Raw genomic sequence first — 51,913 nt, 5'->3', positions numbered from 1 at the left:
CAACCACCCCCCCCCCCCCCCCGCCAGCAACAGAAGCTCCCAGCCTCCCCTTTTTTCCCTTTCTTTTTTTTTTTTTTAAATTCTGGGATTTATTTACCTTCTATAATTGAAACTTTGTTGCTTTGAGTGGAGCTCAGAGCCGACCAGGGCAGGCGGGAGGGAAGCCTCCTGCTCACTCCAGCTCCATGGCCACAGCCGCTGGAAGGAGGTATCTGGGGTTTATTTATCTTCTATAATTGAAACTTTGTTGCTTTGAGTGGAGCTCAGAGCCGGCCGCGGCAGCTGGGAAGCTTGGCTTCCTCCATCATTGGGGCAACCAAGCCTCCTCCTTGCTCCAGCTCTGTGGCTGCCGGCCGCCATCTTGGTTGGGTTAATTTGCATATAGTCGCTCTGATTGGCTTGTGGGCGTGGCTTAAGACATAAAAAAGGTATGGTCAATTTGCATGTTTGTCTTTTATTAGTGTAGATTGCTACATAATAGAGAATGGGCAGCTTGTGCTGGAAAAACCCAAACAAATCCCATTCCACTTATGGGCAGTTAGTTTAAAAGGGTGAAATTGGGGGCAGGGGTTTTCATTGTGTGATCAGTTCATGGGTATCTTCTGATTGGTTGGAGATGGAATTAGAAAGACATATTTTAAGAGTTCTGTTCATCAATTTTCCAGCACCAGGTAGTCTAGGGTTTACCTGAGGTGGTCAGCAACATAGTCAGCAGTTTTCTATCTGGTGGAGGGTTTTATTTTCTGTGAAAACAGCTCATTATTTTATCTGTGATCCCAAAGGGGGAACTAGTACCCAAGACCCTGATTTATGTCTGAGAAAGTTGACTTAGGTGAAGGTAGGAAAAAGGGATTCAGGTCTGATTTGGTGCAAGCAAGAAATGATGGTGGGGAGGGGGCGGTGAGAATGGTAGGGCTTTGCCAAGAAAGTATTCTGGATCAGCTTCAACAATCAAATTTTGGGGAATATGTGGAGCCACTGGACTCATACATTGCTGGTGGTTGTGTAAAATGATACAGCTACTTTCAAAACTAGTTGGGCAGTTCTTTATAAAGATCAACATATTCTTACTATATTACCCAGTATTTGTTCCCAGACCAAAAGGGTCCATTTGTCTGCATGCATCAGAGCTCAGTGGGACATGAAGAGGAATTTACAGTAAAGAAAGAAAGGGTTTACTTTTAAATAGTGGCCCATGCCTGGAGAGAGGTGAGCTAATGCTTAAAGATATGGCTCCCCAATGGCTTCTAGGGGATGTGTTGTATAGGGGCAAATCATTAACCATGGTGACTAAGAAAGCTAAGGTCATGGGCTCTACTGATTGCTTGGCATTAGTGTAGGGCAAGCATGTAAACTCATCGCCCACGGGCTGATTTCAGACCACACTGAATATTTTTGCAGCCCAGCCAATATAATGGTATGTAAGAAATGTTTTAATAAAAATCTAGTAACTTAATTTTTACAATATCCTGTTATACATAATTATTAATAACAAACTACAATGTTCACTAATGTCTGATTACTATAATCATGTTGCATTCATTTCCCTTACGCGCTGTATGTTCAGGTGCACCATTTCTCTCCACTAATACTAGCAGGGAATATTTTAGCAGCCAATTGCCAGGTCATTAGTCTTGTACTGACTTGTTTGGTGTGCATGCAACAGGGAATATTTCGCTTTCAGAGAATAAGAAAAATAAGATTACTTGTGTTATGCTTATTAATTTGTGCAGTTATCCAGTGTCTGGTAAGTTAATATTCAAGAAAAAATATTAAATTTTATTAAAATGTTCTGTTATTTTATGTTAATGATTACTCATTTATTTCAGCCCTTTGTCTTCAGCATGTCTCTATCAAAATAAACCTACGTTTCTATGAAAATTGAAGCTTTTGTTTTTTTGTGGCCCACATAAACCTTATTTATTTGGCCTGTGTTAGCCTCTGAGTGTGATATGCATGGTGTAGGGGTCATTGCACCTGGTTCTGATATTAGCCATGGTGTTGCTTCATCTGGTTTTGCTGCTTTTCTGGGTCTGGAGCTGAAACACAACTGAGGCCTAGATGTTATCTCTAGTTTGACCAAAACTCTGTTTCTGTGGTCAACAGACCTGAAACTTTGTTCCTAAGATTATTTGACATGGATCATAACCTCATTATCCTGAGGGCTTAATGATTAAGGGAGTGGATGTGCAAGGGAGATTAGTCAGGATGCTGAATGAGGCCCATTTGAATCAAAAGGAAAGAAAGGAGAAAAGGGAATATTAAAGAGGCAAAATTTCTATGTGGTTACACATTTTGGACTTCTGCATACTTGTACACTCCAAATAAATGAAACATATATCCACAAAATAATTTATTACTGAATGTTCATAGCAGCTTTTTTTTATTACTAGAGGCCTGGTGCACGAATTCATGCACCATTGGGGTCCCTCGGCCTGGCCTGCAGGATTGGGCTGAAACCAGCTCTCTGACATCCCCTGAGGAGTCCTGGATTGTGAGAGGGCACAGGTCAGGCCGAGGGACCCCACCGGTGCACTATCGAGGCCAGGGAGGGACATGGGAGGTTGGCCAGCTGGGGAGGGACTGCGGGAGGGTTCCAGGGCGTGTCCAGCCCATCTCACTCAGTCCCAATTGGTCAGACCCCAGCAGCAAGCTAACCTACCAGTCAGAGCATCTGCCCCCTGGTGGTCAGTGCACGTCATAGTGTCTGGTCGACCAGCTGACTATCTGCCTTCTGGTGGTCAGTGCATGTCATAGGGAGCGGTTGAATGGCCTTAGGATATCATTAGCATATTACGCGTTGATTGGTTGAATGGCCAACTGGATGACTAGACACTTAGCATATTAGGCTTTTATTATATGGGATAATCCCAAATTGGAAATCAACCAAATGTCTATCAACATTTAAATAAAATAAAAAGTAGTACATTAATACAGTGGAATACTATATAATAAAAGTAACACACTGGTACATGCAAAAACATGAGTTACCTTCAGAATATTACATTTATCAAAAGAGACCAGACACCAGAGGTTACATATTGTATGATTCCACTTAGATGAAATACTGCAATAAGCAAAACTGATCTATAGTGATAGAAAGTAGGTCAATGGTTGTCTTATACCAGTGATGGGATAGGGATTGACTACAAAGAGGCTGTAGGGAACTTTTGGTTGTATGGAAATGTTCTATACCTTGATAGTGTACACATTTGTCAAAACTCATTTAACTGTCCACTTAGGTGGGGGCATTTCACTCGGTTATACTCAAATAAAATTGACTTTAAAAGAAAGCAAGACCACCAGGATGGAGATCCTGGGAAACACTTTTTTCCCTGAGATAAATGACTGGTGTTTTGGAAAAACAAACATAACACCTCCAGCCAATCCAGTAACACCACTCCACAAAAATCTAGAAAATAATGAAACGGTATTATTGAATAAATGTTAAACTAGACTGCATATCAAAGGCAATCCCTTAAAGAAACTAAAGACAAAAAAGAAATCTCATCCTTCCTATATAGCCAGGCAGATACAATTCATTATATATATATGTTAATTATCTTTATCCAAAGTAAAAAGAACATTTCTTATATCTTTTTGACAAGCAGGAAGTTACTCTTGGAGAGGAAAATAGGGTACCATCCTCTTGAATTTTATTTTTCAAAGAGATGGCTTCTTGGCCCCCAAGAATGCCATTCCTGGGATGCATAACTGGCAAAGAGCTTATTTATCATTGAAACAGATTTACATACATCTCAAAGAGGCAGAGACAGAATTTATAATCTGAAATTTTCTGAAGGTAATGCTAAAAGAAAAGGGAGGGGGAGTTCTTTTTGCACTAGGGAAAGTTTTAAATTACATTTTTTTAGATTTGTGTTTACCCTTACAATTTTCCATTTCTGTAACAATTTTCTAATAAAACTACAGTTTTCTAATTATGTACTCATTGCCATTGCTATTTTTCTCCACAGCAGTCTAAATAACCAGAAAGCTAATAATAAAATACAAAACAAATTATCAGAATTATAATATGTCAAATTAACAACTACAATATTTGCCTAGGGCAACAAGTTTTAAGTATATCGTACCAATGGTGAATGGTTAAAACAGATTCTTGTTTAACAATGCACAAAAATTCTCCTTTGTCATACATTAATTTTACAGACTATTGTGATGTCTTTAGCCTTTCAAATAATTCTGTACTTGAGTATTATTCGTAGTTTTTTTGAATGGTATCCTATCCATACCTAATGAATTGTTTAACTATAGAGCTTGATAATCTAAATTTTTAGCTGAGGTTTTCTTAAGGCCCAATAATTTTTCCCTGATTTCTCATCAATCATGGAAGTAACATTACAATTATAGGATAAACTAGTTCCCTATGTAATCCTTCCATCTTCTCAAATAATTTCTCCCAGTTGTAAAACACAAAGACACCCATGGCCATTATCTAGTTTCAAAGTTCTACTTGTGAGGCACCCTTTGAAGGGTACAGATTGAACTCTAGGAACCATTATTGGGAGTACAAAAAGAAAGAAAATGGTGTAACAAATAACATTTTTTTCTAGTAAAATCTGATTCTTATAGTAACTGAAATAACTGCTATGATGAATATGACAAGAAGGCAGTCTGGAAATAATAAAGTTTTTTTTAAAATACCTCCTTTCAGTTGAGTTCAGCACCAATATAGGGTGGTCAAAGTAGGTGTACAGTTGTGAGTACATGAAACACAGTTAATAAAGCTATTGTAATAATCATAATCTGCATGTCTTTTTCCATACAAACAACTGTAAAGTTATTTTTGCCCACCCCTATATCAGTTATTCTTGAAAATTTAAGTTTCATGTCCTTTGGGAATCACAGTTAAGTCCTCCAGAGCATGAATCCATCTGGGTTTTTCTTTCACTTTGATGTGATCAGCAGCATTTGAAGTGGTCTCTCTGCATGGTGGCAGCTCATCTTTCCTCTAGAACACTTTTATGTAAACTAAATTGTCCAGTTTGATAGGGGCAGCAGACTTCTTCCTTTAAGTCCCTCCAGGCAATTCTGACTTTATGTTTCAGGGTTTCTAGGGAAGACAGAAGTCATTTTAATACTGAACATGATTATGAGAGGATTCAGTTAAATCAGGCAGAGGAAGTCATTTCAGACCCCAATTCACAGCTCTGCCAATAAGTTCAAAGAGAGAGAGAGAGAGAGAGAGAGAGAGAGAGAGAGAGAGAGAGAGAATATTATTGCTTGCAAGAGTCACTCTAATTTTTAAAAAAGCTAGTGGTAAATGACTAGGCCATTTTAAACCAGTAGATTACTGAAACTTAGCCAATGAGTTTGTTAGAGTTTGAGATATCCATTCTACTTTTAGAAATCTGTGAATATTTGTATAATTCTTGGACAATAGTGGACATAAAAGGATTCTCTATCTGATTCAGTAAACTCTGGGGTCTCAAAAGTGGAGATTATGTGCACTAAGAGGACCTTTACCCTTGCCTGAGCATCTGCTTTTGAAGAGGGAAAGACTTCATGCCATTCAGACATCATACACACCATAACTAGACAAAATCTCTTACCTTTTACAGGCATTAATTCTATGAAATCTATCTTCCATCAAGTTCCTGATAAAATTGGTCAGGGAAAACTTTCTGCACCTACCTTAGGAGTGGTCTATAAAGAATTCTGCTGACAAATAACAAATATCTTCAATATGTTTTGAGTAATTTCATCTATTTGATAGGCATATGAAAAAGACATAGTAAGAGTCTAGGGCTTTTAAAAATCCCTCTTTTAGATTTTTTTGACAACATAACAATAAACTAATTGAGCAAATATGAGTGTGGTATAGGAGTTTTGTTATGTAATACCTATAGTCCAGTCGAATTTCTTTTAGCTTCTTTTTCAAACCATTTGTTCATTTCTCTTTGTGAAACTTATTCTTGAAAATGGACAAAGGTTTCTCATATTCAAAATGGAGGCCTCTAAGTTTGAAGTCTGTCATATTTTAACTGTGGCCTTGCACCTCTTTCAGCAAAATCATTTCTTTCAGAAATTTTAGCACTTACTGTGTGAGCTGTACAATAAACTACTGATAATCTGAGTCAGCAGTTGTAAAACCTTTAACAAATCAGCTTGCAGTTCTCCCAAGAAGTTTTAATTTTCACAGAAGTCAAGAATCCCCTATTTTTATAAATTTGCCTTGTTGCATGACAGATATCAACCCATATTTAACACTTGTATATACCAGTACAGGTTGTCCCCAAAATCTGTATCCACATCTTGAATAATTATAAAGGCAGTGTTTATTAAAATAAATTTCTTTTTCCATATGTAATAGAATCTACAGACATTGTGTGTACATTTTTGGGGGACACTCTGTATATTTGCTTTTAAGTCCAGAACTAAGAATTTTAGCTCTAGTAACTGCTATTAACATATCTTCTTGCGCTAACTTAATTCCAGATAAAACATAAGCTTCTGAGATTCATAATAAGTCACCACAGCATAGAAAGCCTCAAGTTGGCCACTTTTGTCCCATGAACGTGACCCATCAGTAAACATTATGAAATCTGAATCTTGAAAAACATTATCAAATAAACTACACTGGAGCCTAGTGTTTTCTCCTATTACTGTTGTACATTCACAATCATCGATTTTTTGTTTAAAATCTGGTAAAAGAGTAGCAGGTTAAGGAAATTGCAACTTCCAAGCATAATATTAGGATTGGATAATAATGTTCGTTCATAGCCAGTCTGACAGTGCACCAACAAATGCTTGGTCTTATGCACTTGTAAGAAAATTACTACCTTATGTGGCATACTCAAATCAAGTGACCCAATATAAGGGCCAAGCCTTTTCAGTAAGTGTGGTAGCTACCACCACAGCTGGCAGATATTCAGGCATTCCCAGTGTCATGGCATCTAAATTGGTCTATAGTCTAACCCCAACTTTAGAGTTAAAATTATACTTGCAGAATCTTGATTTTCAGGACAAAAATGGAAAGGTATTACAAAGTTTGGAATCCCCAAAGCTGGGGAACAGACTATAGCCAATTTAAATTGTTTAAGTGTCTCGAGATTCTAGGGGTCAGACCAGAAGAACCAGAGAATTAACATGCAATTGCATTGTCAGAGGTTTTGCTTGCTCTGTAAAAGCTGGCATTCACTGTCAACAAAACCCTATTAGTCCCCAAAATTGTCTAAGTAGTAGCTTTTTAGTAGGTAGTTTTATCTGCATAATTGGCCCCTATATTATAAAACACTGTGACCTTTATCTAACAACAGATGCCTCAGATATATTTTTCAGTTTGGCAGTTTTTCTAATGAGGTCTTAAGCCCCTGTGAAGCCAAAGTATCAGTTTTCTATTGCTCTTTAGTTTCTGACACTACCAGAAAACTACATATATATTGAATAATCATAGATATTCCTGGTGGGAGAAATTTTTGTTTTCCTGTAACTGACTAGAGAAAATAGTAGGAGAGTCCCAAACCCTTTTGGAATCCTCTAACTTCATAGGATTTACCTATGACTCCTTTTATAAGCAAAAGCAAACCAAAGTATAGACACATCCACTAGAGGAAAAGAAAAAAAAAATAGAATATAGATCAACTGCAGTGAAACATTTGTAGATGATGGTACTGAAGTCAGAATAGTTGCAGGGTTAAGAACTACATGGGTTAATGGAACAGAAAATGTATTTACTTTATGATTTGTACAAATCTATATAGTAGTAAACGATCTGTATCAAATTTATCATCCTTCTTTTCTAGAAGTATAGGAGTATTACAGGGTGAGTACACTTAAAAGCCTTTCCCTCCTTTTTTACCCCTAATTTTTATAACTAGTTTTATTCCTTCAAATTGAGCTCTAAACAAAGGATATCATTGTTTTACACATGACCATGGCTTAGCGGTTCTCAACCTGTGGGTCGCGACCATCGGAAAACACATATAGCATATCAGATACTTACATTACGATTCATAACAGTAGCAAAATTACAGTTATGAAGTAGCAACAAAAATAATTTTATGGTTGGGGATCACCACAACGTGAGGAACTGTATTAAAGGGTCGCGGCAGTAAGAAGGTTGAGAACCACTGGATCCTTTTGGTAAGCTATTCTTACTTGTTCTCTACCTCAATTAAATCAATATCATTATTCTCAAATAACTGCCCAGAGCAATGTGTTAATTTGTTTCAGCCCTGGCTTATAGTAACCAAATTATATGACTTTTTCCAAGGGAGCTCACCAAACATTCCATTTGGAGTATAAAATATGGTAGTCTTTCATTTGCACAGCAGATCTCTCCCCAATAGGTTTTATGTTTCTTAGTTAGAGAAACAATCTGTATGGGAACAACTGGGGAAAAGGGACAAGAAGTGTTGGGAAGAAAAAATTTCTTCCTCTATTTTTATAGCTTCCTCTGGCTGATCTAATAATTAAATTGACATGAGACAAATTAGCAGGAGAAAAACTAATTACATATGTATGGGGGTCCCATAGGAATATGAGACCCACAGCCTGTCAGGCATTTTAGGCTTATATGCCATTATGAGCCAGGGAAAAGGGGGAAGGGTCTGGATCTTCAAAAAGGAGGAAGAGCAATTTATAGGAGGACGGGAAAAACAAATGTTTGTCATGCCATGCAGAGACAATGGGACACAGGGAGGATTGTGAACAAACAGGCCCTGCCAAGCTTCTCCCCCAGCTGACCACACCTAGCCCATAGTCTTTGTAGTTATCTCTGGTGGTAGCGGGTTTGGTCCAGGAAGAGAACTATCTAAATTAGTTTAGGCAATCAAGGGAAAGGTAAAAAGCTCTTCCTGAGTCTTTTGGGTCTCAAGTGTCTTCAGCTCAAAATAATCCCATGCCCAGGTGGCACATTCTGGGGAGACTCTTCTGAACCAGTATGTACCAGAAAAGGCAAGAATAGTTACTCTATTCTGCCTGCATACAGAAACAGTCTTTTATCCAACTTCTTAATTATTCCCTGATCACATCTCTCTATCATGTCTGCTTTCCTAGCTAACCTGGTGTGTTTGACAAGGAATTCTTGGAGGTGAATTCCAGGGCTGAGAAATGAAGTGGATTCAGACTGGGATATGAGGCATATAAATATATGCCCTCAAACAGGGCAGATAATCCATTAGTAGCAGGAGAAGTTGTGTACTTGACTTTTTTTGGCAGGGAAATCTACTAATGGAGGGAACCACCCATCTAAACAATCATTACCTCCTTCTTCCCAGGAGTGTAGATTTGACGTAGGGGAAGATATAGAGACTCAGAAAGAGCTGGGACAACTGAGACAAGAGGTTCTGTGAAAGAGAAAGTGGCATTAATTCTTGCATTTCCTTTTCCATTTTTCTCAATCTTTCCTTCTGGTTAGCAAATCATTTTTTACTTTCTCCTTAGAATTATAGTCATCCCACAAATACTAGTAATTCATATTCTTGGAATGAGGCAGTTCTAAAAAACCCCCATAAATATGTTAATTTGTCCAAATCAAAGAAACAGTCCTCAGGCTACTGTATTCTCATATGTATACCCATTCCAAATGTGACAGAGAGATATTAGCAATTTAAGAGACAGACCTGCGGGCAACATTTCTGGCTTCGCATATTTTTCCACCATTAAAGCTAATGGTAATCTGACAGAATTTTAGACCTTATATCTCCTATGCTTATGCAATAATAAAATCTTGAATTTGGAGAGGGTAGTTCATCTGACTAGTATACCAAAAGAATAGAGAGCTAGAAAGGATAATTTTTATGATTCAGAATTTATTACCTGACTATTGTGTGGCCACAGACCTTAAGCTGATCCACCCAACTTAGGAATTGCCAGATGGATCCTATCCTCATTGCCAAATTGTTGGGGAAATATAATTAAACATAAAATTTCATACCAACCCAATAAAACCTCTCCATAAAATGTAGAAAAGAATAAGATAGTTTTTATTATTGAATAAGCATTAAACCAGACTGCGATGTGCATTACAGGGAATCCACCAAAGAGACTGCAGCACAAAAAATAACTCATACCCCTTTATGTATATGCTAACCTATTAATGTGTAGATATGTTTATATATGTTAATTTATCATATACACATTAACTGTATCTATCCATACAAAGCATAAAATTTCTCATCGTTTTTACATGCCAGGCATTACATCTTGAGACTAAATTCCCTCAGACAGGGAGGCAGGGCACCACCCTTCTTGGTGTTTATTTTTTAAAGAGATGGCTCCTTGGTCTCCATGAACAACATTCCTGGGGGACAAAAACTGCAAAAGGCTTATTTAGCTTTGAAAAAAAATTACATACATTTCAAAGAGATGAAACTAGCATTTATAATCAAGTTTTCTGAAGGAAATGCAAAAGAAAAGTGGGGTAAGGAAAGTTCTCTACTTTTTTGCATTAGGAAAAATCTTAATTTAGATTTTTATCTAAACTTACACTGGCAAATAAAAGTCAAGGTCACAGTCCTGGAGGGCCTATACCACATAATAAATTACTTAGCTAGGGAATAAGAAAAGGCCTTGGTAACTGGATCTAGAATATAAGGTGGGCACTGGCTCTCAGGAGTTAAAAACAAGACAACAAAATGGAGTTACTTATGCTAAGCCTCATGTCACCAAACTTAGACTTAATTATAATTTTGGCTTTCCCAGAAATGAAATCTTAAACCAGGAAATCAGGAATAGTATGATCAGTATTAGTTAGGTAATCTGTCTCATAGACCCCTGGCATCCACTAAAGAAAAGTAACCTTGCCAACCAATCTGCTTTTATGCTTAGTGTAACATCTTTGTTCCTCCTCCCTTCTACCTAAAGAAATATTTCATTGTTTTACAGCTCCTTGGAGCTACTTTCTATCTGCTAGATTGGATGCTGCCCTATTGAGATAGAATTTTACTCATATAAACAATAGGCCTCACTTTATTTTTTTAACACAGCAATGGGGCAGTGCCCCATTATACCTGGGACATAAGGTCAGGGTTGGAGTAGTAAGATGGATTTGATGCTGGTTTTGACAGACTTGGGCTAGAGCTGCTTAAATACTTCTGGTTTGTGTGACTTCCTAGAATCCAGGGCAGGGCTCACCCTGCAGATAGTTTGAGTCACAGAGCCTGAGCTACAATAACAAAGAAGCATTTTGAGCCTAGATACAAGAACATTAAAAGTTACACAGAGATAGATTTGTATACAAAGGCCTTTTTGTTTTTTTACAACCATGCTGAAATTTATTCCTTTTACCCAGATTAACAAAATATATAAAAGGAAAACTAAACATTTGGTTTAACAAAAACAACACTTTTGAAGGTATGACACATTTTTTAAGGAAATAATATTGCAAATGGTCACATCTGGGTCAATTTACCACACTAAAGGAACAAAATTGTTAGAAGATAGCTATGCTTAACTGAGTCACTTATCTGAACTATAGTGAAGTTACTTGAAATCATTCTCAAGATCAAGGTTTAAAACCATTTTAAAGGACAAGACTTTAAGTGTTTTATTGCCATCTCTGTAAGAGATGCTTTTCCTTCCCCAAAAGGTCAAAGCCTAATTAGAAGTTTGATAATACTTTTTTTTCTCATCACGCCTTCCATTCAAAATAATATTATTGGTAATCTGGTTTATATCTTGCTGATGGATGACATAGTCCAAGAAGTGGGGTTTGATAAGACAAACCCTATATCCTTGAGAAAGGGATTGCCTTCTAGGTGCAGACTATATACCATGACTCACTTCCCCTAGTTATATAAAGAGAAGGCTCAGAGTTCCCTGATCTTCAGTGAACTGGGGTAAAGAGTGAGAATTATTATGGTGAGTAGGATGTGTATTTACAAGTGAACTACTCTGTTGAGGTGGAGCGGGTCCTGGAGGATGACATTTTATACAAGGTGGCATCTGAACAATAATGTCTATGGAAAGGGCAGTGGAATAGAAGTCACTGGTAGACCTGAAGTCTGTCTATGAATCAAGTGAGAAGTATCTGCAGCTTGGGAAGGATGTGGCATTTGATGGCTTACTGGCAGTAGAGGAGATAGTGTGTCCAGAATGTTACTATGGAGACATAATATGATGAGAGTTCAATACCACTGCTTGACCTTGATACTCTGGATGATGGTGAGCAGGTATGGAGGCAGGAGGTGGGAATACTCACCTGAATTTTAGTAATTCTGAATAAGGAGTTATTAAATTGCTGTTTTCTTGTTGAATACAAAGGTTTGCTGACTTACAGAAGGAGGTAGAGGTGAAGCCAAGGACAGATAATTCTGGTGAAGAAGCTCAAATGTCGTCTTGTGGTTGATTATATGACTTTGAAGCACATCTTGTAATGTACTGCTTTGGTGGAATATAGTTCATACGATGCTTGTCTGCATTATAAAATGATCAGAGATTTCAGCTGGTGGTGGGGCAATATGAAGAATGAACATTTTCTTTAAAAAAGTTTTTTTAAAAATAAGAAATGGGCAAAACCAGCTTTCTTTTCAGAATCAAAATGAAGAACAAATGGGAAAGTTATGTTATTCAACCTTCACAAGTTTGAGCCTCCACAAATGCAACCAAATCTTCCATTTTTAACAGCCTGTCTATATACACTCCACCTTCTCTATCTTGGTTCCAAGTTTTATTTTTAAGTATAGGCAACAAGATTTTAAGCTCTCATATGACGTAAGTTGATATGAGCATCTAAATCTTTGAAATAAATATGTTCTCTTGCATTCTTGAACACAGCTTCTCATGAAGATAGAACCTAGTGTGTGTATCTCACTTGCCTCACAGGATTACTACAGCCTGGACACACCTTAATTGCCTTCTTTTCCATTTAAAATAGCACAGCCATCACAAAAAACATGCTTACATGGAATCATCTGCCCATAGATCCTAATGGGTAATTCGCATTTTTCACAGAAATGAATTGGGGTTTCATCTTTTTTTTACCTATAACCTTTATGTTAAAGTCCCAAAAATGATTTTCCTCAGGAGATGTTTGCTCATATCTTAACAACCCCTGCCCCCCCAGTAGAGTTATAAACTTCTATTTCACTGTGCTGTAGTCCTTCGTTACGCTCCACGATTCAGCTCGCAGGGTACACTGGGAGCAGAAGTGAACCTCGCTGACCCAGGGAGCACATGCGCCCTACCCTATATGGATCCCAAGAGGCAGAAGTGGACCTGTGTTGCCCAGGCTTTGATGTCCTCTTACCTACTCCAGTTCCAGCGAGTGTATCAGGCAGAGGGAGAAAGAGCAAGCAAATGAAGAGTTTCATTGTTGACATTGCTTAGGTTGCTCTTCTTACGCTTCAAGAAAAAAAGTAGTGTTTAACTGGAAAGAGACAAATCCAGAATGGAGGAGGAAGAGAGAGTATGCAGGTAAGGCAGCCTGCCTGCTCTTGAAGGTTTTTTTTAAAAACAAACAAACAAAAAAAACCAGAACATTTTATTTTTTTATTATAAGCTTTTGGAAAATATGATTTCACAGAACATATGAAGATGGAAATACAATATCATTAACCCAGAGATTGCAATGCTAATGTTTTTATATACTTTGATACATAAAGTTGCATATACCACATAAATTATGCACATATATGGATACTAGAGTCCCAGTGCACGAAATTCATGCACTGGAGGGGGGGGTGTCCCTCAGCCCAGCCTGCACCCTCTCTAATCCGTGACCCCTCACAATCCAGGACTGCTTATTCCCAACCGCTCGCTTGCCTGCCTGCCTGATTGCCCCTAACCACTTCTGCCTGCCAGCCTGATCACCCCCTAACCACTCCTCTGTCAGCCTGATTGACGCCTAACTGCTCCCTTGCCGGCCCATTGCTCCCAACTGCCCTCCTCTGCCAGCCTGGGACCCCCAAACTACCATCCCCTGCAGGCCTGGTACCCCCTAGCCTGATCGACACCTAACTGCTCCCCTGCCGGCACGATTGCCAACAACTGCCCTCTCCTGCAGCCCTGGTCACCCCCAACTTCCCTTCCCTGCCAGCCTGGTCGCCCCTTACTGCCCTCCCCTGCAGCCCTGGTTCCTCCCAATTGCTCTCCCCTGCCGGCCTGGTCCCCCCCAACTGCCCTCCCCTGCTGGCCTGGTTGCCCCCAAATGCCCTCCTCTGCAGGCCTGGTCCCCTCAACTGCCCTCCCTGCTGACCTGGTCCCCACCAACTGCCCTCCCGTGCAGGACTGGTCCCTCCCAACTGCCCTCCCCTGCTGGCCTGGTCCCCCCCAACTGCCCTCCACTGCCGGCCTGGTCCCCCCAACTGCCCTCCCCTGCCACCCTGGTTGCACCCAACTGCCCTCCCTTTCAGGCTTGGTCCCTCTCCTGCTGGCCTGATCATCCACAACTGCTCTCCCCTGCCAGCCATCTTGTGGCGGTCATCTTGTGACCTCATGGGGACGGCCATCTTTGACCACATGGGGATGGCCATCTTGTGCAAGGGCGTGATCATCAATTTGCATATTACCTCTTTATTCTATAGGATATTTATGCACTTGAACAATTAAGTACTTTCCCTTTTTGAGATGAAAGCCCACTTGTTATATGAAGTGTTCAAATAGAGACTGGATAGCTTCTTGTCAGAAGTGCTGTATATATGACTTTTCAAATTTTTATGCCAAAGTACCTCAATGGTAGAGAAGAGTAAACTTTAACTGTGAGGGTGAGGGGGGAAACTTCCAAGCACCTCTAAAAGCAGGGTATTTCTTTGAATAGTTTTATTTTACTTAAAAATATATGAGTATAACTTCTTGCTTCAGAATGTTCATTTTAATAAAAATATTGCTTTTAATTACTTAGTTTAATTACTTGAATCTCTCCCTGCCTTTAAAGTCTTTGAGTAACAGTGAAATTCCAGGAAGCTGCAGGAGGATATGTGCCAAATCCTGTAGCACACTGCTTGCTGTTATCTCCCCTTGGTGTTAGTACACTAGTTTGTGATGTACTGCATAGATTAGCTCCTTTACTGAGTACAGGGTCATCTAGTAGGACTTGGAAATATTTTTAAAAATATATATTTTATTAATTTTTTACAGAGAGGAAGGGAGAGGGACAGAGAGTTAGAAACATCGATGAGAGAGAAACATCGATCAGCTGCCTCCTGCACACCTTTCACTGGGGATGTGCCCGCAACCAAGGTACATGCCCTTAGCCGGAATCGAACCCTGGACCCTTCAGTCCGCAGGCTGACGCTTTATCCACTGAGCCAAACCAGTTAGGGCGGAAATATTTTTTATACAGACTCCTTTATAATAGTATTTGTCTACAAGAGTATTTATCTGTGAATAAATGTTCAAATTTTAAAGCCCCAATAAATTAGAGAGGTGATTAGTCACATTATAAAATATCTTTCTATATCCCCAAATGTCTCATTTTGGTTCTTTAAATATTACATTCTCTTGGAATATTTGATGTGTGTTATAATGCATTAACAACTTGGAGAAAAGACCTAAGTAAAATGAAAAAAATTAAAGAGTAAAGAATGTAATGATCACTCAAAGATGGATATAAAGCATATTAAAAATGTCCACATTCATTTATGGAAAAATAAGGCTGGATTTATAGAAATGCCATTTGTACCCACCTTTTGGTAACCTATGTCTCCTGTAAAGTGAGGCTCACCCTTCCTGTGATAGCTTCTTTCCACAATGCCCAGAATAAGTGCTCTCATTCTCATTTGCAAAGCAACATTGCAAAGAAACCGATGAACTACCATGACCAAATGTGCCAAATATATGATGAAAAAATAATTAAAGGATAGGTGAGCAGGAAATTGCCCTCATTAAGCAGATTATCCATCTCTGCTGAACTGCCAAGACACAGTTAAAAGCTGACCTTCACCAAACAAAAAGACAAAGTCAGCAGGGATGTTGTCCCAGGTAGAAAATGCTATAGAGAAAAGAAAAATAAATTAAGGCCATAAAAACATTTTTTGATAGTCTCCATTTAGCTACTGGAATTGGTGAAGCATACAGCTGGATCAGAATAGTTTTGCAATAATATTCTATGATTGATGCTAGGGATGTGGAGAGACTCTGAAATAGTGGGGAGTTGATAAATTTTCACATTCGCTGACATGCTTTATAAAAGAAAGAATATATAGCCACATGGGGCATTTTATCAGAGAGAGTGAATGAGCAGCTGAAGTAGGGTTAAAAAGAATACAATGGTGGGAATGATTATGAAGGTGGTTGAAAGAAGGAACCAAGGCCAGAGGATTAGAGAAAAATTGCTTCTTTTTATCCATTTAATTATTGATGAATTCCTGCAAAGTTGCATGTAAATAGATACCAGTTTTTCTCATCCTGACCTATAATGTAATTTATGACTGTTTTGTCTTTATTTTGAATTTGTCATTTTTGGACAATAGCTACTGATACTTAAACTTTTGATTTCTTTGGTTTTCTGTCAAATAGTTAATGCCATACTAATACATAAGTGTACAGGGGTCCTTGTGACTCAGTGTGCACTCTTCTTTCTGCAAAATAATCCTGCTTGAAATGAAACTGCTTTCAAACCTTCTTTATATGCTTTGAGTGAAATAGGAGTGGGTGAGTTCAGAGTCTTACCTCCTCAATACTTTAACAACTCTGGCATCCTTTTCACCTCCTCCTACAGTGGTCTTTTAGGCAGCTCAGTGGAGCACAATTTGAATTCCACTCCTCAAATATATGTTCTAAGCTGATGCATAAAATGTGTATAATGAACAATATCATATATCCAAAATAATAATAGATGAGTACCTACATATCAACCACCTATATATTTATTACCCATATATTTACCAGCTTAGGAAATAAGAGCATCATATATCAGTGCATTTGAAAACTCTGCTGCACCCCCCATTCATTATCACCTTCATGAGAGGAAAGCATTATACTGAACTGTGTGTTCATCATCCTCTAACTATTTTCCGTTTTAAAAATCACATATGTATATATATGTATACAAAATATTATTTTCTTTTGCATGTTTTTCATTTTATATGGATGGAATAATACTGTGATTTTCTTTATTACCTTAGAATTATATTTCTGATATATGTTCATGTTAACACATGTACTTTCTTCATTTTCAGAACTGTATTCCATTGTATGAATAATAATTTAAATATTCACCTATTGATGAATATTTGATTTGTTCTCAAGTCTTGCAATTGCAAGTGCTTCTATGAAACATTCTTGTATATGTTTTATATACATGTTCAAAAATTTCTGTAGGATATGTGTAAAGGAGTAGCAGTACCAGATCATAGAGAATGAGCATATTCAACTTTTTCAAAGTATTCATACTAATTTATCAGCAGAGTATAAAACTTTCTGTTGCTTCTCATCTTTACCAGCACTTATTAACAGACTTAATTTATTACAAATTTGGTGATTGTTAATCTCACAGCATTATGTTTTTATTTTGTGTTTCTCAGATTACAAGTGATGTTGAACAGCTTTTTGTAGGCCATTTATAATTTCTCTCTTGTCAAATACCTATTCATATTATTGGACCATTTTTTATAAACAATTTGTATTTTTCCTTATTGATTTGTAGGAGTTCTTTATATATCCCTGATACTATTTTCTTGCCAGTTGTGTGACTTGCATTTCTCTTCTCTAAGTTTGTAAGTTGCCTTTTAATTTCTTTATGGTGTCTTGTGATAAACATAAGTTCTCAATTTTTATGTATCAGATTTATCAGTCTTTTTCTTTGTGACCATAGCTTTTCTTATATGCTAAAAATGTGTTTCCTAACCTGAGATCATAATGGATATTATCCCTTACAATTTTTTAAAAGTCTGGCCTTTCAAATGGAACCTTCACTAATAGATCTGCAACTGATTTTATATGGTACTAGAGGCCTGATGCACGAAAATCATGCAAGGGGCTCGGCCCTCACAGCCATGGCAGCTATCTTGGCCCTCGCAGCCCCAGCTTTGTCTGGAAGGTCGTCCAGAAGGTTGTTCGGCTGTCTGGTCTAATTAGCATATTACGCTTTTATTATTATTATAGATAACATAGGGATACCTATGTGACAGTGGCGCAGCCCCAACCCCCTCCATATAAACAATCAGTTATCAGGGAACTATTTATTAAATAGCCCATTCTTTTCCTTCTGATCTTCAATGGCTAATTCTGTCATATATCAGGCTTTCATATGCAAAAATCTGTTTCTGGATTCTCTATTCCATCCCATTGATCTATTATCCTATCCCATCTTAATTACTGTGGCTTTATAAACTTTTAAGATTTTTGAATGGGGTGCAAGTCTCACCAGCTTATTTTTAGGATCATCTTGGCTAGTGTTAAACATTTTCTTTGCCAAGGTTTACAAATATACATTTGCTCATGTTACAGTTATTCTAAAAGTTAACCGTGCTTCTGAAGTCAGGTATTTTCAAAGACCAGAAAGATACCTGCCTAAATTTACTGGCACCGTTGTCTTTACTCTGTGAGATGAGGCATAGGGTTAACATAATTTTGTTTTGTTTTTCTTTAAAAATGGACTTTTTTGGGATCTTATCATTTCATAGAATAGGCAGTATAGCATTGTGATAAAAAGTGTGGGGGAGGGAAAATTTTCAAATCTTTTTCCTTAATTTCCTTCTTAATTCTTCTGTCTGGTCTAAAAATAAAATTGACATGAGATATTAACAGGAGATAATCAAATTTATTATGTATGTACATATGGGGTTCCATAAGAATACGAGACTGAGGACAACGTTAACAATTGAGGCTTATATGTCATCTTGAGCTAAGGAGAAAGGAGGTTAGTGGTTTGGACTTCAAAGAGAAGGTAGGCAATTCACAGGTATATCAGAAGGAGCAAGCATGTGGTAAACAAATTCTTGCTATTCTACCTAGACACAGAGGGGAGTCTAAGAAACAGACTTTTCTAGGTTCCACCCTGTCTGTCACACTTAGATCATATTTATGATGCTAAGGTGATCTTCCTTCCTGGAGCAGGTTTTTCTATCTGAATTCTTTTATGCAGGTAAAGGGGGAGGTAGAAGGCTTTCCTTGAATATATATATATATTTTAAATAACCAGATTAAAATAATCAATATCCTAAAAAGGCACACTTTGGGGTGGCAAACTCTGCTCCTCCTCAAAAGCATGGCCTCTGTTGTCAGACATCCTTCTGTCTAAATTCATGGTTTGCTACTTATTACCTGCGTGATCTTAGGCATATTACTTAATATTCCTGAGACTTTTTATTTTCTTTTTTGGTTAAATGTTGGTAATAATAATAAATAGTAACGATTATTACTTACCTACTGTGTTAGTTTTCTATTGCTGCCATAACAAATTACACAAAGTTAGTCCTTTAAAACAACACAATTTGATCATCTTACAGTTCTGTAGATCAGAAGTCTGACAGGCTCTCACTGGACTAAAATCATTTTCAGCATGGCTACATTCCTTTCTGGAGACTCATTGTCTTGTTAATTCGGAGTCTTGGCAGAATTCAGTTCCTTGCAGTTGTAAGCCTAAAATCCTCCTTTCCTTGTTGGCTATCCTTTGAGGAGCAATCCCAGTTTGTAGGGGACACCTGCATTCCTTGACTCTTGCCCCCCTTCCTCCATCTTCAAAGTCAGAAATGATGGTTTGAGTCCCTCTCACCCTTTAAATCTTTCTTGCCTCTTCTTCTATCACCTCTCTCTCTCTCTCTCTCTCTCTCTCTCTCTCTCTCTCTCTCTCCTCTCTTACTACAGCTTGGAAAAGTTCTATACTTTTAAGTGCTCATGTGATTAGATTGGGCCCACTCATATAATCCAGAATAATCTCCCCATTTTAAGGCCCATAATTTTAACCACATATGCACATGGCCCTTTTACTATGCAAAGTAACATATCCACAAGTTCTGGGGATTCAGGTGTGGACATCTTGGATGAGAACAAATATTGCATTATTATTCTATTCCTTCTACCACACCTACCTTATATGACTGCTGTGATGAATGCATGAGCTAGTGTATATAAAGTGCTCAGTATAGATTTTACATGAAGGAAATATTCCGTAAGTGTTCATTAATATTTGTACTAATTATCACTGGAAAAATGTGGGTGTTCCTCTTTGTTTTTTTGGGAGTATATTTATGTGACCTAATTTTACCTTCTACTCACATAATTCCTTTTTAAAAGTGATAAGCTATGAAATATTTCAAGCATACAGACATATATATTTTTTGAGAAGATTGGTATCCTACACAGCTGCAGTGGGTGATACCTGTGAATGTGACCTTATTTGGAATAGAGTCCTAACAGATGAAATAGAGTTAAGATGAGGTTCTACTGGATTAAGGTGGGCTCTAAATCCAATGACTTATTTTTATAAGAGAAAGGAGAAGGGGATTTGACACAGAGACACAAAAGAGAAAGGGGAAAAGGTAGAAAGGCTATGTGATGAGAGAGGCAGGGAGTAGAGTGATGAAGCCAAGGGATGTAAAGGATTGCAGGCAACCACCAGAAGCTAGGAAGAAGCAAGGAAAGATTCTCCCTTAGAGCCTTCACAGGGAGCATGGCCCTGCAGGTACCTTGATTTTGGATATCTGGCCTCCAGAACTATGAGAGAATAAATTTATGTTGTCTTAAGCCACCTAGTTTGTGGTATTGTTTTTGTTTTTTAGTTTGTAGTATTTTGTTATGGCAGCTTATGAAATGAACACAACAGCTTACCATATTTTTCCAAATTGTTTTTTTTGAAATAGTGTATTAAAATGGTTTGTTAATTTCCAGCATATAAGATTCCTACATTCAAATATATGTCTGAAGATACAGGCAATATCCTAAGAAAGACTTGTTTGATGTAGCCCCTAATAGTAGAATTAAGACTGATGAATAAAAGTTATAAGGAAACTGATATTTAGTTCAATGTATAAAATAGAGCTTTCTAACAGTCACAATAGCACATGGCAGTAAGAGCTGTTCTAATGGTGAGATCCTGTAACTTTGGTTGAGGTAGTGGAACTATTTTTATGAATGTTTTAGATAAAAATAATTTTAAAGAGAATCAGATAGTCTCATTGTAAATCAGGAAGAATAACTTTTTTAACATTGTAACATAAAAGGAAAGTCTGAACTGGTGCTTGCTTACTTAGATGTATATAAGAAAAATATAGAAAGCCCTATCCAACAATTTTTGCATGAGGTTCAAACTATTGGTTGATCGGGAATAAAATTTGGTTAAAAGATTATCTAGTCTATATTATAAGGCTACATCTAAATCAATTGGTAGTATTTTTTTAAAGCAATGAATCGCCCTGGCTGGTGTCACTCAGTGGTTAGAGCATCAGCTTGCACACACAATGGTCACAGGTTCAATTCCTGATCAAGGACACATACCTGGGTTGCAGGTTCTATTCCCAGCACAGTTGGGTTGCATTCAGGAGGCAATCAATCGATGTGTCTCTCTCACATTGATGCTCCTCTTTCTCTCTCCCTCCCTCCCTCCCTTCTTCCTTTCCTCTCTTCCTTCTTCCCCCTTTCTCTAAAAATTAATGGAAAAAATATCCTCAGGTGAGGATTAACAAAAATAAAAACAAAAAGCAGTCCAGTGTTTGAGTGCTCCCTATCCAATATAATAAAGAGGTACTATGCAAATTGACCATCACGCCCTTGCACAAGATGGCCACCCCCATGTAGTCACAAGATGGCTGGCAGGGGAGGGCAGTTGGGGGCGACTGGGCCTGCAGGGGAGGGAGAGCAGTTGGGGGGGACCAGGCCTACAGGGGAGGGCAGTTAGGGGCGACCAGGCTGGCAGGGGATGGCAGTTGGGAGGGACCAGGCTGGCAGGGGAGGGCAGTTAGGGGTGACCAGGCTGGCAGGGGAGATAAGTTGGGGGGGATCAGGCCAGCAGGGCAAGACAGTTACTGGAGAAATCAGGCTGTCAGGGGAGGGCAGTTGGAGGTGACCAGGCCGGCAGGGAGGGCAGTTGGGGGTGATCAGGCCAGCAGGGGAGGGCATTTGGGGGCAATTGGGTTGGCAGGGGAGGGCAGTTGGGAGCGATTGGGCTGGAAGGGGAGCAGTTAGGTGTCGATCAAGATGGCAGGGGAGTGGTTAGGGGGTGATTAGGCTTGCAGGCAGAAGTGGTTAGGGGCAATCAGGCAGGCAGGCAGGCAGGCAGGCAGGCAGGCGAGCGGTTGGGAGCCAGCAGTCCCTGATTGTGAGAGGGATGTTCAACTGTGGGATCAGGCCTAAACCGGCAGTCAGACATCCCTGAGGGGTCCCAGATTGGAGAGGGTGCAGGCTCAGCTGAGGGATACCCTCCCCCCTCCAGTGCATGAATTTCATGCACTGGGCCTCTAGTATGATATAAGAGGTATAGATGATGCCATCAGTGCCCTAGTTGATTTTTCTAAACTCTTAATATATTGTGTAGTAGATATTTGCTGGGTTTCCTTCCAGGATCCATTCTCTTTCTAATACTCATAATTTCCTTCTGGTATCCATCCCTTTCTTTCAATAGCCACTTGTTTTAGGCTACATAATCAGGGGTGAGTTTTAATGCTCTTGTTTTGCTGGTAAGAAGTTCTCTGTGTCCTTCTGATAGTAATAAGAAAATAGGTAGTCTTGATTGTGGCTGGCAGCTATATTATTGCCAGTAGAGAAATCCATTTTAGGGTAAAGCTGATACCAAGGATGGCAGTGCAGAAAGATGTAAAGAAATTGAATCTTTGAAGATACTGAATTCCTTGATCAACCAATATCTAGACAATCCAGTTGAGTGAGAAAATAAATCCTCTTTTTGTTTAAACCAGTTTGCATTTTGTTTTGTGTTCTATCCAGAATAAAGTCTTATCTGGTATGTTCATAAATCAATTGAAGGATAATAAATCACAATCTATAATCAACTAATAAATATGCTGAAAGTAGACAACCAGTAGCATTAGCATTATGAGGAACTAGAGAGAAATGCAAAATTTTAGTCCCTACCACAGACTTCATGACTTTCAAACTCTGCTGGTGGGGACCAGTAGTCTTTGATTTAACAAACTCTCCAGAGGATTCTGGTGAGTGCTAAAATTTCAAAACTCCTAACCCATATAAGTGAAATCTTATGGTATTTGTCTTTCTCAAACTTATTTCACTTAGCATAATATCCTCTATGTTCATCTGTGTTGTCACAAATGGTAAGATTTCATTTTTTATGGATGAATAATATTCCATTGTACATACAAGGGTAGGCAAAAGTAGATTTACAGTTGTGAATACACAAAAAAGTTTATTCTTGTATTATTTATTGTTGTATTATTTGCCATATGAACAACTTTAAACCTATTTTTGCTGCACCCTGCATGAACTATATCTTCTTTTTTAAAATCTTGATTCCTGAAAGTATTACAGATATCCCCTTCCTCACACCCATTGAAACCCCCCAAACCTGCTCCTGCCCCCTCATCAGGCCTTCCCTGCATTATTGTTTGTCCATTGTCTATGTATATCCTACATAATAAAAGCATAATATGCAAATAGACCAAACGGTGGAATGACCAGTCAGCGGAGGGCAGGGCCAGTGAACAGGCAGCACCAGGCCAGCCAAGGCACATGCCTGCAGGCAGAAAGAGGGAATGGCAATGGGAGGGGGTGGTGACCAGTGGTGGCGGAGGGGGAGATGGGGGGGTGCCGACACTATCTCCTGATTGGTCGGCCCGGTCGCCTCCCATAGTAGGACATCCCCTGAGGACTCCCGGACTGTGAGAGGGCACAGGCTGGGTTGAGGGACCCCCCCCTTCTGGTGCATCGGGCCTCTAGTCTATAATAATAAAAGTATAATATGCTAAATAGACTGGACAGCCAAACGACCTTCTGGACGTCATTTTGGATGTCCTTCCAGACGACATTCCGGAACGAAACTGCGGCCAGCAGGGCGAAAGGCAGTTAGAGTCGTTAGGGGTGATCCGGCAGGCAGAATGTTTAGGGGCACTCAGGCAGAAAGGCAGGCAGAGTCGTTAGGGGTGATCTGGCAGGCAGGCAGAGTGGTTAGGGGCAATCAGGCAGGCAGGCAGGTGAGGGATTAGAAGCGATCAGGCAGGCAGGCAGGTGAGTGGTTAGGAGCCAGCGGTCCTGGATTGGGAGAGGGATGTCCAACTGCAGGTTTCAGCCCTATCTTGCAGGGATTCCTGTGGGATCGGGCTGAAACCGGCAGTCGGACATCCCCCAAGGGGTCCCTGATTATGAGAGGGTGCAGATCGGGCTGAGGGAACCTCCCCGCACCATGCACGAATTTCATGCACCAGGCCTCTAGTATAAATATAAATTCTTTGGTTAATCACTTCCCATCCCCCTTCCCTCTGAAATACCTCGGTCTGTTGTATGTTTCAATGTCTCTGGATCTGTTTTGTTTATCAGTTTATTTTATTCATTAGACTTCACATATAAATGAGATCATGTGATACTCCTCTCTCTGGCTTATTTTACTTAGCATAACCCTATCTAAGTCCCTCTATGCTGTCTCAAAGGGTAAGAGATCCTTCCTTTTTATAACTACATAGTATTCTGTTGTGTAAATATACCACAGTTTTTTAATCATTCATCTACTGATAGGCACTTACACTAGATCTTAACTGTTGTAAATAGTGCTGCTATGAACATAAGTGTGCATATATTATTTCTGATTGGTGTTTCAGGCTTCTTAGGATATATTCCTAGAAGTGGGATCACTGGGTCAAATGGCAGTTCCATTTTTAATTTTTTGAGGAAACTCCACACTGATTTCCACAGTGGTTGTACCACTCTACACTTCCACCAGCAGCGTACTAGGGTTCCTTTTCTCTATATTCTTGCCAGCACTTGCTTGTTGGTTTACTGATGGAAGCCATTCTGGCAGGTGTGAGGTACGTCATTGTTGTTTTAATTTGCATCTATTTGATAATTAGTGACTTTGAGCATTTTTCATATGTCTCTTGGCTATTTGTATGTCCTCTTTGGAGAAGTTTCTATTTAGATCAAGGGTGGGGCACCATTTTTCTGCCAAGGGCCATTTGGATATTTACTGGTATAACATTATTCGCAGGCCATACACAATTATCAGCTTAAAAATTAGCCGGCTATATTTGGTCAAACATTTAATTAACTCACCCAAAATGCTTTGGAAGGGCCAGACCAAATGATTTCGTGGGTCTTATACAGTCCACGGGACAAATGGTCCCCACCCCTGATTTGGATCCTCTGCCCACTTATTTTTATTAAAATCTGTTTTTAGCCCTAACCGGTTTGGCTCAGTGGATAGAGCATTGGCCTGTGAACTCAAGGGTCCCAGGTTCGATTCCGGTCAAGGGCATGTACCTTGGTTGCGGGCACATACCCAGTAGGGAGTGTGCAGGAGGCAGCTGATCGATGTTTCTCTCTCATCGATGTTTCTAACTCTCTATCCCTCTCCCTTCCTCTCTGTAAAAAATCAATAAAATATATATTTTTAAAAAGCTGTTTTTATTGATTTCAGAGAGGAAAGGAGAGGGTGAGAGGTACAGAAACATCAATGATGAGAGACAATCATCAATTGGCTGCCTCCTGCATGCCCCCTACTGGGGATCAAACTTGAAACCTGAGCATGTGCCCTGACCAGGAATCGAACCATGACCTCCACAACGACTGGGATCCTCTGTCCATTTTTAATTGGGTTGCTTGTCTTCCTTTTGTTGAATTGTATGAGTACTTTATATATTTTGGAAATTACCCCTTATCAGTTATATCATTGGCAAATATGTTCTCCCATACAATAGGTTCCCTTTTCATTTTGATGCTGGTTTCTTTGCTGAGCAGAACCTTTTTAGTTTGATATAGTCCCATTTGCTTTCCCCACCTTTGTTTCTCTTGCCCTAAGCGAGGTATCTGTGAAAATTCTGCTGTGTGAGATGTCTGATATTTTGCTGCCTACATTTTCCTCATGGATCTTTATGGTTTTACACCTTACATTTAAGTCTTTTATCTATTTTGAGTTTATTATTGTGTATGGTATAAGTTGGTGGACTAGTTTCATTTTTTTGCAAGTACCTGTTCAATTTTCCCAACACCACTTATTAAAGAGACTGTCTTTACACCATTGTCTCCATTGTCAGATATTAATTGATCATAATGGCTTGGGTTGATTTCTGTGTTCTTTGTTCTGATCCATTGATCTACATGCATGTTCTTGTTCCAGTACCAGACTGCTTTGGTTACAGTGGCTTTGTAGTATAATTTGATATCTAGTATTGTGATCCCTCTAATTTTGTTCTTCTTTCTCAAGATTGCTGCTGCTATTCAGGGCCTTTTTAGTTCTATATGAATTTTTGGAGTATTTGTTCTAAATCTGTGAAATATGCCATTAGTATTTTAATAAGGATTGCATTGAATCTATAGATTGCTTTGGGTAGTATGGCCATTCCAATGATGTTAATTCTATCAAACGATGAACATAGTATATTCTTCCATTTGTTTATATCTTCTTCTATCACTGTTTTCAACATCATGTAATTTTCTGAATAGAGGTATTTTACCTCTTTACTTAGGTTTATTCCATAGTACCAGGTGTACCAGTTAATAATGCGGATTTTGTAATCAAAGAAAACAATGATAATTTCAAGAGAAACATCAACAGTGCTTTATTCAAAGTAATGTCCTTCCCTAGCTACACATTTCCCCCATCTTTCAGGTAATTTGTGGATACCATACCAATAGAACTTTTCTTGTTTTGAGGCAAACCATTCAGAGACCCAATTGTCCTCTTCTTCATACGTTTTGAAGTGCTGCTCAGAAAGTGCATGTGCCATTGATCAGAACAAGTGGTAATTTGAAGGAGCAAGAACTGGTGAATACAGCAGGTGAATTAATACTTCCCAGGCAAGATCTTTTACTTGTCTTTAACTGGTTTTGAAGTGTGTGATGGTGCGTTATCATGAAGCAAAATTACTTTGCTGTGTCTTCTGGCACATTCTGGTCATTTTACAATCAAACCCTGGTTCAAATTGATTAGTAGTGATCAGTATTAACGGTTTCACATGGTTTTAGAAGCTCATAATACACCACACTTTTCTGATCCCACCAAATGCAGAGTACTGTTTTCTTTCCAAAGTGATTTGGCCTTGCAGTTGATGTTGATGGTTGACCTGGATCAACCCATGATTTTGTGCATTTGGGATTCTCAAAATAAATCCAATTTTAATCACCAGCCGCAATTTGAAGCAAAAAAGGACTTTCTTTCATGCCGTTGAAGCAACATTTTACTTATGACTTTTTGGTTTTCCATTTGTCTTTCATTCAGTTGATGTGGCACCCATTTTCCTTCCTTTAAAATCTTTCCCATTGCTTGTAAATGATCGGAAATTGTTTGCTGAGTAACATTTAATCTTTCTACAAGTTGTCTTTGAGTCTGACACGCATCTTCATCTAATAATGCTTGTAATTGTTGGTCTTCAAACTTGTTCGGTTGACCTGGATGTTCTTTGTCTTTCACATAGAGTGCTTCACTTTTAAAGAATTTAAACCAGTGTTCACAAGTATCTTGAGATGGAGTATGTTCACCATAAGCTTTCTGAAGTATAGGATAACTTTCAGAAGCACTTTTCTTCAAATAAAGTAATGAATTAAAACTTCCTGCAAATGCTCTTTTTTTTGGCACAAAATTCGACATTTTTAAGTGTAAAAATATATCTATGATATTAACACCTTCTGAAAATTTGACATATGAAGTTTTGAAGTTTGTTGTCAATACAACAAAATAGCCTACATATCAAATCACATATATAACAACATATGTTTAACTCCATCTATTGAAAAAAATCTGCATTATTAATTTTTTGTTGCAATGGTCAATGAAATTGTGTGGTTTTTTAAAAGTTTCTCTAAGAGATCATTTTCTATATATATAAACCCTAAATGACCAGTTGACTGTTCGACTGGTCGACCATTCAACTGCTTGACCATTCAACCATTCACTATGATGCTCACTGACCACCAGGGGGTAGATGCTCAACACAGGAGCTGCCCTCCTTGGTGGTCAGTGCGCTTCCACAGCGGGAGCGCCACTCAGCTGACCAATGGGTGCCAGGAGCTGGGCTCATGGCTGGCGAGTACCACTGCGGTGGTGTGAGCCTCTCTTACCTCCGTGGCAGCGCTACTGAGAGTCAGTGGCAGCAGGTGCACGAGGCTGGGATGAGCGGGAACGGCATGGCACCCAGCCTGGTCTCGAGCTCCTCCCCAGCCACCTGCTGCTGTGGTCACTACTACATCCCTAGGGGGATGTTGGACTGCAGTTTTGGCCAGATCAACGCAGGCTAGGCCTAAAACCGGCAGTTCTACATCCCCCAAGGGATCCTGGATTGTGAGAGGGCACAGGCCAGGCTGAGGGACCCCACTGGTGCACTGGGACTCTAGTTGGTGTATAAAAATGCCATCAATTTCTGGGTGTTAATGTTGTATCCTACTCCATTGCAGAATTCATTTATTAAATCTAATAGTTTTGGTGGAGACTTTAGGGTTTTCCATGTCATCTGCAAATAATGACAGTTTTATTTCCTCCTTTCCATTTTGGATGCCTGTTATTTTTTCTTCTTGTCTAATTGCTATGGCTAAGACTTCCAGTACTATGTTGAATAATAGTGGTGAAAAAGGATATCCCTGTCTTATTCCTGTTCTTAAGTGGAATGTTTTTAGTTTTTGCCTATTGAGTATGATGTTGGCTCTACATTTGTCATATATGGCCTTTATTATGTGGAAGTATGATCCCTCTATTCTGACTTTGCTGACAGTTTTTATAAAAAATGAATGTTGGTTTTCGTCAAATGAATTTTCTTCGTCTGTTGATACGGTCATGTGGTTTTTGTCTTTCAGTTTGTATATTTGATGTATCACATGTATTGATTTGAAGATATTCTACCAGCCTTGCATCCCCTTAATAAATCCCACTTGGTCATGGTGTATGATCTTTTTAATATATTGTGGGATCCAATTTGCTAACATTTTGTTGAGGATTTTAGCATCTATTTGTCAGGGATATTGGCCTGTAATTCTTTTTCTTTGTATTGTCTTTATATAGTTTTTGGGGTAGGATAATATTGGCCTCATAAAAAGAGCTTGGAAGTGTTCCTTCCTCTTGGATTTCTTGGAATAGTTTTAGAAGGATAGGTGTTAGTTCTTCTTTGATTGTTTGGTAAAACTCCCCTGTGAAGCTGTCCAGACCAGGGATTTTGTTTGCTGGGAGTTTTATTATTATTATTATTATTATTATTATTATTATTACTTCAACTTCATCAGTTGTTATTGGCCTATTCATGTTTTTCTGATTCTTCCTGATTGAGTTTTGGAAGGTTGTATTTTTGTACTAATTTGTCCATTTCACCCAGCTTGTCCAGTTTGTTCACATATAGTTGTTCATAGTATTTTCTTACAATCCTTCATAAGTCTGTGGTGTCAGTTGTTACCTCACCTCATTTGCTTCTATTTTTTTTTATTTGGGTTCTCTCTCTTTGTTTCTGATGAGTCTGGCTAAAGGTTTATCAATCTTGTTTATCTTTTCAAGGAACCAGCTCTTGATTTCATTGATCTTTTGTATTGTTTTTTAGTCTCTATGTCATTTATTTCCATTCTGATCTTTATTATTTCCTTCCTTCTACTGACTCTGGGCTTTTCTTATCTTTCTAATTCTTTTAATTGTAATGTTAGTTTATTAGAACTTTTTATTATTTCTTGAGGTAGGCATGTAATGCTACGAACTTTCCTCTGGGACTTCTTTTGCTGTGTCCCATACATTTGGGGTTGTTGTGTGTTCATTTTCATTTGTCTCTTAAAAGTTGTTTTTTTTTAAATTTCTTCCTTGATTTCATTGGTAAATCATTTATTCTTTAATAACAATACTATTTAGACTAAATGTGATTGAATGTTTTTGACTGTTTTTATTGTGGTTAATTTCTACTTTCATGCTATTGGGATCTGAGAATATGCTTGATATGATTTTAATCTTCTTGATCTTGTAGAGACTTATTTTGTGTCCTAATATGTGGTGTATCTTTGAGAATGTCCCTTGTGCACCTGAGAAGAATATATATTCTACAGCTTTTGGGTGGAATGCTCTGTAAATGTCAATTAAATCAATCTGATTTAGTGTGTTGTTTAAGGTATCTGTTTCCTTATTAATTATTTTCTCTGCAAGATCTATCCAGTGATGTCAGTGGGATGTTAAGGTCCCCAACTATGACTATATTACTGTCAATCTCTCCCTTAAAGTCCTCTATGACCATTTTTTTTACATATTTAGGTGCTCCTAAATTGAGTGCATCTATGTTTACCAGGGTTATATCCTCTTGTTGGATCAATCTCTTTGGTACTATGTAGTATCCTTTCTTGTCTCTTGTCATGGCCTTTGCTTTGAAGTCTATTTTTTCAGTTATAAGTATTGCTATCCCTGCTTTTAAAATTAAATATATTTTTATTGATTTCAGAGAGGAAGGGAAAGTGAGAGAGATAGAAACATCAATGATGAGATAGACTCATTGATTGGCTGCCTCCTACATGCCCCCCACTGGGGATCAAGTCCACAGCCTGGGTATATGCCCTGACCAGGAATAGAACTGTGACCTCCTAGTTCATAGGTTGATACTCAACCACTGAGTTATGCCAGTCAGGAGCCCCTGATTTATTTTTATTTCCATTTGCCTGGAAACATTTTTTCATTCCTTCACTTTCATTCTGTGTGAATCTTTTGTTCTGAGGTGGGTCTCTTGTAGACAATATATATGTGGGTCATGTTTTCATATCCATTCAGCTACCCTATGTCTTTTGACTGGAGCATTTAATGCATTTACATTTAAGATTATTATTGATAGGTAATTACTTATTGCCATTTTTATTCTTATTCTTTATTTCTATGTTTCTATATGTATTTCTTATTATTACAGCAGTCCCTTTAACATTCTTGCAATTCTGGTTTAGTGGTAATAAACTCATTTTGTCTTTTATTTTATGGGAAGCTCTTTATTTCATCATCTATTTTGAGTGATATTCTTGCTGGACAGAGTAGTCTTGGTTTTAACCCTTTGAGTGCCAACCAATATCCTAGGAACTATGCTAAAATTGCCAAGGCATTTTTGCTGATTTTACAGCAGTTTAGGAAAAAAATTATGAAAATTAGGCAGATAAATGCCAGTAGTCAATTTTAGAACTACAAACATTTGGCATCATAAGTAATCTGCAGTTAGGTGCCATCTGTCAATAAAGAGTGAACTACTAGCATCTAATAGTGACACTGCAGAAGGAGCGCGATTGTGCTCCTGGCACTTTTGAGGAAAGACAGGTGGAGCATGATCGCGCTCCCTGGCACTCTAGAGGTTAAATCCTTGCTTTTCTTACTTTGAATACTTCATGCAATTCCCTTCTGGCCTGTAGTGTTTCTGTTGAGAAGTCAGCTGAAAGTCTTATGGGAACTCCCTTTTAGGTCACTGATTTTCTTTCTCTTATGCCCTTAAGATTCTTTCTTTGTCCTTAACGTTTGCTGTTTTACTTATGATGTATCTTAAAGTGGATCTCTTTATATTCCTCTTGATTGGTACCCTCTGTCCTTCATGATCGTGTGTGGCTCTTTACTTCACTAGCTTCAAGAAGTTTTCTGCCATTATTTCTTTCAATAGGTCTTTTGTCACTTGTTTACTTTCTTTTCCCTCTGGAACCCCTGTGATGTGGATGTTGTTTTGTTTCATGTCTCAAATGTGATGTGGATGTTGTTTTGTTTCATGTCTATTTTTTCTTTTTGTTGCTCTGATTGTTTTTTTATAACTTATCTTCTAATTTACTTATTCAATCCTCTGCTTCATTGAGCCTGCTTTTAATTCCTTTTAGAATATTCTTGATATCAGCTATAGTATTCTTCATTTCTGCCTGGTTCTTATTATAATATCTATAACTATTTTTTCATGCTGATGTAGCTTTCATTAAGTTCCTGGTAGTGTCCACTGAGTTCCTAGAAGTTCCCATTAGGTTTCTTGTAGTTCTCATTAAGTTCCTTGAGCATCTTTATAACCATTACTCTGAATTCTATGTTTGATAACTTGCTTATCTCCATCTCATCTCGGTCTTTTTCTGGTGATCCCTCCTTTTCTTTATTTTGGGTGTTATTTATCTTCCCATTTTAATTGTATGTTTGTGTTTTTATCTATGTGTTAGATGTATTTGCTATGCCTCCCAGTCTTGTGGGGTGGGCTTTTGTAATGAATGTCCTGTGGGACCCAGAGGTGAATTTTCCTTGTGCTTCTGAGCTATATACTCTAGGCGTGTCCTTTTTTTGTGGGTTATTTGAAATCTCCTGTTGTGATTGGGTCTAGATTGTTTTTGTCCCATTTGTGGGAGGACTATCCTCTCATGCTGGCTAACTGTGAGACTCAGCCACTACAATGTCATGTGAACTGTTGTACGGGTGCTGACAGGGATAAAAAACCTGCAGGAAACAAGCAGTAACATACAAAATATCCTGACAACCACAATGAACACAGCCAAAGAGAAAAGAGAATTAGGAAAGAGAAGAGAGAGCACAAATACTAAGGCAAAAAAGAAAGAAAAGGATGATGTTGATAACAGTAAAATAATTAAAAAATAAAGAGGTTACTGGGATATAAAAGGGGTGAAAAATATATTCTGAAAGGAAAGTAGGGAGAGCAATAAATAAGAGTAGTGAGTAGGAATAGGAAAATGGTATTAAAAAGACAAGAAGACAGAGAAAGAAAGAAAAAGTTATGCAAAGGTAACAATAAGAGAAAGGTAAAGCAAAAGAAATCATGGAAAATAAAAGGATAAAAAGGAGGGGAAAAAGATAGAGTAAGGAAGGAGGCCAATAAGACATATGGATGAAACAAGAGAGAAAAGCAATAAACTTAACAATTATAATAACATCAATGCAATAAAGCAGAGAATGTCAAGAATATAGTGAAAAAAGAACAACAACAACAAAAAACACAAGCAAAACAATACCAACAAATGAAAAAAGGGGAAAAAACCCACTTTTTTTTAAAGCCAGCCAAGTGAAGTTCATCTGGGTAGCTCATGATGTCCAAGGCTCACTGTTTTGTATGTTAATTTCAGGCCTCCAGGGAGGTACTTTTGTGTCAGCCGGTGTCAGGAGTTGTTCAAGCCAGTGTCAGGAGTTGTCCAAGTTTGGATCTCAGTGTCTTTTTTTTTTCCAGAGAGGAAAGGGGGAGGGAGAGATAGAAACATCAATGATGAGAGAGAATCACTGTTTGACTGCCTCTTGCATACCCCCTACTGGGGATCAAGCCTGCAACCCGGCATGTGCCCTGACAGGGAATCAAACCATGACATCCTAGTTTATACGTCAATGCTCAACCACTGAACCACACCAGCCAGGCTCTCACTGTCTTTTTGTAGCTGCCTGGTCTGAGGCTCTCTGCAAAGTGCCTCCACTTTTCAGCTATTCTGCCTCCCATCTGTGGTTGCCTGGTCTTTCTCCAGTGTCTTCCAAAAAGAGTCTTTAGGATGGAGGCAGTGAGCCCCTTACTTAAAGATTTAGCCATCAGGCACTCACTGAGGGGAAATTAAACTCTGCTTCAAAGCCTATTCCTCAGTCTCTACCATATCCTCTTAATCTAGTTCCCTGTAAAATGGCCTAATACCGGTTTTAGATTGGATTCTGCTGCCTTTTATGTATGGGCACTTTTAGCTGGCCTGGGCTCAGTGGGATTGATCAAAAGAGACTCCAGTGAGCACATAGCCTGCCCAGCCCCCAGGAGGGGTGTTAAGCATTTATTCCTGGTCCCAAACAATAGTTCTGGAAAGTCTTACTCTTGGAATGTCCTCCTCTGAGCTGTTCTCCCTTCCACCAAGGAACTGTGCCCAGCTGGTGTAGCTGGGGCTTCAGAGAGCTGATCCAGCCCCTTCCCTGTTGGGGGTGGTGCTCCTAGTCTGCAGGAGAGGTAGACATGCTCCACCCCTCTCCTCCCAGTTCTTGCTGTCCAAATTCCCAGGGAGTTTAACTCAGCCTCTCCGCAATGCATACACAAAGCCCAGCTCTCACTGGTCTGTCTCCTCAACATAAGCTTTCCTGGTGGATGCTGGGGAGTGCCCTCCATATTTCAAAAATATATAAAGAAACAAACAAGCAGAACATGTGCTTTGCGAGGACCTGGCATCCTTGCACCTCTGGTCCAAGCAGGAGGGATTACAAAGTCGGCCCCATGCTGGTGTACCACACAGCTGATTTCATTAAAGCTGGGACTGAGATTCCCAGCTCTGCTCATGATCCCAACTGATTTTAGTGCAGGTCAAAAAATCCCCACTCTGCACTGCCGGCAGCTCCAGTCTCTCTGGTGGCAGGAGGGCCCTTTTCCCCTTCCCTGTATTACAGTTTAGATGCTTCCTGTAGCTCTGTACAACTCCTTACAGGAAAGCAGAGGGTCCCTTTAGGCCACTGCTGGGTGCAGCCCACTGGCCCCTTTCTATTCTGGAGCCAGACACCATGGCACAGCCTTTCAAGCAGTCAGAGCCCAGAGTGAATCTCTCCTGCTGGGGCTATAGCCATTAGGCACATTTTTTTCACTGGGAAGGTAAGAACCCCACCTCACAGGCAGACTATTTCCCTGGATCCCTCTGCCCCATGCTGCCCGGGCTCTCCTTCCCATCTCCACTGCTCAGGGTTTGAGATCTCTGCATTTTGATGCCAGTCCACATTCCCAAGGGGAGAGAGCTTTGTAAGCACTATCCCTGTCCTTGCAGCCACACATGGGCTCCAGGAGGGATTCCCCCTTCCTGTGACCCCTCCTCTCTTACTGGTCTCTACATTGTTTCTTCAGTGCTCCTTAGACAGAATATTTCCAATCAGCTTTACTTCTCTTGTTTTTCCAAGCTGACAATGCAGTATTTTAGCTGTAAATATAGTCTGTGGCTGGGAGCAAGGGCACTCAGCCTTTGTTAGAGAGCAGCCATCTTTGCCTCCTTCACCATCTTTTCTTTATCCAGTTGTCTCTCATTGGGCATTTGGGTTGCTTCCATATCTCCGGTATTGTAAATAATGCTGCCGTGAACATAGGGGTGCCTATATCTTTTTGAATTACTGTTTTGGATTTCTTCAGACAAATAACCAGAAGTGGGATTGTTGTGTCATAAGGTAGTTATATTTTTAAGTTTTTAAAAATATTTTTTTATTGATTTCAGAGAGGAAGGGAAAGGGAGAGGGAGAGAGAGATAGAAACATCAATGATGAGAGAGAATCATTGATTGCCTGCCTCCTGCAAGCCATCTACTAAGGATCAAGACTGAAACCTGGGCATGTCCTGGAGTTGAACCCTGACCTCCTGGTTCATAGGTTGATGCTCAACCACTGAGACACACTGGCCGGGCTATTTTTAATTTTTTACAGACGCTCCATATTGGTTTCCATAGTGGCTGTACCAATTTGCTATCTCACCAATAGTGCACAAGGGTTCCCTTTTCTCCACATCATCACCAATACTTGTTGTTTGTTGGTTTATTTATGATAGTTATTCTGACAGTTGTGATATGATTTCATTTATATGTGGGATCTAAAAAATAAACTGATAGATACAGACAACAAACTGATGGTTTCCAGATGCGAGGATGGTTGGGGAGGCTTAGTAAAAAGGGGGAAAGGATTAAGAAATACAGATTGGCAATTACAAAATAGTCACAGGGATATAAACTGCAGCATAGAGAATGTAGTCAATAACATTGTAATAACTATGTATGGTGCTAGGTGTGTATTAGACTTACTGGCGGATCACTTTAAAAGCTATATAAGGTCTAACCACTATGCTGTATATTATCAAATGTCAACTGTAATCGAAAAAAACCTGAAAAACTACTACTCAGAAGTTCAGGAAAAGGAGACTTCATAATGAAAGTGAGATGAACTAAATATAAGAACAAGTTGGACTTTTGAAAAGAAGACTTAGAAAGCAAAGTGAATAAAGGCACAGAGGTAGAAATGAATGTTATTTACTGGGCATTATCTGGCTAATTGTGATTTTAATAAAATATGTTGAGATCAACTTGTTAGGACTATAACTGTAGAATATTAAGAGTATCAAGACATAGAAAGACAATGGTCTAGTATTACTTGTATTGGTGTCAAGTAGACAGAGATGTCTCCTTCCTGGACTTCAAAAATTTGTTTGAAGGGAGTTACTTTTACCATGTAAAAATTTGACACTAGTAGGGTGATCATCAGCAGTGAGAATTTAACCTGCCCTGACTTTATGAAATTTTGGGCATAATTGCTTGCCTTCTTCCTCCTTTTCCATATTTTATGGTACATTTTTCATTTTAAGTACTGATGTCATGTTAAAGGTTGTATATTACCTGCCCACACTGCCTGCTATCTTTGATAATGTGTGCTTAGATGGAACTGTTTACATTCTACCTTTTTCCCTAAAGCTCTATAATCCATGTATAATGACACAGCCTGTGGAATTATGGAATGAGAGCTGACTTTGGCTCATAGAGTGCTGGAAAATGAGAGACAAGCATTCTAAAGCTAAAATGCTAATGGATGCAAAACAGACAAACAAATAAATACTAGACCTTAAAGTCTTAGTCTTTTCCATATTTATCTAGACCTAAGTTTATGGTGGTATTAGGTGGGTATATAAGTGACAGTGGGGTTGAGGGAGGATAGGGAGGGTTTTAACCTAATGATGCAAATAACTTCTCTTTATTGACCACCAGCTTTTTGCTGATGAGTGCCAGAAGAGTGAATAAGCATTTCTAAAGCAGAGGCACTGCTCAGTGTATTTAGTCATTAGTCATTATTTAATTAGTCTTGATAATGGGGCTTTGTTTTAGAGATATTTTAATGGTCTTGATATTGAATGACCTTGGTATGGCAAAGATGCTTGTCCTTGTGTGTGTATGTGTGTGTTTAAAATGCAAATAATGGAAGTGACTTTGGAGCTGGGCCAAAAAATCCTCAGCACCAAGCTAAGGTTACTTTAAATCTTCTTGCTTTGCAGGTCAGATGGAAAGATGCCTGAGACAAGCAATACATTTTTTCCCTCTGCCACTTTGGGAGGACAAATTAGCCAGTGAGTCACTTCTTGTTTGTTCAGATAGACTGACCCATCATTTGATTTGCTTTTAAGATCTAAAGTTTAATTTTGATAAGGGAGTGATTGTAGAAAGAAAATGTTCAAATTTGGAACACTAGTGAGTCATAGGGCCAGAGGAGTCATTTTCACTTCACACATTGCTTAGAGGAGTACCTTGGAGCTATGTTATCTTGTTTCCTGGTGGAACAATTTCTGCAGGCAGAATGGTCTCCATGGTCACAGGGTGGTGGAGACTTGGATCTCTAATCCTTTCTTGGAAAAGGTGGTGTTTGATAGCCTTAACACAGACTGATAATTGCTGCTTGTTATCCTAGGAGTCTAACCAGTTTTTGCTAGCTCTGAGCAATAAGGCTTTGGCTGTTTGGGGAATGAATATGTGTGTTACTTTCCTTCTTCACTCTGGAGGTTTTGAGCTTTGGTATGATTTAATAGACACTTTTACATGTTCCACTTCTAGGTCCATTTTCAATCATGAAATGCATCTATGGCCTTCAGTGTTACTTGTTGCAAGTTAAAGGAAGATATATAGTCTGACAAACCCTCCAGTATCTTTTGTGAAGTATTTAACATAAGATAAGGACCTGATTCAGCCAATGTGTCCATGAGACAGCTGACAGGTAGCTATTACATATCTACTAAGTATTAGAAACTGTGGGGTAAAAGTGAAGATGTAAACTTTTGACAAAATTTATTGTTCTTTTTTGTTGTTGGTTTCTCTATTGGTGAGTACAAAGTACCTTCAGATTGCAGTTCTGCCTCTATAGATTTTGAACAGTGTATCTTTGGTTAAGTCTTACTCTCTTACTCTGTTAACTGTAAAAAGAGATAATACCTTAATCTTGATCTTTCTCATGCATAGGATTATTGTAAGCATAGCTAATGGTCCCAGTTTGATTCTAAGATGATATTACCCTACCAATTGCATATGCCTGGGTACATTTGGAAGGTCTATGAGGCAGATTTGCCTGGAGTCAGTTATAAAAAGTCTCTTGGAAAATAACTTTTAAGCAAAAACGGATTCAGACTCATGAACTTTGCCATAGGTGTGGTACTAGGAAGCCATGGTAAAAGGAATAGCTAAGTCTTGTTAAAGATAATAGAAATCCAAAGCAAAAAGATAATTGAAACATTTGGGTCTAAGCAACAAACCAGAACAGCCTATATTGGGGTTTCAGGGAAATGTAGGAGATGAAAATCACCTTTGGGAAGGATAAGAAGCAGATATGACAAGAGAGGAAATGACAAGTATTGGAGAACTGTGATCCAGGCCATTCTAACCATCAGGAGAGAGGTAGCATCCATTACCTATTCCTGGACTCTGAGGTTTACCCACTGGATGGTGCACTAGTTTCCCATTGTTCTCTTCAAGGTGTAGATGGTAATTCAGATACCTTGATATAAATAAGATTTGGCCAAAAGGAATGGATAGATATTTACAAATTCCTAAATTAAATGGGCTTCCTTTAGTCCATTCCTTCTTATATGTTATGTTCAGGGTATAGGGACAGAATGGCGACTGGTTAATCAGGGCTCAGCTAAACTCTGTGGTTATGGAGAAGAGAGAAGTGGAGACAATAAAGATTCCACCTAAATTTATCTATCCTCTCTACTACAGTCTTTCTAGAGGTATCATAAGACCAAGGAGCTCTCTGGCTTAATCCACAGGCTGAGACCTCATGATCTTGAATGAGATAGACTCATCTTCTGTCCTTGAATCAGAATGACCTTTGAGAAGGTGGTGGTGAGATCTGGTAATTTTACTGTAGTCTTGTTAATGTGGTGGGCCTTGGAATTTGAGCTAATCAGGTAGGGTCCTGAGTGTGGCATATGTAACATGGGCAGGAGATTCTTTGGGGGAAAGAAGTTGTCTCTTGCTCTTAGGGTAGCTGATATACCTGAGGACAGGCTTTTATTTCAAAGATTAGGATAAATGTGAGGAGACAAATAAGTAGGCACATAATCAGAGGGGACCTTACAGGAAGGTTGACTTTCCTAGGGATAAACCCAATAAGCATCTGTAGTTCTGGCATAATTATTAAGAACATCTTTTCACTCCTTAAATTCTCCTGGTTTGGATGGTAAATTATATGGCAAAACATTTAAGTGACATTGTTTTGTCTTTTCCCCCCCTTTTTATTGAATTTATTGGGGTGACATTAGTGAACAAAATTATACAGATTGCAGGTGCACAATTCTACAACACATCATCTGTACACTGTATTGTGTGTACACCACCCCAAGTCAAGTCTCCATCCAACACTATTTATCCCCCTATACGCTCCTTCACCTCCCCTCCACCTGGCAATCGCCACACTGTTGTACATGTCCATGAGTGTCCTCTCTCTCTCTCTCTCATTTTTCAGTCTCTACACACACACACACACACACACACACCGCAACAGCTGTCTACCTGATCTCTATGAATCTTTTTCTATTTTGTTTTTTAGTTTATTTTGTTCATTAGATTCCACACATAAATGAGATCTTATGGTACTGGTACTTGTCTTTCTCTGACTGGCTTATTTTACTTAGCATAATACTCTCCAGGTCCATCAATGCTGTTGCAAAGGGTAAGATTTCCTTCTTTTTTATGACTAAGTTGTATTCCATTGTGTAAATGTACCACAGATTTTTTATCCACTCATTTACTGATGGGCAGTTTGGCTGATTCTGAATATTGCCTATCTATCTATCTATCTATCTATCTATCTATCTATCTATCATCTTTCTATATAAAAGCCTAATATGCACATTTTCCCCTTGGGAGTTCCATCACTTGCTATGATGTGTGCTGACCACCAGGGGCGGCACAGAACAAAGGGAGGCCCCCCGGTCGGCAGCCAGGGTAGGGAGGCCTTGGCTGGTAGGTGGAAGGCCCCCAATCAGCCCTGATCGCCGGCCAGGCCTAGGGGCCCTACCCATGCATGAATTTTGTGCACCGGGCCTCTAGTTATAAATAATGCTGCAATGAACATGGGGGTGCATATATTCTTTTGAATTAGTGTTTTAGGTTTTTTGGGGATATATTTTGCTATCCCAGCTTTATTTTAAAAATTTTCACTTGCATGAGATATCTTTTTCCACCCCTTTACTTTTAGTTTGTGTGTATCTTTTGTTCGGGTCTCTTTAGACAGCATATATATATATGGGTCTTATTTTCTTATTAGAACATTTAAGCCATTTACATTTAAAGTGATTATTGATAGCTACATCTGTGGTCATTTTATTCTTTTTATTCTTTTTAACTATGTTCCTCTGTTTTTTTTTTTTTTTTTTTTTTGCTTTCCTCCTCCTCTTCCTCCTTCTTTTGCTTCTTAATGAAGGCCCTGCACATTTCTTGTAACCTGTTTTGGTGGTAATGAACATCTTTAGCTTTTTCTTGTCTAGGGAGCTCTTTATTTCTCCTTCAGTTATAGATGATAGCCTTGATGGGTAAATTAACCTTGGTTTTAGGTTCTTGCTCTTAATTATTTTGAATATCTCATGCCAGTCCCTCCTGGCCTGAAATGTTTCTGATGAGAAATCATCTGTCTGTCTTATGGGAGCTTCCTTGTAGGTAGCTGCTTTTCTTTTGTTGCTTTTAAGATTCTCTCTTTGTATTTAACCTTTGACATTTTAATTATGATGTGTGTTGCTGTTGGCCTCTTTGGGTTCATCCTACTTAAGACTCTGTGCACTCCTTGGGTTTTTTTTCTTCACCTGGTTAGGGAAGTTTTTGGTCATTATTTATTTAAATAGGTTCTCAATCTCTCATGCTCTCTCTTCTTCTGGTATCCTTATGGTGCAGATGTTGTTAAGCTTTATATTGTCCCAAAGGTTTCTTAATCTATCCTAATATTTAAAATTATTTTTTCTTTTTTATGCTCTGATTGGGTATTTTTTTCTATCTTGTCTTTCAAATTGATGATTGGATTCTCTGCTTTATCCAACCTACTATTTATTCCTTCCAATGTATTCTTTAAATATTTTTATTGATTTCAGAGAGGAAGGGAGAAGGAGAGAGAGATAGAAACATCAGTGATGAGAGAGGATCATTGATCCGCTGCCTCCTGCATGCCCCCAAATTGGGATCAAACCAGCAACCCAGACATGTGTCCTGACTAGGAATTGAACCATGACCTCTTGCTTCATAGGTCAATGCTCAACCACTGAGGCACATTAGCTGGGCATTCAGTGTATTCCTTTGTGTGTGTGTTTGTGTGTGTGTGTGTGTGTATGTATTAAACCTCACCCAAGGATATTTTTCCATTGATTTTTATGGAGAGTGGAAGAGAGAGGGAAAGATAGAGAGAAACATCAATGTGAGAGAAACACATCAATTGGTTGCCTCCTGCATGTGCCCTTACCAGGGCCTGGGCTGAAGAGGAGTCTGCAACCAAGGTACGTGCCCTTGACCGGAATTGAATCTGGGACCCTTTGGTTCACAGGACGATGCTCTATCTACTGAGCAAAACCGGCTAGGGCCATCCAGTGTATTTTTTATTTCAGATATTGTGCTTTTCATTTCTTACTTTTTATAATGATGGCTAAGTACTTTTTCATGTATTTAAGCATCCTTATAATCATTACTTTGAACTCTATATCTGATAAATTGCTTGCCTCCATTTCATGTAGGTCTTTTTCTGGAGATTTCTCCTGTTATTTTATTTTGGGCCTGTTTCTTTTTCTCCCAATTTTATCTGCCTCTTTATGTTTGTTTCTATGTATTAGATAGTTTTGCTATGACTCCCATTCTTCACAGGATGGCTGTATATAGTAGATGTCCTGTGGGGTCCAGTTGTTCAGCCTTCTTGATCACCTGAGCTGGGTGCTCTAGGAATGTCCCTTGTGTGGGTTGTGTGGGCCCTCCTGTTGTAACTGAGTCTTGATTGTTAGTGGCCTATTTGTGGGTGGGATAAACCCTCAGGCCAGCTAACTGCAAGGCTCAACCCCAACAATGGCATGTGTGCTGCTGTGTAGGTACTTAACTACATGAAGGAGAACTGACATCAGCAGGGTTTAGGCCTGTCAAGATTTCCCTTTGGATATGCTGCTTGTGAAGCTTATTGGATCCTGCTCTGAATGTTGTCTGAAGCTGTTCACTGGGTGTGTTGGTTCTGGGCCTCTTGGGAGGGACTCTAGTGCCGGCCACGATAAGACCCTGCCTGTGACTGGTCCTCAGCAACCTGTTTGGAGCAGTCTCAATGTGGCTTCTTCTGTAAACCCTTGGTTATAAGAGTTCTCTTCAGCCAGTGTTCAGGTGGTTATTAGGATTATTGTTGTATACTTTAATTGTAATTCCTGTTTGGTCCTGGGAGGAGATAAGTGTAGCTTCCATCTACTCTGCGTCCGTCTTGGATCTCCAAAAAGTACTAAATTCCATAGGGAAAATAAATATAATGTGAGAGGATAACTCAGATCCAAGTTTACCTAATGCAAAGCATGGAGTTTATGGGGCACAATGGGTCCTTGCTTGTACCTAGAACCACATTTGTGTCTGCAGGGTGATCTTGAGTGGACTTCTTCAGAGTACTGCCATACTATGACAAGTAAATGTCAATGTAATAAACAGTTAAATCTAAATATAATTCTTATAATAGTTTAAGTCAAAGTGACAACATATGCCAAGGAGCAAGATCTCAGATGCTCCTGTTTTGTCTTTTTGAATTCCCATTCTGCTCTGCTGACTGGCCTTTAATTGGTAATTACTTCACTTTGTCTGAGGTGCCCATAGATCTCCTATACTCCTCTTCTGTTATGTCCCTCTTCTTCCATCTGATCTCTTATCTTCTTCCCTTTTCCCAACTCAGGCTTTTGAGCAATTCTTTATATTTGTGGCTTTTTCACCATGGGGATTGTGTAGCCTGGGTCTGGCTTTGTTTCAAGCTGCAATGGCTCTAATGTTTGATTCATTTTTGTCCTTTGGCCATTTTAGAATTTGATGCCCAAATGCACAAACAAGAGGAATCACTTCTTTGTTCTATTAGGGAGTCAGTCTTGCACATTAGTTACTAATGTTTCTAAGGCCAAGGATTTGTGAAATTTAGTATTGAAGCATCCATCTTATATAAAAAATGCTGTTTGAAATTTTAACCCTGCTATTCTGGCTTCTGTCTTAAATAATAAGGAAAATAAGACTACTCCCATTCCAGAGAGGCCGTAAACTATGCTCCAGACAGAGTTGTCAGTGCTGACACCAGGCCAGGCCTTGAGATATGGTCTCATGGCCCCTTCCCAGCACACAGGCCTTCTTTCTCAGAAGGCCCGGAAGTCTCATTCCAAATTTGGGAGACAAAGGACTGGAAAAAGTATAAATAAAGAGAGTTTCCTCCATGTTGGGGGGGGCGCAGAATTTGAAAGACACATTTTTCTCTGGGTCTACACAGAATTTAATAATAAAATGTAACTCCCTTTCTCTAAGCGTGACTTGGTTTTTCTCCGGTCTTCTGCAACAGTATGGCCCACCTGCTATGATGGTCCTAGTCTGAGGGATGGTTAACACTGTGTACCACTGTCCCTGAGAGAAATGTAAGAAAATAAAAAGAAAATAAAAGTTCTTTGGAGATCATCAGGGAAGCCTAATTATCCTACCCGAATTTCTGCTGATAGAGCCCAGTTAGCTGATGTCAGGCTTTGTCACCCACACTCTTCCAGCATAAAGTATTGAGACCAATAGTCTTATAAAATTTATATATTTCCTATTCATCTTTATATCATTCAGTTTTTATATCTCTAGGGTGTAAATATAGTTAAACACAAGAGCAATTTTATAAGTTTATAGGGCACTGATGTCATTTGGAGATAGAGTACTTCATTTACACATCATGTGTGAAAAATAGAATCAGACACAAAGCATGAGGAAATGCAGTTAATGTTTTATGAGTTCATAAATCTCTAGCTGTGACTAATACTGAGACCTCCAATGGAAACCTCTAGCCTTAGAATTAATCCTTGGAGCTGCTAAATTATATCATATACAGTTTGGGCCATGAGCCAATATACATTCACATGCAAATCCAGACAATAGAGAATACCTGAACACATTTTTGCGTGAAGATTTGTGAATGTACACTGATGAAATAATCTCATAAGGGGCTTTTCAGTTGTCACTTGCTAGTTGTACACACAATGTGCAGTATCCATATGGATACTCGGCTATTCCAGCATCCTTTATTGAAGAGATTCTCTTTTCCTTAACTCCTCTGCTATTCTTCAGTGTTTATATTTGCCTGGGCCTATTTCTGGGCTCTTCAGTATATTCCATTAACTTATTAAAGTTTCCTCTAACTTTAATATATTATTAGTATTATATAATATTTATATTATTATAGTAATATATTACATTAATATTTATACTTTTATCAATATATGACTAGTTATTATATTAATATATAATAAAATTATTTATATTATAATATGAATATAATATTCTATTAACACTAGAGGCCTGGTGCATGAAAATATGTGAACTTGGGGAGGTCCTTCAGCCCGGCCTGCACCCTCTCGCAGTCTGGGACCCCTCAGGGGATGTCCAACTGATGGCTTAGGCCCACCATCGGGAGGACCGGGCCTAAGCTAATAGTCAGACATCCCTCTTGCAGCCCGGGAGACCTTGGGGGATGTCCACCTGCTGACTTAGGCCCACTCCCCTGGGGATCAGACCTAAGTTGGCAGTCAGACATCCCTCTGGAAGCTCAGGAGCCCTCAGGGGATGCCCTAGTGGGCCTAAGCCATTAGTGGGACATCCTTAGTGCTGCTGCAGAGACGGGAGAGGATCCTGCCTCTGCCACTGCTCTGGCCAGCCATGAGCCAGCTTCTGACTGAGCAGTGCTCCCCCTGTGGAAGCACATTGACCACTAAGGGGGCAGCTCCTGTGTTGAGTATCTACCCCCTGGTGGTCAATGCGCATCATAGCGACCGGTCATTCCTGGTCATTCCACCATTACGGTCAATTTGCATAGTACCCTTTTATTATATAGGATGAATTAGATTCAGAATTTAAAATTACACACACACACACACACACACATACACACCACATACACACACTCATATACACTCTCACACTCTCATACAGACAGTTGTTTTTTTTTATTGGGATTATATGAGTCTATAAATCAAGTTGAGGAGAGTTGATCTATTCATGATATTGACTATAGGGTTTGGTCTTTAAAACATAAGTTCTTAAAATTTATACTTCTAGGTAGGATTTAAAAGGGCATAGGACCTCTGCACCTATTGAGATGCAACTTTTTCTCTATTAATACATTTTTCTTCTCTTTTTTTCTCTTTTGTTATGGCTTTCTGAAATTTCAGGACCCTGTGTATACTTTCCCCCATTAATTGGAACTCGGCAATGACTTTTACTATAAAGTGTTGACTTTTTAGTTGAGGGAAGTTTTCTTCTATTATTTTTTTCTTTTGTTGCCTATATTCTTTTATTCTGGAACTTATTTTAAATATCTGTTCTTGTTGGAAACCTGTCTGTCCTTAAATTCTCTTAACTCATTTCTCATAATTTCCATCTTTCTGTCTCTTTTCTCTATGCTCTTGGAAATTTCCATGACTTCATTTTGCAGACTGATAGTCCATTTCCACCATGACTATATTATTATGCATCCTGTCCATTGATTTAAAAAACAAGTTTTGGAGGGCCATTATAGTTATAATGTACAAGAACTCTTTTTTGTTCTTTGCTTTCCTTTTTACGTATCAGAGTGTGCTTTCTTATGGATGCCATATCTTTTAGAATATCTATTAGATAAAATAAAATTTGTAAAGTTGTCTTTAGCCTCCTAATTATTTCTTCATCCCAGTTTTCCTTTCTCCTATTTCTGTCTCCTCAGGGTTATTCCTTTTTATTGATCTTGATCATTTTCTTTGATACTATTTTCATTAGATGTCTGGCTATCAATAGTGTCCATTCAGATCTATGAATAGATGATTGTATTGATTAGCATAGGTTAGTTTCCCCTTTGTTATATAGATTTGTTTTTACCAATAAACCTCTATTTTGAAAGGGCTGGCTAACTTGATTCTGTGTAATTGTGGAATATTGATGGGAAGATCTCCCTATAGCATATGGAATTAGGGATCAGGCAGGTGTATATTAACAATGGTCACCCACAATTGCCAAACTAAGGTGAGATTTACTGGGGTGTGGTTGAAGTGATTTAATGTGTATCATTTCTGGATAAAAAAGGTTTTTCTTTATTTCCCCTTCCTTTGTCAATTGTGTTACTACAAGCTTTGAGTTATTGTGCTGATAGATTCTATTAACTGACTACTTTAAAAAATTTTATTTATCAATTGCAGTTGACATTCAATATTAGTTTCAGGTGTACACCATAGTGGTTAGACACATATAACTTCAAAAGTGATCCTCTGGTAAGTCTTGAAACTATCTGACACAATGTATAGTTATTACAATATTATTAAATATATTCCCTAAGCTGTACTTTACATCTCTGTGATTACTTTGTAACTGCCAATTTGTACTTCTTAATACCTTCACCTTTTTCATCTAGTCCTCCAAACTTCCTCCCATCTGGCAACCATCAGTTTTGTTTTCTATATCTATGGGTTTGCTTCTGTCTTGTTTGTTTTTATTTTGATTTTTAGATTTCCACATATAAGTGAAATCATATGGTATTTGTTTTTCTTCATTTTTTTAGTACTTGTCTTTCTATGTCCAACCTATTTCACTTAGCTCAATACCTTTAGGTTTATCCATGTTGTCACAAATGGTATGAATTGATTTTTTATGGCCAAGTAATATTCCATTGCATATATGTATCACAACTTTATCCATTTAGTTTTTTTTCTGTTGGTTTCTTATTTTCTTTTATTGATTAAGGTATTACATATGTGTCCTTATCCTCCTATTGCCCCTCCCCTGCTCATGTCTTCACCCCCCTGGTGTCTGTGTCCATTGGTTATGCTTATATGCATGCATACAAGTACTTTGGTTGATCTATCCCATTTACCCCCACCCTCCCCTACCTTCCCTCTGAGGTTTGAGCACCTGATCAATGCTTCTCTGTCTCTGGATCCGGTTTTGTTCATCAAATTATGTTGATCATTATGAGTGAGATCATGTGATATTTATCTTTTCTGACTGCCTTATTTCCCTTAGCATAATGCTGTTGGTTTCTTAAAAGTATTTATTATTTAACAATAAATTATCGCCTATCCTATCTGGTTTATATCTATCTAAACTTACAATGCATCATGTCTTTTTAAAAATTCTTTATTGTTTAAAGTATTACATATAGTATTACATATGTCTCCTTTTTCCCCCATTGACCTCTCCCTGGATGCACCCACCACCCAGCGCATGCGCTCACTCCCCTAGTGTCTGTGTACATTGGTTATGCTTATATGCATGCATACAAGCCCTTTGGTTAATCTCCTACCCCCAGCCTGCCTTCCCTCTGAAGTTTGAAAGTCTGTTCGATGCTTCTCTGTCTATGGATCTATTTTTGTTCCTCAATTTAAGTTGTTCATTATATTCCACAAATGAGTGAGATCATGTGATATTTATCTTTCTCTGACTGGCTTATTTTGCTTAGCATAATGCTCTCCATGTCCATCCATGCTATTGCAAATGGTAAGAGTTCTTTATTTTTTACAGAAGGGTAGTATTCCATTGTGTAGCTGTACCACAGTTTTTAATCCATTCATCTGCTGAAGGGCACTTAGGCTGTTTACAAATCTTAGCTATTGTAAATTGTGCTGCTATGAACATAGGGGTGCATATGTACTTTCTGATTGGTGTTTCTGATTTCTTGGGACATATTCCTAGAAGTGGGATTACTGGTTCAAATGGGAGTTCCACGTTTAATTTTTTGAGGAAACTCCACACTGTTTTCCACAGTGGCTGCACCAGTCTGCATTCCCACCAGCAGTGCAAGAGGGTTCCTTTTTCTCCGCATCCTCCCAGCACTGTGGTTTGTTGATTTGTTGATGATAGCCATTCTGACAGGTGTGAGATGATACCTCATTGTTGTTTTGATTTGCATCTCTCACATGATTAATGACTTTGAGCATGTTTTCATATTTCTCTTGGCCTTCTGTATGTCCACTTTTGAAAACTGTCTATTTAAGTCCTTAGACCATTTTTTGATTGGATTTTTTATCTTCCTTTTGTTAAGATGTATGAGTTCCATATAAATTTTAGGGATTAGACCCTTATCAGTGATAACATTGGCAAATATGTTCTCCCATGCAGTGGGGGTTCTTGTTGTTTTGTTGATGGTTTCTTTTTCTGTGCAGAAGCTTTTTATTTTGATGTAGTCCCATATATTTATTTTCTCCTTAGTTTCCATTGCCCTAGGAGCTGTATTGGAAAAGATATTCCTATGAGGGTGGGGCTAAGGGGGAGAGATCAACCAAAGGACTTGTATGCATGAATATAAGGTTAACCAATGGACAGAGACACCAGGGGTTGCGGGTATGCGTGGGGGGGGGGGCAATGAGGGGATAAGGACCTTTTACCCTTTTTTATTTATTTTGCAGAATTGTGAAAATTTATAGCTCTAGGTAATTGTTAAACTTTAAAATTATAGAATAAATAATGACAGCATCGGGTTGAACTTTAAAAACCATCTAGTCCTGTTATACTCGTTTTACATCAGAGGAATAAAAAAGTTAGAAATGGGGAGTAGCTTGTCCTAATTCAGATAGCAAGTTTTTGGAGGGAATGTAGATGAAACAGAAGTTGAAGAACAACTTTCTGGGTCTGGACAGATTTAACCCAAGGATAACTTCATTTTTGAACTTTATTTCTTGGAATAGAGCATCTTCTACATTTACATTGATCCAACTTTCAGAACATTGGGTTGTTAAAAGTCACAGAGGAAATTAGCAGATGGTATAAGAAAATCAGAAGGATTGTTGCCAGACTTCATAAATTTGGCATATTTGAGAAAATGTCCCAATATGTTACATATGCTATTCATGTGTATAAACCTTTGACTATAGTGCTTTGTCAATATAAATGTTTTGCATTATAAGTTAGTCTTAGTGCTGTATTGCATTTTTATTACTCCCCCAGAACCCCAGTAATTTTCCCTCTATACTTCATTTCTCCTATTCTTTTGCTGTACTCATTTCCTCTGTGCACAAAACAGCAGAGGTGGTGGAGAACATGGTTGGAGATGTCAAGAAGTTCATTCTAGTTTGTCTCCCATACATACTTTTTTATCTCCATGTTGTCCAGAGTTTTAAGATCAAACCATATCAGTCATGCTTCAGTAGAATGGAAAAAATACGTGCTATTTAAAGAACTGGGAAACTAGCAAAAAGTGGGTAGAGGAACAAAATGGGGTAATAACACAGTCACTCTTAAAGGGATAGGTGCAGACCATTGTCCTATAAAAACAATCATCCAACTGAAATATATGCCCTGAAATAGCAATGTTTAAGCAGAGGCATCATCAGTCAGACTGATTTTTTTCACTCAGGTTTTAGCACAGGTGTGGGGAACGTCTGGTCTGTGGGCCCTATAGGGCCCGCAAAATCATTTGGTCTGACCCTAACAAGGCATTAGTGGTAAGTTAATTAAATGTTTGACCAAATATAGCGGGCCGATTTTTAAGTTGATAATTTTGTATGGCCTGCAAATCCTATATAATAAAAGCCTAATATGCTAAGTGTCCATTCATCTGGTCGTCTGTGCAACCAAAAGCGTAATATGCTAATGATATGCTAAGGCCGCTCAACCACTTGCTATGACTTGCACTGACCACCAGGGGGCAGACGCTCTGACTGGTAGGTTAGCTTGCTGCTGGGGTTTGGCTGATTGGGACTGAGTGAGACAGGCAGGACATGCCCTGGAGCCCTCTCATGGTCCCTCCGCAGCTGGCCAACCTCCCATTTCTCTCCCTGGCCCTGATCATGCACCCGTGGGGTCCCTCAGCCTGGCCTGTGCCCTTTAACAATCTGGGACCCCTCAGGGATGTCAGAGAGTCGGTTTTAGCCTGATGGCAGAACAACCGGTGGCTATGACATGCACTGACCACCAGGGGGCAGATGCTCAGTGCAGGAGCTGCCCCCTGGTAGTCAGTGCGCTCCCATAGGGGGAGTACCACTCAGCCAGAAGCTGGGCTCATGGCTGGTGATTGCAGCGGCGGTGGCAGGTCCCTCTCCCACCTCCATGGCAGTCAGACATCCCCCGAGGGCTCCCAGACTGCAAGAGGGTGTAGGCTGGGCTGAGGGACCCCCACCACCCCCGAGTGCACAGATGCACCGGGCCTCTATTGATATTATATATATCCAAATGGCCCTTGGCAGAAAAAAAGTTTCCCACCCCTGGTTTAGCACAACCAACTACTCAGAGAAATTGTGAGAGGAAAATAACAGAAGCCATGTTTTCTCTATAAATGGACTCATCATAGAAATTTTTGTTTTGGATTATAATGAGGCATGTGTTGAGGAGGGAAAATTTTCCTTCTTCTCTTCTAGTTTCTTTAGCTGGAATCAAATTAGCATAAGACAGGTTAACAGGATTAAAAATTTAATTACGTATGTATGGATGCCCCATAAGAATACTAGTATGAGACCCAAAGGTAGGCAGGCTTATATGCCTTCCTGAGATAAGGATAAAGGGCTAGGGAACTTGGACTTAAAAGGGGAGGAAGGCAATTTACAGGAAGATGGGAAGAACAAATATTTGGTAAGCAAATGTTTGCCATGCTATGCAAAGACAATGTGGCACAGGAATTTTTTTTTATTGTCTACAGTTTTACATATGTCTCCTTTTTCCCCAATTGACACCACCCCACCCCAGTCATTCCCACCTCAGGCAAGCCCCCACCACCCCAGAGTCTGTGTCCATTGGTTATGCTAATATGCATGCATACAAGTCCTTTGGTTGCTCTCTAACCCCTCCCCCCTCCCCTAGCATTTGTCTCTGGATCTATTCTTGTTCATCAAATTATGTTGATCATTATATCCCACATATGAGTGAGATCATGTGATATTTATCTTTCTCCGACTGGCTTATTTTGCTTAGCATAATGGTCTGCAGGTCCATCCATGCTGTTGCAAATGATGAGTTCCTTCTTTTTTATAGCAGCATAGTATTCCATTGTGTAGATATACCACAGTTTTTAAATCCACTCATCTGTGTGGCACAGGAATTTGATCTCTAGGCCTTGCCAAACTCCCCTCCAGATTACCACACTTACCCCATATATTTTGTAGTTATTTCTCATGATAGTTTTCTTCTTGGACAAGCCTTATATCTAAATCTTTTAGGCAGTTAAGGGAGAAGTACAAGTTTTTCTTGAATCTGCTGGGTCTTGATTGCCTTCAGCTCAAAATAGTCTATGTGACAAAGTGGCAAATTTTGGAAAGGCTCTTTATGAACTACTTCATGTGCTAAAGCCCCAAAAGCAAACCAACGAGAAAAGAGAATGCAGCTAGGATTTAAGGGCCAAAGAAAGATTCTGACATACATGTTCTATTGGCCTATGAGCAATAAATAACATGGTATATGAAGTACCAATTGTTAATCATTCCTTTGGTGCAGGCAGTGATTTCAAACTTATTTTTAAGCAGATGAACTGTTTGATTTGTCAAATACTATCGTTTTTAAATATATTTTTAGTGATTTCAGAGAGGAAGGGAGAGGGAGAGAAAGATAGAAACATTGATGATGAGAGAGAATCATTGATTTGCTGTCTCCTGTATGCCCCCTACTGGGGATCGAGCCCACAACCTGGGCATGTGCTCTGACCAGGAATTGAACCCCGACCTCCTGTTTCATAGGTCGATGCTCAACTATTGACCACAGCAGCCGGGCTCAAATGCAATCTTATTTGGAATCCCGATATATAGTAAAGAACAAGTTAACATGAAAGCAGAGGTACTTTGGCTGAAGCATCTCTACAAGG

General features: G+C 39.0%; 1 pseudogene; it reads right to left on the bottom strand.

Annotated features, from left to right (window-relative positions):
• Positions 1 to 11,754: 11,754 nt before the first annotated feature.
• LOC111826813 lies at positions 11,755 to 12,938 on the bottom strand (annotated as a pseudogene).
• Positions 12,939 to 51,913: the final 38,975 nt, after the last annotated feature.

The sequence above is a fragment of the Myotis lucifugus genome, unplaced genomic scaffold (assembly GCF_000147115.1).
Source record: "Myotis lucifugus unplaced genomic scaffold, Myoluc2.0 scaffold_2, whole genome shotgun sequence".
NCBI lineage: Eukaryota > Metazoa > Chordata > Mammalia > Chiroptera > Vespertilionidae > Myotis > Myotis lucifugus.
The sequence above is the reverse complement of the archived record's forward strand: the minus strand, read 5'-3'. Positions and strand labels throughout refer to the sequence as shown.